Source organism: Canis lupus, chromosome 4, assembly GCF_048164855.1.
Source record: "Canis lupus baileyi chromosome 4, mCanLup2.hap1, whole genome shotgun sequence".
Classification (NCBI taxonomy): Eukaryota; Metazoa; Chordata; class Mammalia; order Carnivora; family Canidae; genus Canis; species Canis lupus.
Genome location: NC_132841.1, coordinates 87,053,674 through 87,125,762, shown reverse-complemented (window position 1 = coordinate 87,125,762; position 72,089 = coordinate 87,053,674). Strand labels below are relative to the sequence as shown.

The 72,089-nt window shown below is 46.1% G+C and overlaps 1 long non-coding RNA gene across 3 annotated transcripts; it reads left to right on the top strand.

Moving 5' to 3' along the window:
* The first annotated feature begins 30,901 nt into the window (after positions 1-30,901).
* LOC140632735 (uncharacterized) lies at positions 30,902-64,191 on the top strand. Of its 3 annotated transcripts, none has more exons than XR_012030433.1 (4): positions 30,902-31,420; positions 38,540-39,544; positions 60,183-60,373; positions 63,625-64,191. It is a non-coding gene; the product is annotated as an uncharacterized lncRNA (long non-coding RNA). The 3 variants fall into 3 exon arrangements; XR_012030432.1 differs by lacking the exon at positions 63,625-64,191 and adding an exon at positions 61,439-63,615 and having other exon boundaries at positions 38,588-39,544; XR_012030431.1 differs by lacking the exon at positions 63,625-64,191 and adding an exon at positions 61,439-63,615.
* The last annotated feature ends 7,898 nt before the right edge of the window (positions 64,192-72,089 follow it).

The window sequence follows — 72,089 nt, the reverse complement described above, 5'->3', positions numbered from 1 at the left end:
TTTTTTGTAATTAAGTTGAAATTTTAATTTATTATTATTATTATTATTATTATTAATTACCCTTTCTGCTACTGGAAAAGTGAAAAGGGCAATGTAGGGAGCTTTTCATGAAGATAAACGTCTTTGGTTTAAAATAAAAAGCTATACCTTATCCCGAGCCTGTGTGTTTCATGGCTTTTTTTTTTTTTTTTTTTTTTTTTTTTAGGATTTAAACTATTTATTCAACAGAGAGAGTGCAAACAGGGGAGGCTGCAGAGGGAGAAGCAAGCTCCCTCTGGAGCAGGGAACCCTACCCAGGGCTGAATCCCAGGACCCCAGGATCATGACCTGAGCCGTTGGCAGATGCTTACCCGACTGAGCCACCCAGATGCCATCATTTCATGCCTTTTTAACGATAGAGATTTTATTAATGTATGGAATCTCAAACCCCAGAAACCACTGTTTTAGTACATTCCTCTGAGTCTTTCTCAGTCTTCATTTTATTAAGAGCAATTTTCGTTTTGAACCTGTATTCTTCTAGCCACATACAGACTTGAGTAAAAAAGAGTGAATATCATTTTTGGAAAAGAACTGTTACCTGTAAAAAGAATCCTCTTAGTGTAACAGTACACACATTTCAGAAAAATCAAGTAACAATATCGTGTATCTCTATCTCATGTACACTTGACCTGCATATTTCTTAAGATCCAAATATAACATGTGTTCCTTATTTTTTTTCCCTTTGAGTGTGGTTTTATGTTTCTCTTGAGTTTCCCTGATTCTAGAAAGTTCACTTTTAATATCATTCATTTGTAAATTAATTGGCCTCATACAACATATCCATTTCTTTTGTTTTAGCTCCCTCAGGCCCACGTGTTAAATTGTCAGATGACAAAGTGAGGAAGGAATGTGCACCGACTTAGAATCACTCAGGGAGTGTTCATATTTGCCTTCTTCACATATGTTTTTGCTTAGATAGCCAGGATTTAAGAGAGTAGGCGTAAAGGGGCCACAATAAAAATGCTGTTTGGGGGCTTTCTCACCTTAAATATGATTTCACATACATTTCCTAATTCTGAGGCCGAGTCTCAGATAATGAAAGCAAAACCTGGTGGAGCTATGGGCTTCCCTGAAGCTGTGCCTGCAGAAACGTAAATTAAAACTTAGAAAGAAATCTGTCTCTTAAAACTTACATAAACATTCTGGCAAGTTAAAACAATATATATTGAAGACTGAGTTCTAATTCACTCGTGAGAAAGGCTTAATACTGGCAACCTCACTATTTTGGCTTTTTAAGCTATGAATGTATTGAAATAGAAAATATGTTACGAGAGGCACCAAACACTTGCCTTGGAATAGAATAAATTAATCCTCACTATGGCTTGGATTCCCCTTAAGAGGGCCAAGCGACCAGAAAGCCAGCTCATCAGGGTGTTACTTAGTAGAAAAAGGTGACTTTTTTTTTTTAACTTCGAGGAAGATAATTCTCTTGTAACACATTTTTGTTAATAAAAAGGATGGAGAAGAAAAATGGAAAAAAAAAAAAAAAACCCAACAACACAAAACCTTCCAGCTCCTTTGATAAAGTGGGGTCGTTAAGGGAAGGCCAAGGCCAAGACCCTGCTGAGGACCTCCCCGGCCAACCTTCACCCTGAAGAGAAGGGGGAGGCCTGTGTGATTTTCACTGTGTGCAGGTTTGGGGAGTTTGTTCTGACAGGTGAAGCCCCTGAGCTCAGTGCCCAGTGTCCAACGTCCTGTCCCAGCTCCCCCATTTGAGAATAGACCTGCCCCCGCCCCCCCCCCCCCCCGCCCATCACCCACCGCAGTGCACCCAAGTCTGACTCATATGCAAATTCCCCAGAGTGCGCTTTTTCTTCTTCTTTCTTTTCTTTTCTTTTCTTTTCTTTTCTTTTCTTTTCTTTTCTTTTCTTTTCTTTCTTTCTTTTCTTTTCTTTTCTTTCTTTTTTTTCTTCTTCTTCTTCTTCTTCTTCTTCTTTCTTCTTCTTCTTCTTCTTCTTCTTCTTCTTCTTCTTCTTCTTCTTCTTCTTCTTCTTCTTCTTTCTTCTCCTTCTCCTTCTCCTTCTCCTTCTCCTTCTTCTTCTTCTTCTTTTTTTTTTTTTCCAGGCCGAGTATAATGGAGGCTATATTCCACTTGCTACCTATTGAGCTGCCTCCTCTTGCAGGAGCTGAAATTGCCTGGACATTCAGAGCAAATCCTACCTTTTCAAAATAAAACACACGGGTAACAAGCAACAGAACCCATGGGGACACAACTCGGAAACGAGCTAATCAGAATACGTCTAAAGGGAGCTGCTTCCATTCCTGCTGCTCATCAGAGCCTCATTAGAACTTCTTGCTTTTTGTTTACTCTCTTCCTCATCCCCATCCTCTGCATCTTGTCTTTCCCCTCATTTCCTAGGTGGTGGTGGTGGCCGTGGTGGCTGTTTGTCAGCCAATGAAATTCTGAAGTCCTAACTCGCTCCCTGCCCTCCCTGCTCCTTCCCTCCTTCTGTCCCTCCTCACTTCTGTCCCTACATGCAAATGCTGACCCTGGGCCAGGACTATAAAGGACACACATCCTCAGTGTGGTCGTGGCTGCTGTTGCCATGTGGCTGATGCCCCTGCCGCACTGGGTGCAGGTGCAGGACACAGGGCCTAGACAAGCTGGTGCCTGTGCTGTGCTCACTGAGAGCGGAGCCACCGGCGGTCACCCAACAGGGACATTACGGGGCCATTGACTGTGTCCCCTCTGCTGTGCCTTGTGCTCCTGTGACTGCTTGTTCCCAGGCTGCAAGCCTGTGTCTCTTACTCCCCTTCCCCCATCTGACCCCCTCCACCCTCCTTTAGATGTGTGGTTCCTGAGTACACGGCAGGCGTGCTCTTCTTTCTGACTTTGCATAACCCTTATTATTCGTTTGTTCAGGAAGCCGGAGAGTTTACTCGGAACTCACCTGCCCTTGACCCGTGTGTCTCCACCACCACCACCACCCCCCAACTCCCCAATCCAGCTGTAACAGGGACTTGAGGAGGATACACCTAGGATGCAAGATCACCTGGAACACTTTCTGATGTGGATGCTTGTTAAAAGAGCATCGTGCATGTCTCACCACAAGAAGCTCTGCTCCAGTAGGCAGGGCAGGGGTTCCTAGATGCCAGACAACCTGGGGGCATAAAGTCTTCTTGGATGTTGGCATAAAAACCTCCCGGGCCCCTAGCCGTGACTGTGAGTCCAGAGTTCTTATGGAAGGTACGGGGATAGGAAGAGTTGTGTGAGGCCCTGTTCTGGGGGATGCACTCTGATAGTGTGACTTCCACAAGATTGCAAAGGCACCGGGTTAAAATCCGGGTTTTGTGGCTTTATACTCTGATCTGAAGTAATTACCTTAACATTCTGAGGCTTGCTTGCCCCTTAGAAAAAAGGGAATAATAACACTAGGGTTACTGTGAATATTTTCAGCACAATCTAGGAGTAACCAGCTCAGGATATGTTCTCTGTGAGCCGCAGTGGAGGCCTCAGTTCCTTAAAAAGACTAGGCCCGTAAGCTCTGGCTTGATCGTCCACTTAAATTACACAGGAAAATGTATTTTTTTTTTTTTTTTAGGAAAATGTAATTCTTAATGCTTTCTTGGAAATACAAAGGCAATAACGGTGGAATTGAGACCCTCGTTATCCTAGAGAAGACAGTCTCCTTTGTAAGAAAATAATAAATGACCTACACGGTGTATGGAAACCGTTTGGGGGGTGGGGGTGGGCATCAGAATTCAAGATGGTTTTCCTGAAAATATTCAAATTACAGAGGTGGCACAGATGTGAATCAAGGAGGGAGAACCAATTACCTTTGTGTGCGGCAGGTGAAGTCATTGGGGTCCCGCCTCTATACTCGGGTGACTCCGGGACCTGGGGACAGATGTAACTTTTTGGAGCTTCAGAATGCTCATTGGAGAACTAGACAATGTTTCTGCCTCAGGGGCTGGTGGTGAGAAACAAAGGTTTAGCACAGGGCCTGGTACTTAAGTGCTCCTCAAATGGATATAGTACTGGGATGTGCGTTTCTTTCTGGAACCAGAGACAGTGAAGATTGGGGCAATTTCATTCTTCCCCTCACCCTGATTTTTATGATAAATCTCTCTTTTTAAAGCAAAAACATATTTTATGAATTGAGCCTGGTATGGTATTTATTCATCCTGTGTGTATGACGTGTCCTGTGCCCAGTGGCTTCAGTGAGGCAGGACGTGGAAGGGAGGGGTGCTCTGAGAAGAGCATTGAGGGTACAAAGGAGTTTGCTGATTGTGACGCTGTGGTTCCATGCATATGGTGGCAGAGGCTGGGGTTGGGGAGGAAAGCCAGCTAAGTCTGCAAGGAAGCAGAATGCATTATGGGGGTGATGGAGTCACTGCAAGAGGGGACCCGTGATAGCTGACAGCTGGGTGTTGGCCGATGACTGGAGGTGAGAGATGGAGATGAGGCTGTTTCTTTCCCTTTGAGCATGGAGAGTTTTGGCCCTAAAGGCCGTGGGTTTTGTTTCCTAAGACCTGGGGTGTGGTCCCTCCAAAGCAATGGGTAGGGAGGCCATCAGTTCTGCTCCTGCATCTCTCTGGGTGGTGACTTCTTGGAAGTAGATGCTACCTGAGTGAGCAGAATGGAGAAGCCCTTAATTTTCTCTAAGATATCCACTCTTTGGCCTCAGGAGCCCTAGCAGGCTGGCCCTCATGTAAAGCACAGGGGTGGTGGGGGGGGGAGGGTGGGGGGATGGGCCCGCTTGGCACCACCCACCTTAGGAGGGCTAAGCACGTGGCTCCGATGGCCTGAAATCTCTCTGAAGACCTCCGGTGACTTTATGCTTCTTGAGCCTCTCTGTCACCCAAACGGCATCCAGAAGCTGCTGGCAGGTCCCCTGGCTGGAAGCTTATCTTTGAGACTTTACGAGCGCAGGGACCTTGTTGTGCAAGTTCCTTGACCTCTCAGTTCTTCACCCTCCTTTATCTGTAAAATGGGACTCATAATATCACCGTGCAGCCTTGCCTCTTCCTCTTTCCCCAAATGTTCCCTAACCTACGGGCTGACTGGATGCGCTCAAAGTCACCTGTCACCGCTGCTCTGTCCTTGAGGGGCCTGCACTTCCTTCCCTTCACAGTCCCCGCCCTGCGTATTTCTAGCCTTCTCCACCCCTACCCCCAGGGCCTGCAGGGGTCTACTCCTTCTCCAGCGGTCCTGTCCCTGGTTCTGAAGCCCCTCGGCCTCAAGGAGACCGGACCGGAGTGTCACAGCTCCCGAGGGCCCCTGTAGCTGGCACACAGCTCCCCCGCAGCCAGAGGCATGGGCTTCTAACCCACTAGGCTGAGAGACTGGAGGGCAGGCACATTCCTTGTTTCCTTATCTCTAGTGCTTTGAATGTTGCCTCACTTAGTATTTTAAAAATATTTGTTGAGATGTAAATGATTTGTGTAATATGACCTCTGTGTCCTCTCCCAGACTTCTTTGACTTTTAAAATGAGATAAAAAAAAAAAAAGTAAAAATGATTCCCAATTGTTCAATTTCAGATAACTGGTCAGGCGGAGGGGAAATAGTTATGGGGGAAGAGTGGGGTGGCTTTGGGGGCGCGGGGCAGTTATTGTTAGTGAAGATCATCCTAGAACCACTGAAACCGTGTCATGCTTGCCCATTTTTAACTCAATTAATATAGCCAGTCCTGTATTTGGTAGCAACATAATCCATTATCTTATTAATGAATTTAAAATGTAAATCATATTTGGAAAAGAAGGGATGTGAGGGCTTGTCCTAATTCAGATATTACAAATGACAAACATCTGTGACTCACAGACTGAAGCCGAGTATTATTACTTAATGGAGATGTTGGAGAAATTGCATCACGAAGCTTCCATCTCTGACTGGATCTCAGGGGATCTCCAATAGTCTCCACAGGGGACCGGGCAGGCATTGAACAGAAGTCCTCATAGAGATCCTGCTGAAAATACTGTTGCTCAATTTAAACTTGGCCAAAACAAAAGCAATAAGCAAGGCCTTTATTTTGCTTAATGTTCTTTGGTCAAAGTAACATTTATTGTCGTGTTCTTCATGAGTCCTGAGAAATTTGAGATCCGTTTCAGTGTCTGAGATTCAGCCTTTTTTGAAGGTCCCCTGGGAAGTTCAATGGGCTGCTCTAGACTGATTAGAAGAGGTGGTGTTTTCTTACCTAATTCTCTAAGTCTCTCTAACGACTAACTAATAATCATTAAATAACTTTATCTTTTTTAAAACAAGGAACTAGGAGTTTACATACCAAGTCTATAATCAATCCATTAAAGTTATTAAATAACTAGAGAGTAAGTTTATTCTGGCAAAGCCCCTACAGTAAAGTAACATAAATGTTATCGTCTCTCTGTATGTTACACACGGTGATTTGGTAAACTTCCAGTGAAAACACACACGATTCTTTTATAGATTTTCTTTTTATGAACCATGGTATTTTTTTTCCTAATGGGAAAAAATGTGTTCATAATCTCCATCAACTAAAGCACGTACTAGCATGCTGTACCTACACACCTACCTATATCTTCATTATGTATCAGTGACTAGAGAAAAAAATCCTTACTATTCTTCATTTACACAAGTCATACAAAAAAGATGCTTCACCTCACCTATGTTGCACTTTAAAAAAAAATACTGTTATCATACTCAAGCTTGTTCAGTGATCGAATTTTTGATACCATGGAAACAATCTGTATGAAAATTATAAAGTACATAGATTATTCTAATTAACAAAAACGCTCACATCGGTAGTTTCTTCATATAACCTGGCATCCGGGTTTAAGGAGAAATTGTGGCCAATCATGGTATTTAGCTTGGTTGATACTGTCTTATAATCCCAGTCTCCAAGGAGATATCTGGATCTATCCGTGGTCTATAACTTTGATGAAATCTTGGTTGCCTTTTCCGAAGGGTCATTTTGTTGGCTTCCCAACTGTCTATATTCCATAGTTCAGATTCACTCATAAGAGGTCCTCCTGATGCTCGAATCAAATTCTTCCAATTTTTTCTATCTCCCTGTTCTCTGAAGCAAAAGCATATTCATACTTATGAGAGATTTCATACCACCTACAAGCCGCCACAACTTTCAAAAGCAAGAAGAGACCAAAATGTTGCTGATGATTCAGTTTTGTTAAGTCTAAAAGTATTTTAAATTGTGGCGCCTTTTTTATATCTCAGACCATGGCTCTGCATTGTTCCTTGAGAATGAAAGAGGAAGAGTTTACGGAAGAGCTACAAGCGAGTCTCATGTGATCTCTGAGGATTTGGGAAGGCCAAGGTTCTGAGGTCAGAGCTGTAGACGGGACAGATGCCTGAAAACGGATAGAGCCCAGAAAGGAGCACGGCAACTGGGAACTAGCAAGTTGAATGAGGAAGAAGCTGATAACCCACCTGAGCACTCAACCAGTAGACAAGGTCAAAATTTGAAGATCTTTCTGATTTATGTAGCAAAACACCCAAGCATATAAGCATTTACCGTAGATGCTTAAGCTTTCAACTTGTCCTCAGACCTTCCAGGGCTTTTCCCAAACGTGTGGGAACGTGTGCACTCCTGTTGTGTGCACCAGTCTTCATCCCACTTGCATTTCTGATTATAGGTTTGCTGAGTACAAGGGAATTTTTGCCGTTCTGAAATGGTAGAGGTGGAGGATAGAGATAGGAGGAAGTTTCTTAGCTTATTTACCTTCGCCAATTACCGAGTATGTTTAAAGATAACTCCTCATAGTCACTATGATGGAGAGTTTTCTGCCTAAGAAAGGCAATTTTCTAAATTTTCATGAATGAACACACTGAAAAGAGAAGTGGGCTAGCTAGTATACATCTCAGAGTATTTCCCGAAACTAATACGCATCTCAATCACCTAGAGCTCTTGTTAAATTGCACGTTCTGATTTGTGGGTCTGTCTGCACTGGGGCAAAGGCACTGCATTTCTGAGAAGCTTCCAGGAGATGTCCATGCTGCTGGGCCCTGCTCCACGTATTGAGTAGCAAGGTCTTAGGGGACTTCAAATAATTATTATTTTGTGCGATTGTAGGGTGTCCATTTCTGAAAATATATGGCATAGGCATGTATCTAATTTCTTCCAGTCTGGTACTTAAAAAAAATATCTCTAGGCTTTGTGCTTTGCTCTTTATATCTGAAAAACTGCAAGACTTAAACATGAAATGTTGGACAGTATTGCCTCACTACCACACTAGGATTCATCTTTGCCTCCAGTATAGAGTGCAGGGGGCTTCCGAAGCCTTAGCTCAATCAACGTTGATGTTTATAAAGGCTCTGTGGCCTTCGTCCTGAGGCCCAGTCCCCACCTTGGACCTCCTTAGGCTAGAGGATGAGCAGCATATCCCAGAACCTATGCCCTCATAAACCTATGCTCCTCCTCTTCTAGACTGGGAGTCCTGGTGTTGAGCTCACTGCCAGTGGTGGGATCTCAGCCAGCAGCCAACATAGGCTTCCTAAAAACATAGGCTTCTACAGAGGCTGGCTGTAGAATTTCTGAATTTTGCTGGTTATCTAGACTCCCCTGCCCCTCACACCTCTGCAGATGATCCTGTTACCATTATTCCATCTTCTACATCCTAACACTCACTACTTGTCTAGACTGGTTGAAATTTGCCAGATTCTCTGGGTACCAGGTTTTGTTGCCAGACTTGGCTCTACCTTTAGCAAGAGTCCAGGCATTCCCCATATTAAGGGGGCAGGCCTATGGCTAGGCCCAGTTCTTCCAGAGTAATCTTTCCACCACAATACATCTGACTACCTGAAGACGTGCCGAGATGCGATGTGGGTGGTGGGGAGGTAGATGATCCTGATGTTTCTGATCATTTGATGATGGTTCACTCAATAGAAGAACCATGCACTGAAATTTTGAGACAAGGGTATTCTAAAAAGTTCTGGGGAAGAGTTCTTGGCCTAATCTCTAGACAGGACCCCAGGCTCATGAGCCAGATGTTTCTTGTTACCATGAGGAATAAAGCTTACTGCCTTCACACACTATTAGATTTCTACACACGACTGTAGAGTATGCATGTTTGATCACCTACTACTATGTTGTCAGTTAGGGAAAAGCATTTTTTTGTGAAATAGGAGATTTAATCTTGGGACTATCATTGTGAATTGACAGCTTATCCCACACACAAAAAAATAGAGATTGTAGATTTTTTTAGTTCTTAAAAAAGGCTATTCTTTGTCAGACTTCAGAAGACTTGAGACTGATCAGGATATATATTATGTCATAACTATATAGGTACGCCTACACACATGTACACATATTAAAAATGTCTCTAATCCAAAGTTTTCTTTCATTTGCTCATGTATAAACTTCCTAATTTTGTTGCATTCATACAACACCTTGACTTAATGTTCTCTTCAAATTCACTTACTGATTTATCTAATTCTACGGACACATGTTTATTCAAAAAGAAAACTTTATTTCGCTATCAAAATGGAAAACCATTCCACCTTGCCGTAAATAGGAGACACTGCAAGACAGTAGACTCGAATTCTAGGCAGATGGTGTGGGCCGCCGCTGCCTGGGGGTGAGAGGTGTCCTGGCTGCAGAAAGATTGGTAAGTATTTATTAGGATGGGGTAAAGACCTAGCGCCTAAGCGGGGACTCTAACCCGCCTTTGCTCTGGATTGAAGAACACTGAAGAGGAAATAACTATGTGATTCACTCTTGTGTTTCCTTTGGTTTCCAGAACCACCTAACACCATCTTGCCAGTCTCCCAGGCAGACATCACACTGCGTGTATATCGATGACCAAACTGTCAACAAGAAACCGTGTCTGTGCTCAACAGACACCGTCTAGGTTTGAGCTATTTTGAACATCATTTCTCTCGTACCTAAGCTGCCAGTGCTATCAGTTGAGAAGTGAAAGACGAGTCCGATCACACACCATCCATCCTCTTTTAAGTAACACAGCAAAGAGCTCCTTTCACTGGCTTTATCATTAACTTCCGGCTGCCGGGCCAGAAATAGTGATTAAGAAGAAACAACCCATTCTCTACTTCTCTGTAGAGACTCCACCGTCGGGAGGTCTTCCCTCAAGTTTGCTGGGAGCCACCTCCAGCCCACTCTTCAAATCACCTGGTTTTGCAGTTTCAGGGCCCTAACCTCCCCACTTTAGCTCATCTCTCTTCCATCTCTCCCCACACTTGTCCACCTGTCGCATAAGCCTTAAGATTAAGGTCCAGTATTATGTGTTGCCTCCACATCTGGGGAAAACTGGGAGAGTCTGGAAGGGCCAAACCCCATCGGTGCTCCCCGGGCAAGGTGCCCCAGCCAGTCGGTGCCCCCGTCATGGAGACCCACGCTGGGCCTGCTCTTCTCTGCTCCGGCCAGTCCACGGAATTACCCACACGAGCTCCTCACATTGTCTCGGGAGGGGAGAGCCGCCTCAGCCCTTGTGACTACAAAGCCAGCCTCCCGCAGCCCCTCGTGTTCGTGCTGCTCCCAAGGGCCTCCCCCTGCACCCTGCGAGTGGTGCGCCCCTCCCCTGGGCTGTGAGCACGTGTGACTCACAAACCACTGCTGTCATCTGGCCCGTGTTGTGTACCGTGTGTTTGGCCACCTGCACAACTCTTGGTGGGAATTCCTCCCTTACGCGGGGGTGAGGAGGTGGTGATTGAAACACCTCCTGTGACCTGCCACTGCTGCCACAGCACGCTGTCACCCCCCACGCCACCCTTGGCTACGGGATCATTGGGATGGCAGGAACCAGGCTGAAGACACATTTGTATCAAACTGTCACCATGTGGCCGTTCCCACATGCGCTCTGGGGATGCAATCACTCAGAGCAATCAGTGGCTGGGAGAGCTGTTTCTGGAGGTGGACATCCTTAAGTCCCATCGAAGAGAGGACTGTCCTCTTCACCTAATGGTAAGACCTGTCCCTAAATCCCCAGCTCATTGATCATACGGCCGAGGAGGGAAGCTCCCCTGAACATGAAGTACAAAGTTATGGACGTAAGACCAGATGGGTTTTTAAGAAAGGTGCCACATGCAGACCCGATTTTATTTACCACTTAAAGTCCTTACAAAAAGCCGCACCAACGGAAAAGGAAAGATTTAGTTCTCTTGCTCTTGAAGGCAGATGGAATTGGGGTGAATAAGAGACTTGGGGTTCTCTTGCTGGGCTCCAGGGGCAGTTCTGATTGGAACTGCTGATTATCCTGGCCGGTTGCTCACCCCTGATCTCATCTGTAAGAGGGGGGTGATGACAGCATCTACCCCAGGAGGTTCCTGTGGGGATAAATGCGGCTTCTAGTCCCGGGGCCTCGGGGAGTGCGGCTTCCATCTTCGCTGGTTTGTCTCTATGGAAATCTCCATCTCAAATGGGTGCTTGACAGCATCCACACGTTTTGATATTGCTGACTTTCCGTGGATGTATGGCTAGCATCTTATTTTCAATCTGCCTTAAAGCCTTACTTGTTCTTGATTGCATTGCCATTTTATTTAAGAGTAATTTTTTTCCTCCCGTCTGAAGGGTGAAGCCCCGAGTACTGGGCATAAACATGCTTGGTGCATTGTCCGCCAGCATCTGGCGCTGTGAACGCAGAGCCAGCAATACATTCTGACTTAATAATCTGGATTTTTCCACAGTAATGCCGAACCTATTTCTGTATTCATATCTGTGTTCAAGATGGCTAGACTTTTTCAAAAGTCTGACTTTCAGAAGAAGAAAAATGTTACTCAATTATTGCCTCGAGGAATTGTGCCTTGGTCATCATAAGCTATATTCCGTTTTCCCTAGGAAAAAAAAATCATAATTTTAAAACAAAGGGCTATTTTTCATGTTGGAAATGTGGCTGGAGCTCCATGCCCTGTTTGTCTAGGGGATCAAACCTCTAAAAGGGCAACATTCCTCCGGAAGCACTAATGTGCTTTGGGAGGGCCCATTATTTATAGATAATGAGTTCAGATAGGGGCGAGGTTGATATGCCACATTTGTTAGAGATAGAAAAATAAAAGGAGAATTGGACTGAGACATTGCAGATTCAGGCTTGAATTTTAGATAAAGTTCATATGTGGGCCAACAGGTGACAAGGTGGGGCAGCGGGTCTCCACACATGTGTTCGCAGGTGTGTAGGTGCGTGTAAGTAGGTGGAGAAGGAACCCAGGGAAGGAATGGGCCATAATCATGAAGCTTCGGTGATGACACGAAAGGGTTGATAGACAACAGCGCAGTAGAGGACGAGTGACGCTGTTACCATCACTCTCTGCCCTCCTGCCATCAGAGAGTGTAAGGATTATGGCTACGTTGATGGTAATTTCTGGAAGAACCAGTTCACGCTTTTTTCCATAAAGGCAGAGTAGAGCTAATAACGGAAATGAGATGGGTCCTTCTGAAGTTGTTTTTATTAGAAGTTTTCTAGCTATTGAGAAAAATATATTTATCTTGGGTCCCTCATAAACTGGGGCAAGCATCCTTTATAAGTACGTATCTGGAGCCAAAATCATAAACGGTTAAGGACTGAGGCACTTTGGTGGCCACACTTATGCACATCTCCAGCAGTAAAAAGTCACTTTTTTGTTTTAAAGAAATACATTTTTTCCTATTTTAAAAATGAAAACCCACTTTATTATTTTTTAAGATTTTATTTTATTTTAGAGAGAGAGAGAGAGAGAGAGAACAGAAGCAGGGGGAGCAGAAGAGGGAGAAACAGGTTCCACGCTGAGCGGAAAGCCCGACGTTGGGCTCGATCCCGGACCCTGGGAGCATGACCCGAGCCCAAGGCAGATGCTCAACCGACTGAGCCCCCCAGGTGCCCCCATTCTTTTCTTTTAACCAACAAAATATTGTAAGTATGTTTTGTGAAAACCAAACAGTGCATTAGCACTACAATGTCCCTGTCCTCCGGGACGGGGGTGGGGTCAGGCTTGAGGAAACTCATGAAACTTGAACCCAGAAAGAAGCCAAAGAAACCATGAACAGAAATCAAGGAAAATTCATGCTATGAAGCCCACGAGGCACTGCTCTCCAGAAGTTCTTAGTGTCAGACAAGAACTAAGGGAGTGGGTGAGAAAGAGGGTGAACGGATTATCAGCAGTGGTTGTGTGTAGAGGGAGGAGACCGAAAAGCCATGAAAGTAGACGAAGTATCATGGCCTGAGTCCATCGAACATGCGGCAAGCGCACCTTTTCTTTCCCTGTTTAAAGGATAAGTTTAGTTACCATCACAAGAAAAAACAAAGTGCAACTATGGTGAGAGATGTTCGCTGGACTTATGGCGGCGATCAACTCACAGTCTCTTCCAGTCCTCAGTCCTTACGTGGTACGCCGGGAGCCAACGTGATGCCGCATGTCAATTTTACCCCCATAAAAAATAAATAATAAAAGAATACACTGAAGTGATAAAGGCGGAAGAATGAAAGTGAAGCTAAGGAATCTCAGCCAACATTTTCCAAGAATGCTTGAAAGTGAAGCACCTGCACCACAGTGCACAGTAAAATATCTGGGGCGCTTAAAGACAACCAAATTACAAAGAAAAGCTTAAATTATGCTCAATGCCATCCATGGGTTGGTTTCTTTTCATTTCATCCCCCAGACACTAGCGGTCCCCTTGGTTACGCTGTGATGAGGAGTGCCTACCTCTCCTCTTTGGTTTCTTCTTCCTGCCTACAGATGCCAGGGAGGCTCTAACCAGTCTTTGGTATTAAGCAGTGACATTCTGGTGTCATATTAAGTTGTAAAATTGTGAGCTTGCACGATGTGTGTGTGTGGTATACGGAACCGTTGACTCTCACCCTCACCCCCTCCCATCACAGCTGCTGTCTGCCCCTCACCTTTCCTTGCTCCCTAACACTGCCTTGTCCTCTAGCTCAGAGATTGCAAACTCAGGAGTGGGGAACCCAGAGATTGCAAACTCAGGGGGCTCTGGAACCATGTGGGGCCCACTGGGGACTGCGGCAAATTGTTCTCCGAGGTTGGTTGGCTGCCCCTCAGCTTCTCTGGATGGTTGCTATAAGTGAATGCGGGCTCAGAGTTGCCAGAATTTTTTCTCAAAAGAAGCCCTCATTTTGGATTTTTTTTGTGGGAGATTAATGAATTTATATGACAGTTAATGCAATATCTAAAAATACTTTTGTTTTATTTATTTGTTTATTTATTTATTTAAAAGATTGTATTTATTTATTCATGAGAGACACAGAGAGAGGCAGAGACACAGGCCGAGGGAGAAGCAGGCTCCCTGCAGGGAGCCCGACGTGGGACTCGATCCCGGGACCCCGGGGTCATGCTCTGGGCCCAAGGCAGACACTCAACTGCTGAGCCACTCAGGGTGTCCCTAAAAATATTTTAAAATGTGTAGTATTTAAATCTGAATTTTTATATCAGTCAGTGTTGTATACCTGGAGCTAATGTTAATGTGATTTTTAAAAATATTTTTAAATGTGTAAAAAATATTTAATTTAGCCATTTATGGAACACATCTTGCCCATAGATTTGAGTCTATCATGTCAGCCTTATCTATTTTTGAAATTCACTCCATCTCCGAGTTCCCCCATGCTCTCCTCGCATCTAATAAGATACGCGTTAAGGACAAGGATGTGTATTAAGACACCACTTCAAGCTACAGTACATAGTAATGTTGCATAATAATATAATATATAGTATAATAACAATAGTGTATTCGAAGAATATAAACCTAGACAGCAATGTATTTCCCAAAAGGATTATATATACTCTTTAGTTATAAATGCTGTACTAAGGGGAAAAAAAAGCTTATATATAATTTATTCTTAAAACCTCGAATTCATAACAGAACAAAAGAAAGCTCTAGTTACTATTCTTCGATGGTCATAGGCCTCTCTAAACTATTAAGATGCAGCCTGGGGCAAATTTAGGATGCTGGGAATAGAATTCAGATTAAATAAATTGTAATCACGATCCTGTCTCTAGCACAATAAACACACTTGCATCAAATCATGGAAATAGGAAAGTCAGAGTGGATTATATCTGTCATGAGAAACTTATTGATATTTTTACTTGTTTATCAAGTTTCTTTTTAAAAAATATTTTATTTATTTATTTGAGAGAGAGAGAGAGCACACAAGTTGGGGGAGGGGCTGAGGCAGAGGGAGAAGCAGGCTCCCTCAGGGGAGCCCGAGCTGGGACTCGATCCCAGGACCCCCGGGGTCACGCCCTGAGCCGAAGGCAGACGCCCAACCACTGAGCCACTCAGGCGTCCCCTGTGTCATGCTTTTAGAGAATTCCTGGTATAATTTATTTAATTATTCCCCTCTTGATGAACTTCCAAACTTTTCGATCACAAACACGGCTACAGCAGCATAAATTAAAATGACTCTTTCTTACAGAATTATTGGTCTTCCCCCCACCGCCCCCCAAGAACAACCTTCTCAATACTTGCACATACAGGATTAAAATGCTTCTGATAGTTTTGGCAATATTGATAGCCACTTGCTCCTTGAGTTTTCAAGGTCTAGGAAGGGACATTTATTGAACCTCTTTGCTCAGCAACTAGCAGGAATCGAGCCCCTACTCATTTTCGTAGTCCTTCAACATCACAACCCCGATTGCCAGGCACCAGGGACACAGAACCTTGCTCTTGAAGACCTTCTGGTTGGAAGTGGGAATTGCAGCCTCACCGATGCCACGTATCAGAGACCTTGTGTTCGTCTGCACGGTGTAGTTTACTGGGTCAACGGCAACAAATGTTCAAGGTTAGGAAATATTTCTCCTGCAGAAAAATGTCGCCTGTAATGGTGTTTATTTTGTTTGGAGTTTGGCCTAAGCTGTGCCGATAACTCAGTGGAGTCACTGAGCTCTGAGAGACTGAAGGCCTCACGTTGTGTATCTTTTTCGACACTTGCGGAGAATTTTCCGGAAGCTGGCCTGTAATCTGATTCTTTGAGAAGACGGACACCTCTGCTGGGGACTAAAGACAGAATTTGATTCTGCAAGTGAAGGAGCCTTAGTGCACATATGTGAACAGGATCTTGTTTCTTGTGAAGAAAACTTTTATTTGCTTAAGGGAGACACGTCTTTCTCAAGACTGTCACTTCACAGGGACATTAAATTAGCATTGGCTAGGAGCTGCCAACGACAATTCATCTAGGTGTTACAAGTCTTCCACCAACAGGATTACTATTGTAACGTGTGAAGGAACCTTTAGTTGAAATTAAAAAAAAAAAAAAGAAAAGAAAAAAGAAGGCATAATTGTTAGAAATCGAAACACAGTCTAACTAAGCAGAGACTCGTATGGCTCCCAGGCAGGGTGACGGTCTTGCGTGGATTCAGTGAGCACGAGCGCAGGGTCGGTGTTGCAACCTTCGGTGAGGCTCATCGGGGCAGATAAAATAACCGTAATGTAATGGGGAAGTAGAGCGATGCCAGTGATACGCCCTTTGAAGTCACAGAACAAGTCCCAGAAAGATTTCTCCAAAATTCTAATACTTTGAAAGGATCATCAGGCGATTATTTGAGCAGATATTTGGCTCTAGATTAAAAATGAAATTTTATGGTCACAATTTTTGTCAACGGTGTTGACTTTGGGTGGCTAACAAGCCGGGATCAGGCCTGCTGGATATTGCTTCAGGCGGTGATGTCAGCAGCTGCGTGTAAAATAAATAAACGAGAGATTTGGCCAATGCCAAGTTACACAGGCAGGAACACAACCACCTCTTTCCACTTGCTTTTCACCATGAGTTTTGTGTGACTTCAAGGAAAACCCAGAGCAAGTTCACCGGCAAACCTGGAGACTAGTGAATATTTTATAGGCTGACGGGTAAACTGCATGCACTGGCTGAGAAAAATCCCAGCCAGTTTCTCAGTCCCTGGGAGGTGTCTGGGGTGGATGAAGCGTCGTAGGAGCAGGTGGGAAGCTGGATCCTCCGCAGGAGTCTCCTCCCCTCCTCCCCCCTGCCTGGACTGGACCAATTCTCTGTGACGTCTGCCTTCTGCCGTGTGCTGTTTAGCACCGTGTTCTTTTAATTATTATTACTGATAATAACAACTGCTATTTATTGAGGGCTTCCTACGTGCCCGGCACTCCTTTAGGAGGTTAAAATACATTCGGCCTTTCATCACTGTGGAGTCATTTTAAATATTTTTCAAAGTTTTGAACAGCATCTTTTAAAAAAAAGATTTTATTTATTTGAGAGACAGAGATTGTGTGGGTAAGAGAGAGAGAGAGAGAGAGAGAGGGAGGGAGGGAGCAGGGGGGAGGGCAGAGGGAGAAGCAGACGCCCCGCTGAGCAGGGAGCCGGATGTGGGGCTCCATCCCTGGCCCCTGAGATCATGACCTGAGCAGAAGGCAGACGTTGAACCGACTGAGCCAGCCAGGCGCCCAAACATGACTTTTCAACAGATTCAGGAATGGATGAAGAAGGGAATTTTAAAAAAAAAATACACTTGAAAGCAGGTCCTCAAACACGTGTACACAATTTTTCTTAGAAGCTTTAGTCACGATATTCAAAGGTGAGACCAGCCCAGTGGGTTCGATCTGCGCCGAACCCCTCAACGTGGCCTCCACAGGAACAGGCTGGCCTTCAGGCACAGAAGGAAGAAAGTGCTAGGAATGAACACCGCTGCCCGTGGATGAGCCGCGGAAGCCTTATGCCACCTGAGAGAAGCCCCAAGTAGAGGGTGTTGCCTGCCGCAGGATCCCGTTTACATGAAACACCCAGAAGAGTACATTCAGGGAAACAGAGAGCAGATTGGTGGTTACCGGGGGCTGGTGGAGACGGAGAGTGACCGCTTCCAGATACGGGGGCTCCTTTTGGGAAGATGACAACGTTTCAGCCGCAACACCGAGAAGGCGCTAAACACCGCTCCCGTGCCCAGGTGCAACAGCTCATCTGTGTTAGGTCAGGCTCGTCTCAGTAATACGAATTTTAAGAGACTAGTCCTAGGACTGAACCAAAGGGATCTAATTTCCGATAACCCTATATTCACCCTGTTTCATCCCAACTTGAAGCACTTGTGACAGTCCCAGTGGGAAAGAGCAAGCAGCTGGGTTGGTCTCACTCACTTGATGTCTTGGTTCAAAAGACACCCTTTATTAGAAAGTTCCCTCCAGGGACGACTGGGTGGTTCGGTGGCAGAGCATCTGCCTTTGGCTCATGGGATCCAGGATCGAGTCCCGCATCGGGCTCCCCGCATGGAGCCTGCTTCTCCCTCTGCCTGTGTCTCTGCCTCTTTCTCTGCATCTCTCATGAATAAATAAATAAATATTTTTTAAAAAACATTTTTAAACTTTTAAACAATGTTCAAATGTTTAAACATTTTAAACATTTTAAACAGGGCCCAGACTCACCTCTTTGTTTTTACAGCACTTTAAAGCAGCTGACATATTTATTTGTTAATTTTTCTTGCCTCTCCTCCCAATTAAATATAATCTCTACAAAAGCAGAATTTTTACTATTTTTATTCACCCTTGTACATAAAACAGTGCCTGGTTAGGAGAAGGAGCCCAATACCTATTTGGCGAATGAACCAAGTCCTGATTTTCTTCACCGCTAATGATCACGGGTCCCCTAAGGGAATAACATTTGTGGCGGGAGGGCAGGTGTCATTTACCTTTTACTTCCACGTCTAGGACGATGCCCAGAGCAGAGATGATGCTTACTGAATGGCGTTGGGACCAAACTAAAGACGGTCCAGTTGGCAAGATGAGACATAGGTAAACAAGAACTTAAGTGACAATGCAGAAAGGGCCGATGATGCTATAGGGAAGGCAAGTGTCATCAGGGAGTCATTAGATTTGGTTTCTAATTCTGGCCCTTTTCCTCCTCTCAGGAGGGGATTTCAATCTCTCTAGGCTTTGGTTTTCTCATTACAAAGTTTAGAAGGTGGGACTGGATGGACTTTCTGACCCATCCTAAGCTTTAATCACAACACACATATGTGTAGCAAAGGAAAAGAGTGTATGCATGTAAATAAATGGAAAATCACCCCAGACGGGAAAGGTGTGTGGTTACCTTCCCTCCCTCCCCAGCCTGATCAAGTGACAGGTCTAAAGAGTACGAAGGCTGAAGAAAATCTCTTCCAGACGTGAAATTTTGTTGCTTCGTATAAATTTGTGAACTGTAGGCACGAATGAGCTCTAAAGGACATCCTACGCCTTTTGAGACAACAACGTTTAGTTGGAGAAGCGGTGAGTTTATGCAGTTTGACTTACTGGATGGAAACTCTTCACAGGAACGTTAACTGCATTAAAAAAAATTCTAAAGGTTGATGGGAGCTTAAAGGCATCTCTAAGCCTACGTAGCAGTGAAAGATCTGATTGCGATGATTCCCAACTGGAGTTCTCAAGTGCACCCCCCCCCAACCCCCTGATTTCTCTTGTTTACAGCAATATGGACGGAAGGTGTTTGCAAGCTCTAGATAAATGCAGACACGGAACTGAAGCCCAAGCAAAAGCTCTGTTCTCCCTGCCTGGGGAAGTTGACTTGAACAATGATAGCAATAGCATGTAAACGGAAATCGGGGTTCGGCTGACTCCTTGAAGAAACTGGTTGGCTTCAAGGCCCTTAACATGTTTGCTGAATTCTTTGTGATTTGACAGTAGGGACTCTCTCTCTCTCTCTCTCTCTCTCTCTTTAAGGGGAAAGGGGCAGAGGGAGAGGGAGAATGTCAGGCAGGCTCCCCACTGGGCAGAGCCCGATGCGGGGCTCCATCTCATGACCCTGAGATCATGACCTGAGCCGAAATCAAGAGCAGACACTTAACCAACCGAGCCACCCAGGGGCCCTTTGGCAGGTCTCTCCTCCTCGGAACTGTAGCGCAAGAGCAGAGACGGGAGCCGCCCCGGACAATCAGACACAAACCCTCGGCTGGGCCAGCGCCGCAGAGACGTTTGTGAAAGGCCGGCTAAAAATCCATTTAAAGATTTTTCCTTCAGAGCGCTATGAAAAAGAAATAATCTTGGCAAACCGAAGTCATTTGAATTCAATGCAACATTTATCGAGTACATACTCTGAGACACATACTGTGCTGCAGTGAAAACAAAAACGGGGTTGAATTTTTAAAAATCTAAAGGTCGTTGTGTAAATGTGACCAGTACGTGGCTGAGTTCTTCCTCTTAGTCCTTTCCCCGCTTAGAGGACATTTCTGCCTCATTTTCACATAGAATGTAATTTTCTTTCCTTCTCTAGTATTCCTTGAAATATGCATGATTATTTTTTACCATACTTTGATTTTTCTTATACTTTATTTTGTACTATTTACAATGATACACATATATATAAAATATACTACACTACATATTGTATTATACGTAAGTATATTTGTGTGTGTGTGTGTGTGTGTGTGTGTATGTCTTTAAATATGTATATACATTTTCCCCTCCTTTCCCAGGACTAGAATTTCCTCCCACCCTCCCATCCCCCAGCTACATGGTCCCTGTCTGAATATTCGATGTAGTTCTTTGCTTTGACCAAGTGAGCCGAACTGGGTTATAATTCTTACAACTATTGTTCCGTTGTGCAAATTGGTTAAATTCTCTAGGCCTCACTCTTCTTTTTCATAAAATTTATAGGCAGTAAAATAAGGAAAAATAACCTCTGGATTTTTGTTGGAAGCCTGGGTGGAGCTGTAACTCATGGACGTCAGGAAGAGCGATGGCAGGATGGCACAGACGGCTGATAGGTGGCTACCTACTAAGCTGACCCTGTATTAGCACAAAGTAAATGTTTGTTTAGTTGCACAGACGTGCAAGATATCACTGAGAGATTGTAATAAAGGTCTTAGATTAATGATAAAATCTGAGACAGGCTAAAATAAAATATTTAACTAAGAAGTACTTTGCATGCTACCAAGTGGTAAAGACGATAAGGACACGGGCCTGCCGGGCTGAACGTACCCTAACACTAAGGCGACGGATCGGGCTAATCCGGAAGACTGCACCGCATCTGCTGAGAAGGCGACAGAGACGACGCCCGCTGCTAGAAATTGAATTAGGGACCAAATTGCACAAGTAAGAATGAGGCTGGCATCTAGTGTTCCGTCATCTACGTGACTTCTGAAAGGCAACTGCCCGAAGCATCATGGAAAGAGCCTAGAGTGGTAAATAGTGTCACCCGGGTGGCCCCTAGCAGAAATCGGGATGGCTTCAAAAATGGGAGATTGCAAGACACCCCCCGACAAACGTCCCCAGAGTGAAAGAGAACCACCTTCCTCGAGCTATGTTTGTTCCAACCATGTTCTTCGGGGAGCTTGTAGGTGGAAAAGCAAGAGATTTCCTACCAAACAGCTGTTGGTGAAGGATCAGAAACGGAGCAGTGACAAGCCCCCCGGAGGCTGACCCTGGCTTGGAAGGCGGTGCACACACCGGTGTGAAATAGTCAGAACCAGGGGAGGTCCTCAGGGAAGGTGTCAGGTGACCTCTGAGCGAAACCGGGTCCCAGGAGAACTTTAAATCGGTTCCCCCGGGAGATTCGGTTGCTGGTGTAGTTTATACCTACAGAGTTTGTGCCAACTCTACTGTTCCATGAAGCATTTGCAACTCCTCCAGGGGATTTGTTGTTTTTTAAAGATTTTATTTATTTATTCATGAGGGACACAGATTGAGAGGCAGAGACCCAGGCAGAGGGAGAAGCAGGCTCCAGGCAGGGAGCCCGAAGTGGGACTCGATCCTGGGATCGAGCCCTGAGCTGAAGGTAGACACTCAACCCCTGAGCCACCCAGGCGTCCACCTTCAAGGGATTTTTGATGATATTCAAGTTTGGAAATCAATACTCTTAAGTCAAAAGTCTGCAAACCGTGGTCCACCCACAGGCCAGGTTCGATCAGTTGCCTAATACTGTATGAACAAAGAATGGCTTTCGTATTTTTAAGCAGTTAGAAAACGTGAGTACTCTTTTGTGACGTGTAAAAATCATCTAAAATTCAAATTCTCCAAGTGAGAATAGCACAGTCAGGCTCAGACCAGTCCTTTGGGATCGGAAACAGCAGAGTGGGGCCCAAGGATCTGTGTTTGAACTCCTGGGTGCCCTGTCCTACGGTGTATTTGATTAAAACTCATGCGTGTCCTCTGTGCAAAAGGCACCATGCATATGCTATTTCATGCTTCTGGGCTAATGCAAATCAACTCTGAGGGAAGTGCTATTCATTTATGTGTATACAATGCAAGCTGTTCTTCTTCTTCTTTTTTTTTTAGAAGCGGGAGAGAGATAAGGGGAGGAGGGGCAGAGGGAGGGAGAGTCTCCAGCCCGCTCTGTCCCATGCTTAGCACGGAGCCCGACACAGGGCTGAGTCTCACAGCCCCGAGATCCCAAACTGAGCCAAAATCAAGAGTCAGACACTTAACCGACTGAGCCCCCCGGGTGCCCCGGTGCAGGCTGCTTTTAATGAAACCCTTCCTTGCACTAAGGAAACAGATCTGGTCCAACAATATGAGATCCTGGAAGGTGCAATTACTTTTTCCCCAATATTCCAGGCATTCCAAGCCAGGGCCACCCCCATATATAAGGGAACCAGCAGCCAAAAGTCCCTTTAAAATAAGTTGGCATTTTGAATTCAATTGTACATTAGAACTTTGAGCTGTTTTTGTCTTTTTAAGGGTTTCCACTGGGACGCCCGGGTGGGTCAGAGATTGAGCGTCTGCCTTTGGCTCAGGGCGTGACCCCGGGGTCCCCAGGATCGCATCCCACGTCGGGCTCCCTGCATGGGGAGGGAGTACTCTCTCACGAGTAAATACATAAAATATTAAAAAGACTTTCCCCTAGTTTTTATGGAAGGTGATAGACAAAAGGCTGAGTGACACTCTGTATTAGTTTATAAAACCCATCCACTGCCGACCAGAATGAACCGGAAAGCAAGAATGCAACGACCGAGGAACAGCAGTTTGCTATGACATTTTTTAGCTGATTGTTCCTTGCAGGTGACTTGGAACCTCATTGTCATCAGGGGCATTTGTAGAATTAAACGTGTTTGTGTAAGTTACTTGTCAGTCAGAGATAAAGGAGGGTGACTTTGGGGACCGCTAATGTCCCCGGCACTAGTTCAGTGTTGCTTGAAATGCAACAGTGAGACCTGAAGGCATCGGGCAGTGCACGCAGGGCTGGCAGGTGTGCAGGTGGCTGCTGCGGGCGGGTCCCGGGGGAGGAGGGCGGAGAGCGAGAACACTCTGAATGGTTTCCCGGAGAGTTCGGGGATATTCTAAAGGACTGAGCAGGTTCCCTGGCAATATATTTGGAGGGAGGGGCCAAATGAAGGGAATATAGTCTGTGGCCAAGTGCAGAAGAGATTAAGGGACGCCTGCCCGCCAGGTACGGTGCCTCCATTCACAACTGTTTTGTCGGACTGGGTGAGGCCCTGAGTTTCTGTCCTTCCCGATTTCCTTTCTCTCCCGCAAACATTTTTGAAACTCCTACGACGTGTAAAACGCTACACGCTGGGAAGTCTGTCGAGTTTATCATTTGCGTTAAGTCACCTGTAAGAGCTGACATTTCTCAAAGGTCTTGGATTTTAGTCTGAATCTGTTTGAAAACATTTTTAAGTTGTTAGAGTTGAAAATATTTGTCATACAAAAATAATTGAACGAATCACATTTTGGCCAAATCCACAAGGTGATCTGGTGTTTCTGATGCTTCCTCAAAAAATATGCTCAGCACATGCACAGCCTCAGCACGTCCTGGGAGCTCGTTGGACGTGCAAATTCACGGGCCCATCCCGGACCTACGAGCCAGACCCTCTAGGTGGGGGTGGCGCGAGCAATCTGGGTCTCAATAAGCCTTCTAGGTAATTCTGAGAAGCCCTGAGCTAAGCGAAATTATGAGACCATGATTGTTCTATTGATTGTTCTAATTAGTAGTTTGGAGTTTCAGTGATGAGGAAAACAGTATGGTGCATTCAGCAGAATGGGCAAAAAAGGTCAACATCTTATTTTTCATGAAATTGAAAATATTGCCATATGATAATCATTTACACATTCCCGTGGTAGGAAGACGGATGTGAAGAGTTGGGGGGAAAATGTTGGGAAAGACATTTAATACTTTTTTTTACGTAAGAAGGCTTTGGATGGAGTTTCTATGTTAATTAAAGTTATCTGAGCCATTTAATTTGAGGAGCTGGCTCATAACCAATAATTGCATAGGAGAGATTTTTCTCTTTTAATAAAATTGGAATCTAGAACATAGTGGGATAAATCAACTTGCACGTTTAGTTGTTCAAACTGGCACTTCAAAATGATCCATGAAAGGAAGAATATTTTGTTTTTGTTTGTTGGTTTTTAATTTCCAAATGCATTCTGGAGTGTTACTTGTGTCATATAAAATGAAACCACTAGAAAAATGAGATTAGAAAGATGCACGAAATGCAAGCACTGGGTTTTATTGCTACAGTCGGCAGACACTGAATGACTCTAACAACTGGTATCTCCAAACGCCGACTCTCCCTCTCGGAACCAGCGTCACTGCGGACTGGCAACGAGGTTCACAGAGGGACACGCATCTGCAGGCCACACTTGGCGTAGCCCCAGTTAAACCACCTCTAGTGCAAGCACCGGTAAACCAGCTGCAGTAAGAGACCAGGTGAGTAAGCTCCAGGAAACCAAGCAGCGGTGGAGGTTGCAGGGTCTTGGCTAGAATCTCAGTTGGACCTTTAACCTTGTGCCTCAATGTTCCGACCTATAAAATGGGGACCATTATACCACAGACCGCCCAGGATGCTGGAGGCAGATGTTAGTGGCTGAGCCTGCTCTCAGTGAAAGAGTATGGGATTTAAGTTCTGTAGGGAGGGAAATGAGGACAAGAGAGAGGAGAAGGACTTCGAGAAGTGGTAGGATCAACGGATTATAAATCCCACTAGGGTTAACCGAGTTAGTAGGATAAGGGGAAGGACGCACACACACAAATGGTTGTCAGGGACTGCGTGTTTGCGACCCCCCTCCACTCACATGTGAAAGTCCTGAACGCAGTGTGACTGTATTTGGAGATGGGGCCTGCGGGAGCCGATCAGGGTTAGGGGAGTTCGTGGGAGTGGGGGCCTAACGACGGCACGTGTGCCTTTGTAAGAGAGACACCTGCGAGCACACAGGAGAAGACGAGGGTCTGCAGCCAGGAGCGTGCTCTGGCCATTAGTGGGCCTGGCCGAGCGGGGCCGGGCTGCCGAGTCCGCACCTGGGGGAGGCTCACCTCTGCAGGGGGAGCTGCTGGCCCGCGGCATTGGTCCCCGTGGCGCTGGCGGCCTCGACGGCGGGGCTCGCCAGTGAGATGCTTGGAATTAGGGTTCCTGGGTGAAGTCCAGAACAAGGACAAGATCCTTTAACTTCTGTACCGGGAATGCTTGGACTGGCGCGGGGAGGAGGCCCTCTTTAATCCTACAGTGTAATGCCTGAGACGAAGCCCGTGGCGCTGGATCGTGTCCAGGGTGGTGCACGTGGGTTCATCGCCCCGATGGTGGCCCGCGGGCCAGGTGCGGGTCTGTATCTGTGTCCTTCAAGGTGTCCGACTGTCTGCCCCTACTTGCTTTAGGCCCAAAGAGATTTGCACCACTAGTACCTCCATTCATTCAGGGATACTTCAGTGCCACTGAAGGTGCGGGGGGGGGGGGGGTCCTTGAACCTGGGGACCCCGGTGGGCCATCCCGGTGGGCCATCCCGGTCGGTCTGCGCAGCTCAGCGGGTGCGCCCTGCACTGGGGGCTTGCAAACAACCAACAATTCTTTTCCACAGTTCTGGGGGCTGGAAGGAAGGCTGGGATCAGGGTGCCGGCCTCCCCCCGCTCGCAGGCTGCTTTCTGCTTAGGGACAGGGGGACTGACTTCTCCTTGTGTCCTCAGAGGGTCGAAGGGGCTGGGCAGCCCTTCGGGGTCCCTCTTATAAGGGTACTAAGCCCCCTCGAGAGGGCTCTACCTCAGGGCCCCATCCCCTCCCAGCGGCCTCCCCTCCCGCTACATCACACCGGGGATGAGGTTTCAATGTATGAATTTTGGGGAGACGGACCTGGAGCCCGTGACACATACTCATCTGCTGTCCTTGCCCCACAGCGGCCTGTGTTCTAGGCATATAGGAGGGGGGCGCTGAGGGGGACAGATCAGAAGCAGTGCGCTGTCACCTGCGGGCGGGGCGGGGCTGGCCCTGGGGCTCACCCTGCGGGTCGGAGCGGACTGCGGCCTCCACGGCAGCGGCAGCGGGGCGGCTGGCCGGGGCCTGGGGCCGGAGCTTGCACACGAGGCGCCGCAGCACACCGGAGGGGACTGAGGGGACTGAGGGGACAGCGCTCAGCGGCCCGGACACTGAATCATGGTCGTTTCCTGCCTCCAGGTTCATATACAGCATTTGCGTGTGCGCATCCTCATCCTCACGCCCCTCGGTGACCCCCCAGCGGCCCAGCTGGCCGGGCTGACCCGTGGGGCCCGCGGGCACCTCCCCTCCCTCCCCTCCCCTCTCCTCCCCTCCCTCCCCTCTCCTCCCCTCCCCTCCCCCCCACCTGCGGGTCTGGACGCCGGCGCCCCGCGGCCCACGGATGCGCACGAGCCCCTGGGGGGCCCCGACCAGGCCCACGCTGCCCGCCGCACCCCGGGGACCTGCCGGATCCAGGAGCAGCGGGGCCTGCGGAGGACACGAGGCCCCGACACCGCCGCTGCCGCCCGCGCTCGCCGTCCCGCGGCCACACCCCTGCGGCGGCCGCGACCTGGACCCACGGGCCTCGGCGCGCTCGACCCTTCGCTCCTCAGCCCCCGCCCTCCGACCCCCACACCGTCCCCCCAGGTCCCTCCGTCCCCCACACCTCTGCCCCCCAGGTCCCCCCGCCCTCCACTTCTGCCCCCCGGGTCCCTCCGTCCCCCCCACCTCTGCCCCCCAGGTCCCTTCTCCCCCCCACCTCTGCACCCAGCAGGTCCCTCTGTCCCGCCCCACCCTCCCCCGTCCCTCCGCCCTGCCCCCCTGCCCCCCCAGGTCCCTCCGTCCCCCCACCCCTCTCTCTGTGTCCCCCTGCCCCCCAGGTCCCTCTGTCCCCTCCACCTCTGCCCCCCCAGGTCCCTCCTCCCCCCTGCCCTCTGCCCCCCCCAGGTCCCTCCTACCCCTGCCCTCTGCCCCCCTAGGTCCCTTCTCCCCCCCACCTCTGCACCCAGCAGGTCCCTCTGTCCCGCCCCACCCTCCCCGGGTCCCTCCGCCCTCCCCCTCTGACCCCTCAGGTCTCTCTGCCTCCCCCTGACCTCCCCTCCCCCCGCCCCCCCCACCTCTGCCCCCCGCGGGTCCCTCCTACCCTCCCACCCCTGCCCCCAGCGGGTGCGTCCCTCTGTCCCCCCCCCAGCAGGTCCCTCCTCCCCCCACCCTGCCCTCCGCCCCCTCACGGGCCCTCCCCTCGCGGCTCTCCGACCAGAGGAGGGGACCAGCCCGGGCAGGCGGGCTGCGGGCGGGAAGCGGGGGGGCCCCCATGGGAACCAAGGCGGCGCGGGGTGGGAATGAGCACCTGTGGTGGAGGCACGTGCCCCAGCTCAGACTGTCCCTTCCTAAAGCAGCTGCGCCCTGCGGCGGGCCTGTGCCCGGGGTGCTCCTCTTCCTGCCCGCCCGCCCCTCCTGCCCCCCGCCCCCCTTCATGCTCTCCCTCCTGCCCTCCCCCTCCCCCCCCCAGAGCGGCCTCCCCCAGCGCCCCGGGCAGCGACGAGCCTGCGGTCTGGGAAGAGCCGAGAACAGCGTCAGGGGAGAGGAGGGGAAGCAGACTCCGGACCCAGGAGGAGGTCTTCGTTCTGTGTACACAGATTATCTTTCTTACGACTTCTATTATGACAAATTCCAAGACCGGGAGGAGGGTGACAAACATCTGTCCACCTGCCCAGCTGGATCCACAAGTTGTTAACATCTGCTTGTGTCCCCTTTGGCCGCCCAACCATCGGCGCCCGTGTCCCTCTCTCCATCTCTTTATCCATCCCAGTCCATCCATCCACTGACCCATTTGGCTCTTTTTAAAATATTTTATTTTATTTTATTTTTTTAAATATTGTAGGGCAGCCCCGGGGGGCTCAGCAGGTTAGTACTGCCTCCTGCCCAGGGCTGATCCTGGAGACGTGGGCTCGAATCCCATGTCGGGCTCCCTGCCTGGAGCCTGCTTGTCCCTCTGCCTGGGTGTCTGCCTCTCTCTCTCATGAATCAATAAATAAAATCTTTAAAGATAAATAAATAAATAAAAAATATTGTATTTATGAGAAAGAGAGCCCATGCACATGCACGCACATGCACGGGAGGGCAGGGGAGAGGGAGGGGAAGCAGAGGCCCTGCTGAGCAGGGAGCCCAGCCCAGGGGTCATGACCTGAGCTGAAGGCAGACACTTAACCCGCTGAGCCACCCAGGCCCTGGTCTTTAAAGCCTTTTACAAATAAGTTGCCCACATCATGAGCCTTGATTTACAAGTTAGCTTGCATCTCTTCAGAATAAGGACCTTCCCAGCACATCATCAGTACACTTCAAATCATTAATGATAATTCCTTCGTATGTCAAACATCCAGGGTTATATTGAGCTTTTATTGTTTCCATCATTATGCTTTTCCCTTTGAGAAGTTACAGTCCATTTAAATTTTGCCTCTTTCCGGTTCACTTTTTAGAGCTTCTTTTAAGAAATGTCCTTGAGGCATCTGGGTGGCTCAGTGGGTTAAGCGTGTGACTTCGGTTCGGGACATGGACCTGGGGTCCTGGGATGCAGCCCCTGTGGGGCCCCCTGGTCAGTGGGGAGTCTGCTTCTCTCTGGGCCCCTCCCCCTGTCGGTGCTCTGTCTCTGTCTCTCTCTCAAATAAAAAATAAATAAATAAATAAAATCTTTTCTAGAAAAAGAAGTGTCTCTAGAAACTATCAGCATACTTATTATTTATGTTGTATCTAATAATCCCAATATGTAAAATTTTGTATGTCTGTTTCAGCTGTTTGCTATTTTTGCTGATTCTCTTATGGTTCATGCTCCTTTTGTGTTTCCTGAATTTTGAAGGAGAACTTCCCATTTTCCTTGGAAATTTATTAATGGAAATTCTTTGAGATTTGGTGTGAACTTAAAATCCTGCAGAGAGCATGTGTCTCACTTTTGCTTGCAACAGAACTGAGACGGCTGTATCCCAGGTCTCTGCTGAGATGAGTCTGAGCACACGGGCAGTGCATATTTAGACTGAAAACCCAAGTAAGGGGCCGCACTGTAATTACTAAACCGTAGAGGAGATTTCTGTTTCATTCATTCAGCATGAACTTTGGGATAGGTATGGAGTTTTTGTTTTGTTCCCTTTTGGTTTTGGTTTCCTTTTGTGTGTGATGTATTTCTTGGTTCCCTTTGGGGGTCTAGCTTTGGGTACATGGTCTCCTATTAGATTCCGGATTGGACAACCCTAAACTTTATTGGATCTTCCGATTTCAGCAAAAAAAAAAAAAAAAAAATCACTTTGGGACTGGCTTGCTTTTCAGAGTTTCCAGGTTTCTCCTGGGTTATCATATGTCCAGAAAGAGGAATTCCACAAATCCTTCACTAGGATTAGAGGAGAGAATATTCAAGAAAGAAGATGGCTGTAGGGAAAGACAAGTTTCAAGGTTGGAGTTTAATTTCTCGTCTTCAAATAGTGTAGAATAATGGTGATACACAGAGGTGCATGCCAAGGTTTTCTATTTCATTATAATCAAAACACGAAACAAAGATTAACTTCATCTGACCATAAAGCAAATATTCAATTTTCTTGCAGCAATGGAGGTTATAAATTGTCTAAAAAGGGATACTTTACACTTTCCAAACCAGGGCGACTACATAATGATCTGATTAATAACCAGAAGATGAAGTTCCTGCTTTTGATCTTTAGAGCAGGAAAAGGTTTCTTTAGACGCACAAAAAGATGATCCCATAAGAGAAGTGAAAGATGAAGGTGACTCTTGCGGGTGTAATCTTTAGGATGGGCCCTATAGGAAACCACATGTCTGGCATCTATGATGACTCAGATGAAGGAAGCCAAAGTCTACAATTCGACTGAGTGACCATCACCATTAACCAATCTGAAAAATCCAAAGATGTTAGTAAAAATCTGGTAGATAATGTTATCTTAAAATTTTGAATTTTATTATCAGGTAGTATAGAAAACATTATCTTTTTTTTTTCAGTTTAATTCACTAATAAAATCCAAACCTCTGACTTGTTTATGTATACGAGGAAGAAAATGAAATATTAGGACAGGCCTCCTATTACATTTCCTCCAGAGTAATTCCACAGTGACAGTAGGATACATGGATGAGCAATGAGCTCTCTTCTTTTGAAGATGGAGGGGTTGTTGTGTCTTTTTTGTTCAGTTGGCACATAAAGAATATGTAGATATCAGGCTCCTGAAGGTAACCTTGCCTTGTTCCTCCCAGGGTGGCTGAAGACAATCGAAAACTGTAACACACTCAACTTCAAATCACTGGATAAGGATTTTATGGGTCTTTTAATTCTTACTTGACTCCCCCTTATAAAATTCCTCTAATATGCCTGGAGAGGAAGTTCCCCTTTTTGAAGTAAGATGATTTTTATCTACTATATAAAAAAGAATTGATGATACGTCCTTCCGGACTTTCCTCTGCTTCTTTAAGAGTTCTGTCGAGAAGCAATGAACAGGACGGGAGAGGCACCTACTGTTTGGACTCAAAATGATGGAGTGGCTCCTGGTCTTGGGCCCGTTCCAGTGTCTCAGGCCATACAGCCCGGAGAAGCCCCATGGAGCATTAGCTTGTAGATTATTTTTGTGCACTTTAGTTGAACTTGCCCTCTGGCCTGGTGTTGGAGAGTTTTTGGCACCAAGATTTATAAACTCCTACATCACTGTCAACCATGTAGACATTCTTCACTTTGTACTATTTTCTCTCTTCTCTTCTCGTTGCTACTATCTTGGTCTAGACCCTCAATCCCAGCCTGCACTGGGATTGTTAGAATTTTAACCAGTTAGAACACTGGTTCTGTATTGTTAGAATTTTGACCAGTTAGAATACCGGCTCCCACCTCTCCCCACACCTGTCCACCCTGTGTGTGACAGTCTGTTAATCCTTCCGAAAGCCATGCAGTTTAGATTCCCCTGTGCTCGGAAATACTTAATGGCCTCCGCGGTGGCTCCGTAGAAAAAGCCCAAACGTTGAAATTCTGCTGTAAGGTCCTTTAGGATCGGGCCCTAAGTTCCTTATTCAACTTTATCTGTCTCTTTACAACCACTAGGAACCTTCGATCTTGGTTACATTCGTTGATCGTTTGTAGCTCGCTGCAAGGATCACATTGCAAACCTCCAAGTCGGTGGAAATCATTATTTTTATAATGTGAGACCACAGAGAACGAGGTTAAGGATAAACACCAATGGACGTATGGAAGTAACAAACCTATTTCAAGATTTAATGGCTGTTTCTAACTCCACACATACCAGCACAATCTTCCTGAGTAACTCCTTGGTCGCAAAAGAGGGATGTGACCCAATCCATCTTACCTGGAAGCCAAAGTTCACACCATGTAGGAACTTCTGTTTCAGGTAGATCCGTTCTTCAGCTTTTCTCTTTCTGCCCTCTCCTCTGACATTCATTGTTAACAGTGTCTGCAGGCCTGTGCTCCTGAGTGTTTCCCATCCTCAGAACCGCTGGGTTTATTTTGATGGATGTTCCATTGTTCACCGTGCAAACACAGCATCACTTTGGATTTAATTTTCAAATTGATGAATATTCTGAGGGTTTATTATGCATGGGTGGTCTTGTCCATAACAGAATCCCTAGTCGATTTTGGCAGCTTTCCACATTCACATGTTTGTTGCCCTGGAATTCATTTTGTTCGCTAATTCTAAACCTCAGATCCCTTTATTCTTAAAAACCGTGTGATAAAATCAATAATTTTGTATTGAAATATTACCTATGTATGTATTTTAATCTCCTTTCAGTTTTGCTTTTGGGCTATATTGTATGCTCTGCACGGTATATTATTATATTAGTGCATTTTATTATTTGCATAGAAATAAATCGCATGTATACTGAGGAAGAACATAGTTTTAATGACAAGGGTGCATGATATTATGAGATTAAAAGTTTGGTGGCCATTTTTTTAGACCATTGATTTGACATTTACTACGTTTCACAACATTCTTTTTTTTAAAAATTTTTTTTATTATTTATTCATGATAGTCATAGAGAGAGGAGAGAGAGGCAGAGACACAGGCAGAGGGAGAAGCGGGCTCCATGCCAGGAGCCCGACATGGGACTCGATCCCGAGACTCCGGGATCGCGCCCTGGGCCAAAGGCAGGCACCAAACCGCTGAGCCACCCAGGGATCCCCCGTTTCACAACATTCAATTATGTGCTTAAAAACAGCTTTATCGAGGTATAACTGATTTTCCATAAAATTCACTCATTTTGGGTGTACAATCAAATAATTTTTAGCAAATTTACAGAGTTGTGTGACCATCAGCACAATCCAACTTTGGAACATCTTCATCATGCCAAAAGATCCCGATCTCTCTTCCTAACCCCAATCCCAAGCAACCAGTGATCTTTCTTTCTCTATCGATTTGTCTTTTCTAGATTTTGGATATAAATGGAATCATACAGTATGTGGTCTTCTGTGACTGGCTTCTTTCACTTAGTACGTGTTTCTGAGGTTCATCCATGTTGCAGTACGTATTACAACGTCATGTTGCAGAGTGTGGATATCCCACACTTTGTTTATCCATTTACCAGCTAACGGTCATTTGGACTGTCTCCACTATCTTGATTATTGTGACTAATACTGCTAATGGACATTCACGTGAATATATGTTTTTATTTCTCTTGACAAGATAATTTCCTAAGACCTAGTTGCTGGGTCATATGGTGACTTGATGCCTAACTTTTTAAGAAGCAGCCAAACTGGTTTCCAAAATGGCAGAGCCATGTCACATCCCACTAGCAATGTGTCAGGGTTCCAGTTTTTCCACATCCTCCTCTTTAATACTTGCTATTGTCTTTTTAGTCATAGTAATTTCAGGGGATGCGGATAGTATTTCATTGTGGTTTTCATTTGCTTTTCCCTAATGACTAATAATGAGCCTGTTTTCCACGTATACCTTCTTTGGTGAAATGTCTATTCAAATGATTTGCTGGTTATCTTTTTATACCTTCTTCAACACAGGAATCCTCCATGGGGATAGGGATAACATTTTATACTTCTTTGGATCCCAAATACTTCCCTGGTACATCATAAGGTCATTTGCATACTGGTGTCCCAAATGCCCAAAAGGGTGATGATAATTTCATATATTAAATGTAAAAAAAAGTTCTATATTTTATCTTATTGGTTCACAAACCCAAATGTCTATAGTCACCGCGCTGGTAATGTAAATGCATAACTTGGGGAGACTTTAAGGAAATAGGGAGTGGTAAAGAGGGCAAGCCCTCCTTTACAAAGACATCTATGTTCATTAAAAATAATCACTGCGCAAAGGAAGTTCATTTATCACTAGGTTGACCCTCCTCCCCCCACCTCCCCGCCCCGTAGGTGCACACCAGACCCTCCACCACTGAGCCTAATTCTGGAGAAGTCATCATGCTACTCAGAGTGCATTTCTCTAGCTGATGCTATGAGGATCTTTTCCGAGAGAGTCCACAGGCTTCCAGTAAGTTTTCTTTTCAGGGGGCTTTCTACACCCATTTTATTGCAACCACAGGGGGTCTTTCTGCCTGTGGCCTTGCTGATGACCCTGGGACACTTGGAGCCCCTCCCAGATCTCTGGTTACTCTTTAGGTCAGCTTGCAAGGCTCCACTGCCACCTGCGAGGGCAACTGATGGGACCCTGGTTCCCTGCTGCCAGCTCCCATTCTCACCACTAGCTCTTTGCTCCTGTCATTTCATTGTCCTGCAAGATTTCCCAGCCTCCACCTCCACCTTCAGCTGCTAACTCCCACTAATCCCTCTAGCTCAATTCCATACCACCCCCCAAAACCTTTCATAGAACCCCATTTTGCTCTTGTCAGAGCACAGTCCACATTTTATTGTAATTTCCTCTCTCTTTTTCAATTTCTCTGTTCCTTGAGGACAAGGGCTACATGGAGCGAATTCACTTGTGTAGTCTCCATGACCAGAGCTTTGGTTTCATGGAGGAGCCCCAAAAGATGGCATAGCCTGCCAAATGCATTGATGTACACGGGGCCCTATAACATCACATTGGGGAAGGACGTCTTGATGAAGAGTCAGTAGGCCTGAGTAGCAAGGATGTAATAAAATCCCCATATACCTGCCCGCAAAGTGGATATCGGATTTTAACTCCTATTCTCTTCTGAATTTGAAGCTTGGGAGCCACATAGCATTTTTCTTAGCTTCAGGGTTACTGCAGGTGCTCAGGGAGATAGTGTCTGGGGCCTGATGAGAGGTGAGAGACTGGATGGTGTGGCTCCAAGCTGTGGAGCCATCCACATGTGATCTGACGGGTCTTGTCACTCTGATGCCTGTGTCCTTTAGTTACCCAGCCCCTTCTTCCAATAAAGTCCTTCCTCGGGGGAGGGGGAGGCACTTACCTAACACACCAGTTTCTATGATATGCCAAGTGATGGTTGCCCAACTAATCCATGGACTTAATCTTCACCCAATGAAACTCAGGGCTGGGAGTGGTAGAGATCTGTAAGTGCCGAAACTATGACTTTATCTTCTCCTTTCAAAGGGCTTAAGTCATCTGCAAACCTCTAGGGCTATATACACTGGCTTAACCTTCATTTGGAAAAGGAAGTTACCCTTTCGGCTCAAAGTTTTCAAGTGACTTTTTAAAACTCGACTTGAAATGATGCCTGACGTCGGCATGCTATCTTGACGACTTGTCCTTATGCTCTGAGCTTTGAGTGCCTCCAGAAATGAGAACTGATGAGAGAGATGTCTTTCATTACATTTATTTTCCCTTTTTCTTGGGCAGGATTGGACCTCATTTGTGGAGCTTGCCAGGTAGATTCTCCAAATTCTAGGATGAGTAGAACCTTGCCTATGATGTTGCTCTTTCAAATCCCCTCCTGTGGGGCTATTGGCAATACCACAAAGGACATGGTAAATTGAGGAGGTTCTTCCCTTGGGTGTCAGGATTTCCTCAATCTTTGTAACCCTAGAGTGTTTTTTTTTTTTTTTTTTTTTTTTTTTTTTTAAGGCAGTGTGATTAAAAGGACTTCTGATTCCTCAGTATTACTAATTAGCATGGGTTTAATTTAATAATATTTTAACACTTCATTTATTTGGCATAGTTGTGGAATGAGAGGCTTCCTATTAAGTGAATTATTAAGGGATATTTCCCTGAGAAGCATTAAAACATACACTTAATTATCTTTACAACTACAGAAACATGCTTCTCTGCCTTATTAAAGCATTTTATAAAAGCCACAATGGAATGCCATACTGATTACTTAGGCAAATCATAAGAAATCCAGATATTGCATATGATTCAGTGCATTTCTATGCCGAGGGCTTCTGCTGAGGTGTCTAAATATAGTTGATCCTTCACTAAATGGCCCCAGGCAGCTGCCTTTTGTTTTTTCCTTCCTAAATTCTGCGGCCTGTTTTTTTTTTTTTTTTTTTTAAGGCTCTTTATATCTCATTCATGTTGTCAGGTTGTGTGTGACCTGTCACTTTTTTCCGCTAATATTAGATCTCTTGTAGCTGTCCACTAGTCACACCCTTCTCAGATCTGGGCCTTCAGATCTTACAATGGGCCGGACAAGTAGATCACTGAGCTGGTGAAATGTTACCCAGGAATGATTATGTACAGAGACGCTCTCCTTGGGGTCAAAGAGAGGAAATCCACCAAATGGAATGTGTCATATCTGAATTGGTTAGTTTTTAAGATCATTTTATTGGCCCGAGAGTGGCCTTTTTTCTTTAATAGGTAATTTCTCTGTGTAAATGATGTGTTCTTTCATTGTACCTGAGTGCTCCAACTAAGGAGTAGAATTCTAGAAGGAATCCAACATTCTGTTGTTTTCAGGCTGTGAAGATGATCATGGTGAGGTGGGGGGGCGGGGAGAGAAGATAAGCATCACAGAGATTCGTTACAGGTCCATAAATCAGTTTTCATCTTTCAGAATTCTAATTTTTTAGCTCGCCCCGAGGTGATCCGGCTGTACAATAAATCACACTGACTGTATTCGTTCTCACTGTTGCTGTAACAAATCGCCACCAACTTAGTGGCTCACAAAATATACAACTTTATTAGCTTACAGTCTGAAGGGTTCAAAAGTCCAAAATCAGTCTCACTGGGCTAAAGTCAAGGTGTCTGGAGGGCTGGCTCTTCTAGAGCCTCTCGGGGAGGATCCGTCCCCCCAGTCTGTTTCAGCTTCCAGAGGCTGCTGACCTTCTTTGCCTCCCGATCCCCTTCTCCATCTCCAGAGCCAGCCTTGCGATACCTTTAGTCCTCTCTGACCATCTGACCTCTGCTTGCATCATCACCTCTCCTTCTCTGACCCTGGTCCTCCCAGCTCCCTTTTATAAGGACCATCGTGATTGCCCTGACCCCACCAGACAAACGAGGATGCTCTCCCTGTCTCAAGGCCCTTAACTTAACCACACCTGCAACATCTCTTTTGCCATGTATGGGGACATAGTCACACATCCTGGGGGTTAAGGCAGGGGTGTTTTTGGTGAGAGGAAGGGAGCATTACGGATCCTACTGCACTAACTAAACCTGCAATATGTTGATTCAAAAACTAGAATGGCAATTTATGATTTAGGGTTTTAATATGTCTAGTAGGATAACTGGAATTACCCATTACTTCAGGCAGTCTCTACTGCCCGGCATTGGTCAAGCGAGGAGACTAAATAAATAATAGAAGCTTGCTTGGTGAGCATATGATTATACCTTGGTCATTGCCAAGAAACTACAGAAGCCTGATAAAGTGCCTTTGTACTCTGACTATGTCTACCCAGGTAGGCAGTACTGGCTGTTAGATGTTTTTTTTTTTGGATAGTACTTGAGTTTGATACCCTGACAAACTCAGCCTCACTGATTCTTCTTTCGATAGACCTCATGGAATCTAGAACTTGCTGCTGTAATTATGTTTTCTAGTGTATAAAAAATGTGACAAAACTGTGTAAAATTAACTCTGATCACCACAGTTAAAATGCCTGGATCAGAATCCACATCTGAGGGTGAATACTTAGCCTGTGGAATATCATAATGAGGAACCAGCTCTTTTACTTATTAGTTCCAATCTCTGAAAAATCTGGATGCAGGAAGTAACTTCATTGGTGCAATGTGTTGTCTTCAAGATTAAGTGAACCCTTGGCTGGATCTCTATGCCTTTGGTGAATAGGGCCCAGGACCCGGCAAGCCCAGTGGGCTGCCAGGGTCTGTGTAGAGCTCAAAGTCTAGAGCCATCTTAGTGCTGCCCTGTCCTGCTTCAGGTCGATGCTGACATCCCAGTAGGATCTGGATGGTATAGTCTGCAAAATATCACTTTACTGGCCCGAGAGTGAAAATTTCATGTCAGGTGCTTGTCAGAGGGTCCAAGAACAGGTAGGGGACTTTCCTAAGCTATAAGGATAGATCTCCTTCCTGACTGCTTGGCACCTGCTCACTAGTAAATGTTGCCACATTTGTCAGAAATCAGACTAAGTCTTGCTTTCTTCATAATCTGCCACCTGGGAGGAGGGTCTTGGGTCTCTGTGGGCAGAAGGATGGGTTGGTAGGTCTTGGCGGCCCAACTTCAGCGAGCATCAGCATAACCCAGAGAGCTGGTTAAAAGGCAGAGACTGAGCCCAAGCCCCTGAGTCCCCAAGGCATAAGTCTTGGGGAGGGGGTTGAGAATCTGCATTGCTCACAGGGTCCCAGGTGATGCTGTTGCTGCTGGTTGGGAACTACTCTTTGAGGTCCTGTGGGGCTGGGCTTTGCTATGCCTTACAACAACGAAGGGTTATTTCTTGCTCACACTACGTGTCTCCCGTGGGTCTATAGAGGCTCTGCTCTGCATCATCCCTGATCGCACTTTGCAATCCAGACCGATGGAGCTTTGCTGCTTGTGGTACGAATGTGAGAGCCTTGGCGGTGCCATGCTGGCAGCTACAAGACTTCCAGCAACTCACTGGCTAGAGCTGGTCACATGACTCACCCAAACCAAGTGGTACCACGAAGCACGCTATCTGGATGTTGGCAAGATAGTACTGATGGCTACCTCAGGTACTGCCCAGCTTTAACTGAAGAAGCCCGGTAACAGCTGAACAGTCAAAGTGACAAGTCAGTTTACAGGGCTTGGGAATGATGTAGCTGAAGCCATCATGGCTCAGTTTACCTTGGCTATTGTTTCATTCTCTCAAATAGAAACGGAAATCATTCTAGCCTCATTGCTGCTAGATCTACACAGCATCTCTACCTCTGTTCCTCTGAGGTGTGTGGTTGATCCATCTTTCCCCTTTAACTCCCTTTTTATTTTTTTATTTTTATTTATTTAAAAAAATATTTTATTTATTCATTCGTGAGACAGAGAGAGAGAGAGAGAGAGAGAGAGAGAGGCAGAGACACAGGCAGAGGGAGAAGCAGGCTCCTCGCAGGGAGCCCGACATGGGACTCGATCCCGGGTCCTCAGGATCAGGCTGTGGGCTGAAGGCGGTGCTAAACCGCTGAGTCACCCGGGCTGCCCTTAACTCCCTTTTTAATTTTTAGGTTCTACTGCAGACATGATCTTTTCTGCCTTTCTCTTCAATTTTAAAGATTGACCTGGCTTCAGAGACCTGCTGCCCTGATGTGCTGTCTACAACGGCGTAAGAACAGTCTGCAAATTTGAGTCATCACCGATTTTTGCTTTGTGGCCCTTCCTTCCTTCCTTCTTTCCTTCCTTCCTTCCCTCCTTATGCAGCGTTGCAATCAGTTAAACCATCTATGAAATTGCAATGACCTAATGCATCATTTAGGCATAAACACATTTTGGCTCAGAAATTATTTCTCAAAACCTCTTTTTTGAGTTGTCACTTCAGCACATATTCCTGTCAAGCACTGACCTCTTACTGATTCTTAATTTCTTTTGAGGCAACCAGAGATAGTAGTTACCTCTTCACCAAAGGAGAAACCATAGGGGAAAATGACCCGGTGAAGACTGCTGGTTTTCCATTCTTCGGTTCAATCACTTCGGTTCATCGGGGAAATAAAACTGTCAGCACAACATCTCTGGGCACAGAGGACATGGGTAGGGTGTGTGATTCAAAGGATTGCCTACGGCTAAAGCCACTGTGTAAGCTTTAATTAACTGGGACAGCCAGGGGCAGGTACTGTAGAAAGAAACACTATCATTATTGATGTTAATTTTTTATGTGAATATTGGGAAACTCCTGGATGCATTGTTCCATAATTAATTTTCTTATAAGTTATGAATGTCCTAGGATATCCCCTAAAGGAGAGCTGGAGAGAGCGATTCATTTAAGTCAGTTTAGTTTTTAGAGGCTCTTCCTGTAGCCATATATTTATGACTACAGTTGAGTTTTGGTTTCTTGTGTGGCTTTCTAGAGCCTAGAATAACTTTGCCTTAAGATGGAAACGGTTAATGATTACGACTATGCTTTTTCAGAATAGTTTAAGTTCCTTGGGTGCATTTTTAGGCTGCAGGCTGAAGCACGATGAACGGAACTTGCAGTTGCGTTGGAGTTTGAACCAGTTATTGCAGGAAACACACAGGTATTTATTCGCCAATCAAATACATATTTTCTTCTTTTGTTTTTTTAAGTTGAGGTTATCCTGAAAATTGGTTTTAGTTGTCAAATATATTGCCTTATGCTAAATATCATGTATATTCTAATATTTTATTCTCTTAAAAGTTGAAATTGTTTGCCTTCCTATTGTTGATACTGATATTTTTACTGTTTTTTTTTACCACAAATCTTTAAATGGGAACAGATAGGGCAGGCTACTTGTATTTGCCCCATGGCTTAGAAACCCAGCTGATAAGACCATTTTTAGTTGAACCAGATTTTCAGGTAGAACAGAACTGCTAACATTCAACAGAAGCCCCGGGCAAGGCTGAAGTCAACCCTGAGGGCGAATGGGCTGGGGGAGAGCTCAGTGGTGCAGAGGAGCAAGTTTTCTTTAGGGAACATGACTTCTTTTGCAAAATGAGGACAGTTCCAGAGATACAGGATATCACAGGGTATGAAGAAGATCGAATGATATGCAAATGGCAGCACGAAGAGTAAGAACTTGGCAGATAGTGAACACTTAGTAGAAGTTGGCTTTTATTTTTCAGGTCTCTCTTCCTTATTCCTTCTTGTATAAATAAATAAATAAACAAATAAATAAATAATCAAGCAACAGGTGAGCACTGCTGTCTTGTCTTCAGTGGTAAGACATTGTGGGGCTCGCAAAGAAACTTCAAAGTCTTCTCTGAAAGGATTCAAAGCAAGATGAATCATATGTGATGACTTAGAAAATGTAAGACAGAAAGACGTTCTCATTGGTTCTCAGACAAGAAGCACACAGCATGGGCATCAGAGAAATCCAGGGGCGGGAGACGTGACTCTGGAGTGAAGTGGTCTGGAAGGAACCAGTCGATCAGATGGGTATGAAAAGTGCTGGTGGAGGTGAAGGCAGGGTGGAGAGTTGCAGTACCAGGTAGGAAGGGGCAATAAGACTCAAAGGACAAGGATCAGAAAGTGTGTTTGAGGAAGAGTAAATAACTTAGTTTGTTGGTAGGAAAGTACTCTCTACTGGTAAGTATTTGGTGACGGAAAGGTGTATTAGAGTCATTTTAGGGTAGAAACTTGCTGGCTCGTGTACCTTTTTGTTAGAACCACGTTTTAAGTGAGATTGAAAGATATGACCACTAATATTTTAGTTGGGAGAACATATTTGATTCTACACTATGGTTAGAATATGGTCACTAATATGGTCTACTCATAAACATAGTCAAGACAGTATAAATCCACAGGCATATGGTGAACTCTCCAGAGAGCCCCTTCACGCCTTCTCTCACTGGTTTTTAAATAGCACTCTAAGCTATTCAGATATTATACAGTACTTATCTGATCTCATATAATAGTTATCCGTTTTGCTACATTGCTCATTCTTGGCACTGGCCATTTTTGGCCTATGGGATGTATGTACTTATTGACCTGGCAATAGAAAATATTCAGTCTTGGATCAATATGTAAGTACTTACATCATATTAAATTTAATTATCTATCAAAATGTATCTGCTGCTGCCATAACTTATCACTTTGGGGGGGGCTGCTGATGCTAAAGTAGTATTGAACAGCTTGAATGATTCATATATTCTTTACTTTGTCATTTCTTCTATTGAACTCCTCAAAATATTTAAAATATTTTCGCCTTTAGTGTGGAATTATTTTATGTAGTTTGTGACAAAAAGCATCTAAAGCAGCATGGATAGCCCTAGTGTCAAAGTTGATGCTTTGTAGGATTAAAATATTTTCTTCATAAAGTAACCAACTAAGCTTACGTATAAAAGACATATGCTTGAAAATATTAACAACTCATACCTTTGAAAAGCTGTCCTAGGATTGAATGAAGAGAAGAAGACATTTTATTTTCACAGAATATGCTTTTATAATTTGAAAATTTTACTTTATTCATTTTTAAAGTTCAAATTTTAGAGTCAAATGCCTAGATACTGTTTCTTTAAACTTTGGGGAAAAAATAAACTTTGGGGAAAGTTTTGCTGTGTTTAAAGTGATAGAGTATAAAGGATGTTTGCACTGTATAAAGCATTATTTACTAAGTGTCTGCTTGGTTAATATAATGGTGAACGAAGCAGAAATATTTGCTAAAAAATAAGGCATAAGTGCTTATGCTTTCTGGGTTCTCATTAAAATTATAGCAGCACAGATCAACAGGACATTCATGGTATTTAAGTATTTCCTTTTTCTACTCTGATATCAGAGTGAGGCACCAGCCTTGACATTGCAGAGATCAGATGGAACATAGTTTATAAGTTTGGATTGTCTTGGGAGCTAAGGGGCTCATGTGTTATGCTACTTAGAATCAAGGGAATTGGTGCATCTTGAATGAAGTCAGGAACTTAAATTAGTATTCTGAATAAAGGTGTTCTTAACATTAAACATTTAAAAATTTAAACATAAGAAAAAAATAAAAAATAAAAGACATATGCTTGATGACAAATGCTTCTTCTTTTAAGATTGTGTGTGTGTGTGTGTGTGTGTGTGACCATAATCAAGAATTAGGGTAATAAGGGAAGGAAGGAAGAAGGAATATAATCCAATAAAACGACCTTTGGGTAGTTCAGATGTTCTGGATGTATAGGTATTTCTTTTTTCATTTTGTTGACATTTTATTATGAAACATTTAAACTTACAGTAAATTTGAAATAATTTTATGTAACCATCTATATTCCTATATTGTACCATAAGCATTTTACTGCGTTTTATCATATATTTATCCATCCCTCTACCCAGCACATGTACAGAATTTAATTCTAACTATGTAAGGAACGACTAAATCAGCTCTATACAGTCAGAGCTCCAGTTGTTTAGATTTATGCTATTTGTGTTCCTATTTCTGTAGTATCTACCATCACTTCCAAGCAAGACCAATGGGACAGATTAGAAGAGTCTGTTCATTTTATCAAAAAAAAAAAAAAAAAAAAGGAATCCTTTTTGAGCATGTTCCCAGCATGAGTCTGTGGAGCTGTGCAGGCTTAGCTATGCAGCAATCATCTGGGGAGCTTGTTAACTTGATATTCTCTCACTCCCTAAAATTCTTAGTCAATAAATCCAACATGAGGATTTGAAATCTGCATTTCTTTTTAGAAGTCTTTCAAAAGGCATCAGAGGTTATTTTGACATGCGGTTGGATTTGGAAACCATTGACCAAAGGACTATATCTTAGTCTTTGGAGGAGGCAAGACATTTTGAGGGAAAAGTCAATAATACAATATATAACCAAACATTAAATTCTGTGGTTTGCCTTCTAAATTCTAGAGATTTCCAGGAAATGGAAAGCCCCGTGTGGGTTAGAAAATTGGCCAAAGTTTCATAGATAGCAAGAGGCTTAAGAGAATGAGAGGAAAGTATGGAGGAGATACGAAGTTAGTAGGTTTTGAAGGGTGTCAGATGCTAGAGAGTAGAAAATGTAAATTCCTGAAGAACTTTCAGAGAACAGTCTTGAAGGACTTTGCTCCCTGTCTTACCAGCAAAGACACACCGATCATAACACACACTGGAGTATTCAGAACCCTTCTCATGGGAAAATTATAAAAGTTGAATTAATCCATACCTTGGGACAAAAGGGGGGATTTTCGGGAAGGCTTGTACAGCTCCAGGAAGGCGGGGGTGAGGACACAGATGTATGCAAGGCACCAAGTCCCAGTGGGGCTCACCCTTCCCATTTCTCACTTCAGTCACTCTGTACTGGCCTCATCACTCAGACTGGCTTCTTCTACACGGTGACCAGTCGGCTTCCGTCCGCCCCCGGGCTACGGGTCGCCCCCATCATCAACCCTCAGCATTGACCCTGTGGTGGACACACGGGTGGGTGCCGAAGTTACAAACCAAAAGCAGATTCCCCGCGAGGGACAAGGTGGGGGGCAGGAGGGTTAAGAAGCTCATCGGTAGGCCTGAGATGGCCCATCTGCACGGCGGGCTGTCGGCGGCGCTGGGCGAGCAAGGGGGAGCCTGCAGGCCGTCGGGCAGGCCACGCGTCCTTTCCACGCCGCTTCAAATTTCCCTTCCTTTTCTGTCTTTATGTTTGGCGGAGTCTACTCAGTCCCGTCTAGGCTGCTGCTTTATGGAGCGTCGAAGCTCTTCCCAGGCTGTGCTCCGAGTAGCACCTCGCTTGCTAAAAGGCACTGGATTTCGAACAAGTCATAACAGTTTCTGACAAGATCTTTCTTTTGAAGGAAAATGTGAGAAAGCGAGGGAGATAAAAATGTCTTTGTTTTCACCAAAGCATAGTCAGGATGAATAATTAAGAAATTGATACTGAATTCAGTAGCATTATCTGAGCTGTTAGTCAAAAGAAGGTGGATGAGGGTGTGGGTGTGTCTGTGTTTCCAGACGACAGGTGGAAGTTCCTGAGTCTGTTCCTGTTCATGGTTCCATCCAACTGAGGATGAGGGCAAAACTGTCACCTGGTTGGGTAGAGCTGTCTTTCCAAAACGACACACTTAGAGCAAGTACATGGCTACCCAGTGGTACGATTTCGGGAAAGAGATAGGGTTCTAAGACCAAAATACCACCCTTAACCCCATGTTCAGTATCAAAATGCTTTTGGCAGAGGGCCAAGATACTTTCTTCTACCTTTAAAAAAAGCGACAGACACCAGTATTTCTGGAAGGACACTGTTAGGACACTGATGTAAATGCATATCAAAATGTCAATAAACCGCACCAAACACTTTCCTGACTTTTTTTGTTGGATGAGGCGTGTGCTCATGCGTGTTTGCATTTGTGTCTGTAAATTAGACGAGGCACCTCGACCTCTGCCTGATACACTCTGCCTGGAGCGGATCGGGGTATTCGGTTTTCATTCTACTTCGTACCACATGCAATTCATGGGCTTGAATGGGAATCCTGTCTGCAAGGATAATAACCAAGAGTCCGACGTTGGAGGATTGTGGGATATTTATGGCTTTGACCCTGTTAACAATTCGTTTGGATATTAGCATCGACAAGGCTGGTTCTCTCAACACTCAGATCTTTTCAACCAGCCCGTAGGAGTTAACTTTTTTCTCTCCGGTTTCTTGTTGAAGAGCAGAGAAAAGTTCAACATTCCTTCCCCAATGTGCTATCTTTCGCTAGAGCGTTATCGCCTTCAAATGACAACCTTTGGATGCAATTCAAATCAGATAAGGCCTGTTATTTATTTAAGGCCCTTTAAGAACATAGCCAATTAGAGACTGTTGGATAATAGGCACATCACAGAGATTTCCTAGAAAGGGCCCGGTAACGGGGTTTTAGAGCTCCCATTACAAAGCATGGCGGGTTGCCTGCTTTTAAAAGAATGTTTATTTTTGGAAAACTGCGATTCTCTTGTTAGCTTCACACTCCTTCGGTTGTAGGTGTTTCAAAGAAATCTGAGCTCTTGTCAGGCTATTTCTATGAAGCCACCTACTTTTTTATCTCATAGATTGCTTGCAAGAAAGAATTATAATTAAAAATAGGTTTAATGAAACTGTACTCTACATGATTCCACTAACCTCAAATTAAGAGTGCACCGAATTTCGATTAATAAATTGCTTTGTTAATTTAATTCAGTGACTGTGTGCTGCGGGCTTACTAGGAGTCGAACGCCACAGCCAACGGATAGAGGAGTTCTCTACTCTTATTTGACGATACACAACAGCTAGGCTCCCATGGACGTACACACACAGGAGCATCGTAGAGCAGGCAGATGCCAGGCTGAGAATCACCTTAAAGTGAAGGGCTGGGCAGTGGCCGTGTCAGCATCTTCCTTGAGGGTGCTAGGGACAGTCGTTTTTAAGAGAGGCCACTTAATTGACGTCTTAAGACCAGAAGGAGTCAGGCTCGTGGAGACCTAGGGAAGAACATTTGAGGCGGAGAGAGGCCGAGGGAAGAGCCGACTCGCAGGCCCCAAGACGGACGTGGGCTTGGCATGTTGGAGGAAGAGAAAGCAGGTCCATGTGACAAAAGCTGGTACAGAGATTCAGAGAAGTGGGTAGCTTCTAGATCCTGGACAGTTTTGTAGGTCAGAGGAAGAAATACAAGTTTTACGTGCAATGAAAAGCATCGGAGAGTTTTAAGCAGAGGAGTGACATGATCTAATTTAATTTTTCTATAGGAAATGGGTAAGAGGAAACAAGGATGGCAGTCGGGAAATCGATTATGAGGGAATCATAGTAAGCAAGGCCAGTGGCTTCAGTGCACAGTGCACACAGCCCAGAGTGGGTGCAGGATAATCCCTTAGACCGAGGAAAGAACGTATTAGAGGGCCCTGTGTGCATAGATGTGCATGTTCATAAAACGGATATATATGTATATATATATATATGCACGTGCATGTGTACGTGTATGTGTCTAAGCGTGCGTTACATACGTGCATGTTACACTGTCTTTTTTAAAACCTTCTATTTCGGGCAGCCCGGGTGGCTCAGCGATTTAGCAGGGCTCCCTGCATGGAGCCTCTTCTCCCTCTGCCCATGTCTCTGCCTCTCTCTCTCTCTGTGTCTCTCATGAATAAATAATAAAATAAAATAATAAAAATAAAAATAAAATAAAATAAAACCCTCCTATTTCTATGTAATATAATGCATAATATATAAATGCCACCATCCATATGTTATTTAGAAATAGATCAACATACATAATGGGTGTGTATGCGTTCAAAAATATTTTATTGGTGCAGGCATGATCCAAAAGTTTGGAAGTCACTGGTCTGGGCGTCAGGTGGTGATGACTTGGATTTGGTGGTGTAGTGGGAATGGAGAGCAGGAGATGCTTTAGGGATAAAGGTCAAAGGTAAAAGTAACAGGACCTGGGGCGCCTGGTGGCTTGGCTGGTTGAGCGTCTGACTCTTGAGTTTGGCTCAGGCCATGATGTTGGGGTTGGGAGGTTGAGTCATACCTCAGGCTTCATGCTTGGCACAGAGTCTGCTTGAGATTCTCTCTCTCCCTCTGCCCTTCCCCTCTCCCAGGGCCCCGCTCGTGCTCTCTCTCTCTCTCTCTCTCACACACACACACACACACACACACACACACACACACAAGACCTGTTGAGTTGGGTTGTGTTGCCGTGTGGGTCCAGCTCTGGCTCAAGAGAGCCCAGCCCCAGGGAGCCCTGTAGGTCTGTATTTTCTTGGCGGAGGACTAGGGACGTAACAATTTTCAAGGCCTCGTTTACCTGCCGCTTTCACACACAGTATGGCCTCCACTTCTGCAAGACAAAATAGCTGTGTCTTCATTTCAGGGCCACGGCTGCACAACACCGAGGGCCACCGTTAGCTTTCTAGCCTCTGGAATCGTGTTGTGTGTGGTTGTGGCTGTAGGACAGAGTTCAGATTTACACCTCGAGAAGGCGCTCTGTGTGAGCGTGTGCGCATGCACGTCTTCAAGAGTCTTTTCTCGGGGCGCCTGGGTGGCCCTGTCCATTGGTTAAGTGTCTGCTTTCAGCTCAGGACGCGATCCTGGGGTCCTGAGGTCAAGCCCCACATCGGGCCTCCTGCTCAGCGGGGAGCCTGCTTCTCCTGCTCCCCCTGCTTGTGCTCTCTCATTGTCTCTCTGTCAGATAAAGAAATAAAATCTCTTTTAAAAAAAGAGTCTTGGGACACCTGGGGGGCTCAGCAGTTGAGCATCTGCCTTCAGCTCAGGCCGTGGGCCCGGGGTCCTGGGATCGAGTTCCCCCTCGGGGTTCCTGCAGGGAACCTGCTTCTCCCTCTGCCTCTCTGTGTGTGTGTCTCATGAATAAATAAACTAAATGTGTGTGTTTTTTTTTAAGAGTCTTTTCTCTTAGAGTGATTTTTGGATTAGGCTTATTCCCCTGCCCACCTTCCAGATGAGGTTCTTTACTTGAGACGAGAGAAACAAAGGAATACTTTGAGCCTAATGGGGCACTTCGTGGCCGGGGGCTCAGGTCTCAGGGATGAGAAGCCGACTTCGGGGGGATCTGCACCAGCACCGGGGCTCTCGCTGCCTCTTCCTGAGGGTGGTTGTAAAAGCGCGGGACCCTGGGGTGTGGGCATTTCCACACGTCATCTGCTTTTGCCCTTTGTCAGGCCTGATGGAACATATAACACCTCTTCTTTTTTTTTTTTAGAATTTATTTATTATTTATTTATTTATTTATTTATTTATTTATTTATTTATTTAGAGAGCAAGTGAGCCCCTGAACAGCAAGGAGGAGCAAAAGTAGAGGGAGAAGCAGATGCCCCGCTGAGCAGGGAGCCTGACGTGGGGCTTGATCCCGGGACTCGGGATCATGACCTGAGCCCAAGGCAGACGCTTCACTGACTGAGCCACCCTGGCGCCCCCTTCTCCTCTTATTCCCACGTCCCCAAAATAACCCACCCACCTGAAAGGCATTAGTGACCTATATTAACCTTATTGAAAAATGCGTCCCCAGAAGATATTTGTCCCTCCCTCGTCCACTCCTAGCTCTGCCTTCAGAGAAGCCGACCTCCCCGCAGCCCTGAACCTGGCCTGAGCTCGCTCAGCCTTCTGTATGGCACAGACTCTCTCCTGGTTTCCCACACGTCACACCAGGAGCTCTTGAAGTCGTCTTCGGGGCAGCCCAGACCCCTCACTGAGGGGGACCCGGGCACCTACTACCGCGACAGCGCTCTGTCCGTGTTGGTCCCTGGAGTTTGCCGTAGGTGTTACATGTTACCCAGCAGGTTGTTACTGCGATGAGGTGAATTCCAAATAAACTGTTGGAATATAACCTGTATTTGCATTAGAGACTGTTTTTTTTTTAAGATGTTTATTTATTCATGAGAGACACAGAGAGAGACGCAGAGACACAGGCAGAGGGAGAAGCAGGCTCCATGTGGGGAGCCCGACATGGGACTCGAGCCCCAGGTCCCCAGGATCAGGCCCTGGGCCCAAGGTGGCACCAAACTGCTGGGCCTCCCAGGCTGCCCCCGTAGGGCTCTCCCACCGTGCTGTGCCTTCTGCACCCCTGAGACGCCCGGGACGTCCCACCTCTGTTAGTTCTCTATTGCTGTGCTTAGGAAATGCCCACAGAGGTGCCCGGGGCCTCGGTCGACCAAGGGCCCGACTCAATGTTGGCTCCATCATGATCTCAGGGTGGTGAGGTCGAGCCCTGGGAGCAGCTCTGCACACAGTGGAGTCTCCTTAGGCTCCTGTCCCGCTGCCCCTCCCGCCTGCCCTGCCCACTCGCACACTCTCTCTCTCTCTAAAAAAAAAAAAAAAAAAATATATATATATATATATACACATATATATTTTAAAAATATAATACATAATGTATATGTATATAACCAGAAACTCAGTGGCTTAAAATACACAAGTCTATTAAGTCATAGTTCTGGAGACAGGAAATGCAAGATCTGTGTCTCTGGGGTGAAATCAAGGTGGCAGCAAGCCTGTGTTCCTTCTGGAGTCTCCGGAATCTGTTTCCTTGCCTTTCTGGCTTCTGGAAGCTGCCTGTGTTCTTAGCTTGAGGCATCCTCCTCTAACTGAAAGCCAGCAGCATGGAGTCCCCAAGCCTTTCCCTCTGGCCTCTGCTGCTTTTGTCACATGTCCTTCTTTCTTGCTCTGACCCTCAAGCCTCCTAGCCACGTAGACTCTTGGTGAGATAAGGCCCATCTACATAGTCCAGGATGATTTCCCATCTCAAGGTCTGCGAATTCCCTTGCCGGGTCAGGTCACGGGCTAGCCGAGTCCCAGAGCATGGCCATCGTTGAGCGCCCTCACTGTTTGCACCACGTCACCTTTCAGTTCAGAAGCTGGACTTTAAAAAAAAAAAAAATTATTCACTTATTCCTGAGAGAAACACAGAGAGAGGCAGAGACACAGGCAGAGGGAGAGGCAGGCTCCCTGCCGGGAGCCCGATGTGGGACTCAATCCCGGACCCCGGGGTCACACCCTGGGCTGAAGGCGGGCGCCCAACTGCTGAGCCACCTGGAGGCCCAGAAGCTGGACGTATCCAAAGGCTCAGTTGCTAAGTTGAGAAGAGTGAGGCGTGCACCTCAGAGGACAAATTTAAGGGAGAACCCCCCAAAAAAATCAGTAAGCAAAAAAATATTTTAATGCAATATTAAAAAAAAATTAAAATTTCCAGAATTGATACCCACATGACAGTGCCCTTTGCTTAATCAGCAGAAGCAGGGGACCCAGTGTCCACAAATGACACGCTCATGTTGGACGCGGGTTTAGGAAGAGTAACCGACGGACGCAGGGCTCTGGTGGCTGCGGGGCTGGCACCTGGGCGAGCGGGGCTGCAAGGGGTGGCACCTCGGGGTGGGGAGCAGCTGCTGGCCCGGGCTCTGGCTTGTGGAAGACGCGAGTGGCCTTCGGGCCTTTGGACGGTGCAACATCGGTCCCGGGCCTGGTTACACAGCCGGGCTATAGACTCAGCTGAAGGTTCCGGGGGCTCCTATCATCCTTGACTAAATCCCTTTTCTACTTAAATAGCCGATTTGCTGTTGTTGGCAATGGACAGCGCTGAATCCTGCGACTTGAGGCAGTGAGGACGACCTCAGTTGGTGGGTGGCCAGTCCCAGCCCCACGTGCACCCCCGGGAGGACGGCCGCGTGGCGGTGCCTACGCTGAGGACGTGAGGCTCGGCCCCCCCCAAACCGAGGAGGTCCGAGGAGGCCCCAGAACCTTAAGGCAAAACCATTGCTTCTCAGCTCCTTACCTAGTACTTCCCTGGTCCCCAGTTAGGAGCTTATTTGGGATTTATTAGTAATAAAAAGATACTGACTTTTTCTTTGCTCACTGACTAGCAGATCAATTCGTACTGAACTCGTGTCTGAAGGGCCTGTGGGGTCCTGCTCCCCTCCCTGGGTGCCCGGGTGCAAGGGCCCCGAGGGCCTGTGGGGGTCCTGACCCCCTCCCCGGGTGCAGGGCCGTGGGGCTGGTGCTCAGGTGCAGGGTCCCCGAGGGCCTGTGGGGTCCTGCTCCCGTCCTTGGGTGCAGGTGCCCGAGGGCCTGTGGGGTCCTGCTCCCCTCCCTGGGTGCAGGGGCCATGGGGCTGGTGCCGGGTGCAGGGGCCCCGAGGGCCTGTGGGGGTCCTGACCCCCCCTCCCCGGGTGCAGGGCCGTGGGGCTGGTGCTCAGGTGCAGGGTCCCCGAGGGCCTGTGGGGTCCTGCTCCCCTCCCTGGGTGCAGGGGCTGTGGGGCTGGTGCCGTGTGCAGGGTCCCCGAGGGCCTGTGGGGTCCTGTTCCCCTCCCTGGGTGCAGGTGCCCGAGGGCCTGTGGGGTCCTGCTCCCCTCCCTGGGTGCAGGGGCCGTGGGGCTGGTGCCGGGTGCAGGGTCCCTGAGGGCCTGTGGGGTCCTGCTCCCCTCCCCGGGTGCAGGGCCGTGGGGCAGGTCCCCCGATGCGGTGAGGCCCTTCTCTCTTGTCACGCACACGGGGCCGTGCGCAGCCCGTTTCCTGCAGGAAGGGCGCCGGGGTCTTTGCAGGGACCCGGCCGTCTGTCCCTAACTGAAATTGTTGAAGGTTGGGAGCTCGGCTTTGCTGATTAACGAAGAATTTGCTGGAGAGGGAACGACCTTGTTGGCGGCGCGGACGGCAGAGAGTGAAGGAGACACTTGTCATCTGTTCCCCAGGGCTGATGCTCCAGCGGGGCGGCCGGGAGTGAAGAAATCCGTTACTGTCATTCGGATAACGGGGTGAAGGCACCCAGAGGGCAGCGGGGTGGCCGGAGGCTCCCTCGGCCCTGGCGGCCCTGGGGACAGGTTCTGATCAGGGGGCCTGCGCGACACGGGCCGGAGCCACAGCAGACCCAGACCTGAGACCCGAGCTTGGGGACAGGGTGACCTGGGAAGGGTGCGGGAAGGTGGCAGGGGACGCGCTGGCCTGGGGAGGCAGGAGGGCCGAAGGCTGCAGAAGACCCGCACCCGTTGTCCTCCTCCTAGGACTGGTTTCCTGCTGGTAACGTGGGCAGCTCCGGTCCCCAACCCCACCCCCTCCTCAGATGTGATCATCCCCCCCCTTGCTTTTTCTCCCCCCACCCCCCATCTGATGTGAGGCTGCAGCAACATTTGTTTCCTCTTTATTAAATTGCAAGGACCACTTTCCAGAATGAGGTGTATGGATCGGCGATTCCTGCAGGCACGTTGCCTTGGCAACAGGGCAAATCTTACCCATTTCAGCAAAACCTTATCAATAAGGCAGCCGCATAGGAGACTCAGGGGCACCTCATTAAATGCGTGCTGGGCTTGCCCTGGTCCCTGGACCACGGCGGCGCCTCTCAGACGGCTAAGGAGATGCACCCGGATTGAGGCACTAAGAGGACGGTCCTCAGCAGTCGCAGGGGCCACCCCAGGTTGCCGGGAGGTTCTGGTCCCCTGGTTCGGCCGCAGCATGTTCTGATCCCCTCGGGCCTAGGCACGCAGGAGCCAGGCCGAGCACTGGCGTCTGTTCACTCCCACCAGGACCCATGGCCTAGAAGCCAGCGCCTGGGCGGACGACAGGGTATCCAGTCCTGCCAACTGTAGTCTGTGAATGGGCAGGTGTGAGGGTCCCTGAAGGCACGAAATAAAATGGAAAAACCCATATATCTCACACCTTTTGGGTTAAAACTTAAGACACCTGGTGCCATTGAGGTATATTATATAATTTACTGTAAAAAACAAGTATATAAATGGAGCCTTTTTTGTTACAATAAATTGTATTTTTTGTTTTATTTTATTTATTATTATTTTTTAAATATTCTATTTATTTATTCACACAGAGAGAGGCAGAGACACAGGTAGAGGGAGAAGCAGGCTCCCTGCGGGGATCCTGATGCAGGACTCGATCCCAGGACTTTGGGGTCATGAACTGAACCAAAGGCAGACGCTCAATCCCTGAGCCCCCAGGCGTCCCTGTATTTTTTGTTTTATTTTTTTAATTTAATTTATTTTATATTTTAAAATTTTTATTTATTTATTCATGAGAGACATACAGAGAGAGAGGCAGAGACACAAGCAGAGGGAGAGGAAGGCTCCACACAGGGAGCCTGACGTGGGACTCGATCCTGGGACCCCAGGATCATGCCCTGGGCTGAAGGCAGTGCTAAACTTCTGGGCCACCGGAGCTGCCCTATTTTTTGTTTTAAAAATGGGAAATATTTACGAGAAATCTAAGGGGGAAGCTGTATATTAATTCAGAGAAACAATATACATACACACATACATATGTACTTAAATACAACTATCTATCCATCTATCCATCATCTATATCTGTCTATTGATTGATTGGTTGATTCATTGATGGGTATAGGCTCACGTGATTGGGGGCCCTGGCAATACCGAAACTGGTAGAGTAGACTTGTAGGCTGGAGATTCAGGTAAGAAGATGTTTTAGTCTTGAGTCTGAATTCTGCAGAGCATCAGGCCTCAAGCAGGTGGGGTTTCTACATTCCAGTTTTAGGGGAATTCTTTCTTCTGATGAAATCTCGGTCTTTGCTCTTAGGGCCTCCAACTGATTGGATGTGGCCCATCACTTTATGGAGAGTACACAGCTTTGCTCAAAGTATCTTTATTGATTTAAATGTTAATCACGTCCATAAATACCTTCTCAGCAACACCAAAACTGCTGTTTGACCAAACAACTGGGCAAGGGAGCCTACCCACGTCTGCACATGAGATGGCCCATCACCAAGCTCAAAACAAGAGATTTGATTTCGATAGCTCTGTTTTCTAAGGGTAATTTCATTTTTTTTTAATGTGAGAGAATAAAAAGGAGGTGAAACTAACATGTAGAAGAAAAACAGGAGCTAGAATAAAAGTGATTCTAATATTTCTAGGAACTTCCTTATCCTTTTAAAAATGTTCTTATTTCTAGAGCTTTTGTATGGCAAAACCATTAAGGAAGCATATTCAGGAAGCTGGTGAACCAGAATTTTCTTTATAATTATTTTATGTAGTACCATCAAGTTAAAAAATAATCGTGTACTTTGACAACAGGAAACTACTGCATATCCTGGATAAAATTAAACTCTGTATAATCTGAGGCTTTTTCAACTAGGAAGGAGATAATTGACTTCTTTCATGAATGTGGTATGGTTTGATCAAAAGGCGTAATAATTGGCTGTTGACAGTAAACGTGTATAAAGGACTAATATCAATGAAGTAACCCGTGTTGGGTTTTGTCGCTACAGGGATGTCTCTCTCTATGGCTGAGTGGTTTTAGCTTATGTGCGTGGGCAATCTTCGAGGATCGCCAGTTTCGATTGTTAGATGGTCTTCTCTTGAAAAACAGGAGCCCTGGCTTCCACGTCTTGGTAATGGCCTCCTCCATCTGATAGACCCTCTCCTGACCCCAGATCTAGGATGATATCGTGAACCAGGAAATATTGCCACACCTTGAGTGCCAACCCTCCCAGGCCGGCGTACCAAGGTGTTGAATCCAATGCTGCTGTGGAAGTGTTTTGTAGATGTGGTTGTTATCTATCATCACCTGACTTTAAGGGGATAGCCCTTGGTAATTGGGGTGGGTCTCATCCAATTAGTTGAAGGCCCTAAGAGCAAAACCTGAGGTTTCTTAGATGAAGAAGAAATTATGCCTCAAAACTGAGGCACAGAAATCCTGCCTGAGTTTCTAGCCTGCCACCTGCCATATGGATCTCAGACTTGCCAGCCTCTACAGTCACGTAAGCCAATTCGTTGCAATAAATTTCTCAAAAGCCTCGTATATACTGACTCCGTATACACATGCATATATATTTATGCGTATATATCCTATTGGTTCAGCTCCTGTGGAGAACCCTGAATAATACCCGCACTCATATTGCTTTTGTTTGACTCATTCATGTGCATTGTTGAGCTTGAAATGTATCTGTTAAAAATTAGTACTTATATGCCTTTGCTTAGTCTAATGGAAATCAGCCGTTTAGGCCATGATGCTGTGGACCTATTAGTATAGACCAAACAACTATTTTCCTGGGGATGACTAAGGACTTGTAAAACCTCTTGTAAGTTGGATTGAATGTAGTAGAGTTTATTAAACCAGACAATATCATCCTATAAATCTAACTTGTTTAGCTGTGGGACTCAACATTGAAGGTATTAATTGCCAAATATTCCTTAGAGTTGGGTATCCAGTAAAATAAATAGACTAAATACAATGTCAATGCCTAAAATCACGACCAATTGCAAGTTACATGGATCCCTCTGCAAACGGAGCCATCCATGAGCAGGAGGGGTGAGAATGTTTATCGTCTCAGATGGATGAAGTTCAAGGCATGTGGTAAGGATCCCTGCGTGAAATTTCAGTGCCTTAAAAAAGATTCCAGAATCTGAGCTTGGTTTAAAAACAAATATCAGCCAAGGGATGCAGCTTCATTTTCTGAAAAGGACACTAAGATAGAGAACACCAGGGATGCTCAGGGCATCGACGAATAAGGAAACTTCCCCAAATTGCCATCAGTAGATTTGTTTGAGAAGATGCTGGGTGTAGACGCATTGTCAGTACTATTCTAGAAATGCAGACACAAATACAGGGCCTTTGGAAGCTCAGCCTGAAGCCATGTTCTGACATGAAACCCTGGCAAGGGTTTCTTTTCTTTTTTTAAGGTTTAATTTATGTATCTGAGAGAGAGAGAGAGAAAGAGAGAGAGCGTGGGGGGAGGGCCAGAGGGAGAGAGTATTCGAGGGGACCCCCACTGAGCAGGGAGCCCTTCAGGGAGGCTCTTTCCCACCACCCGTGATATCAAAACCTGGGCTGAAACCGAGTCAGGCGCCCGACCTGGGTCATGCAGGTGCCCCAAGAAGAGGGTATTTCTAAATCACAATGAAGCATGGAATTATGTTGAGGATCCTCCAAATCAGCCAAATAAATGATTTTGGGTCGTGTTGTGGCCGCCTCGCTCAGAAGAGTCTGGAAGACCTCTATCTACTCGTGTGGGAGACAGATGGCAGCCCCCAGCCATAAGAGCTTCCTCTACAGGGGACCCGGGGACATGGGCCCCTGAGCCCTGACTGGCAACACGTGTTGGGGAACACACGAGGCCTTGCGCAGAGATTGGAAGGGCGGGGAGAGTGGGAGAGAGAGCTGGGCCCCGTGTAGACGCTGGAGGGGTGGCCTGAGAAAGGACCAGAAGTGCTCTTGCACGTGCCTCAAGTTTGCACGGCTGAGAACAGGTGGGTTTCCTCCTGGGGGAGGCCAGGGCCTACTGCTCCTCCTGCCCTTGTGGCCGGGCAGCGCCTACCTCTCCGGGTGAGGTGCCTGAGGTGGGGTGGCTGTTGCAATCCTCTCTGTCGTTCTTCCAAAAGCCTCGCCCTCGTATCTCTAGCTCCCTCCAGAGCCAGAACCCCCACGGCCGCAGGTGTGAAGGGTCCAGCCCGCCCCAAGCTCTCCGCACCCTTCCTCGCCCGCTTCATGCTCCTGGTTCTCAAAGCCCTCACCGTCTCCGGGTCAGGACCCTGGCCCTTTGGAGTTCTCGGCTCTTCTGCACGCCTGATGACTCGTCCGCCCTCAGCTCCGTGTTCTGTAGCTCGTGGGCCCATGGGCCGGGTCGTGTGGCTCCACTCCTGGCTCCGCGGACTCTGAACGCTCTCTCCGAGGCTCCTTTACCTCGTGGGTCGGCCTTCTACTCGGCTTCCTCCTCCTTCCTCTCTCTTTCAAGCTGAGTATTTTAGCTAGACTTGTTTTCCTAAAAAAAAACAAAACCAACCAAATGAACAAACCAAAAAACCAAAAACCAAAAAACTCCTCTTGTCTTGCCTCTTGTCTTGCCAGACAAAGCCCGCTTCTTACCTGGCTGGCTTTCTGCTCATCCCTTGTAGGGTAGCTCGTTAGCCAGGATGGTTTCAATTCTTGAATCCCCCCCTCAGTACTTGGGAGCCCAGAAGGCGTCACTTCGTTTGCATCGTTTGGCCCCCGTCCCTTCTCATCTGCTTAGCACACCCTTCCTGTCTTCCGTCTGGCGCTGGCTCGGACCACAGCCGCGGGGCATCACGGTAGGCACCGGGCACATGCCATTGAAGAACACAGGCCACCTCCTCATGAACACGAGGGTCCCAAGGGCGATCTCCGATGACTACACACACCTGGAGCAGGACGCCACGTTTCCTTGTGGCCACCGAAGAAAGCCCTTCACAAGGCGTTAGCGAGCAATGTCGATTTTACCAAAGATTTCCAGGGCGACCGCAGGGGAGGGTGCCGAGTCCACAGCCGGTGATCACAATACATCTTGGTGAGCGCTGAAACCAGTGTCATCTCCTGCCTCCACGTTAAACAACCCTGGGACCAAGCACGTTTTCCTGTCCTTGCGTTACCTGGAGTTAGGTGTACTTTCCTGTCTGTGTGCAAAACACCACTGATGACGATTCAACAAAAACAAAACAAGCAAAGCAAAACACAATACGACAAAACAAAACACAATGACGGAAATCTTCATGACTCACTCCAGAAAACACTTTCCTGGAAGACCAGATGCGAGTCACCAAGTAGCCCGCTCTCCAGGGCTCTCTTTGAAATCCCTGCCTCCCTGTCCCCATCGACCACAGCTCATATGTCCCAAGCTCTGGCCAGTCCCCATCAGATCCCCACCTTGCGAGACCTGTCGGAAGGACACCCCGGTTTCAAGACTCCACGTGTGTGTTTTCCCAATTTCTCCATTTTGAGACACTGCTAAGCTCTGTCAAGTGTTGTTCTGTCAAGTACTGTTATTAGGGGAAGTTAATAGATTAAGCTTTGCTTGAGCAACAGGTTTTTCTGGTGGCTTTTTGGAAAATCAATGAGATATTTTTCTCTCTGTCTCAAAGTCTGTCATCTTCCAGGCTTCTAAACCCTCATCATGTGGCTTCTAACTGAGTTTCTAGCCCAATTTCCTGTTTTAGGGCAAGGAAATTTAGGTCAGCCCGACTGTCAGACCCATAGGCCTTTGGAGCCCGACCATCAGGTAGATGAAGCTAAGCATTTACCCGACCACGTGGGTTTCTATCTATGGAAATTAAAATGATGGTCTCCATCATGGTACGTAGCATAACTCCACCTTGAGTCTGGATGGTGTAGAAGCCTCGGTGGAGTTTTTATTCATTTTTTTCCCCATTTCTTTCCTCTCTACCCTACCCATCTCAGGAGGCTGGACCAGCTGCCTAGCAGCTGCTCAAGAAATAGTTTGTAAGTGTAGGATCAGCACATGGCAGGAAGAAACATGCACAAATCCCACTGCCGCACTTCCTCTATTCTAAGGACAGAAGAGTTTGTTTTTTGGGTGGATATAGATTTACATGAGGATTACATTCCTCTCCAACCAACTTCTCCCAACACCATGATCATGTCAACGTCTCTGATTTCAAAAAAAAAAAAAAAAAAGAAGAAGAAGAAGAAAGGATATGAAGAAATCCAAAAATTCTTTGGGATTAACCAGTGTTTCTGTGAACCTTTTGGAAGCATGGTGGAATTTTTTAGAGCACAAGTGTGCTTTTAATAGTTCCTGATAAATATAATTTTTAACGACTATATGACATCCCATCACGGTCACATGCTGTAATTTTCTTTACTGCTTCCTTATTGATGGACATTTAGGTTGTTCACAATGTTTCAAGATTTTGGATGTTCCTAAAAACAAATCCTTGTCTTCATTCCATATTGTTTCCTTCCAGGGTAAAATTCTGGTTGTGGAATTACTGGATAAAAAGCTATGGCTATTTCAAAGTCTTTACCTAGACATTGTACACGTGTCTCCCGTTGGAAATGTGAGATGTCCCTCACGTATGCTGAGAAGAAAACATGCCCAGTTAGTCGTGGGCGCTAGGTGCCGACCACATTAAGAACGGAAATCGAACTTTTGAGTGTCAGTACCTGCCAAGTCGTACCTTTGCTTTTAAGCAACAAGCTGACCCAGCGGATGGCAGTCAGGGTCTGTCTGTTTTAGAAGAAAGCTTTGCTATTTTCAAATGCAAGATTTGGGAAATGCCATACTTCTTCATTTCCCACCAGAGCTGCAGGGACTCCGGGCTTCCCAGAGAACACGGAGGCCAAGGCCCCGAAGCCCCTTCCTGGTCTCAGATGCCTCATCTGAGGCATTCATGCCCACTTGGGAGCATCGTCCTCCCTTGGGATTACTTTCCATGTGTTCTTTTTACTGGAGCACATTGTACTTTTGAAAAGCCAGACCCTCTTTTCTCTCCTTCCTTTACGCTGTGTTGAGAGTGGTGCATTTTGCTAAATTGTCTATCCAGGCAGAGCAATTAGTGCCCAAGGAGACGGGAGGCTGACTGCCTTGCCAAATGAATGGTTTTCATGGGAACAGTGGTGAACGCACTGGGCTCAGCAAGGAAACTTGCCAGTGACCTTGTTTGGGGCTGGCCCCCCTGTCTGGTTTTCTAGAACTTGTTTATATTGCTGATGCTCTAATAAACAGCCCTTTTCATGGGGCAAATCCTTGAGATAGTTTTATTCCCAACTTGAGTCCCTATGCCAGTCAGATGCTACAGCGCACAATTGGCTGAGTGATTGCTGTTTTCTGGTAAATTAGCTCAGAAATCAGTAAGCCCCTGGTCTTTTACCTCCTGTGTGAAGCTTTACTTCAACTACTCAGTCTTCAGATATCCATCAATTGGCCAAGTGGGTCAGATGCTGTTTTGGGCACTAGGGATAGTGTGATGGATGAGACAGACAAGGTCCCATTTCTCATGGAGCTTGTATTCGGTGGGTATAACCAGACAATAAACAGATAAATAAATACAAACTATGTCAGATGTTGATAAGGATGGCAGAGAATTAGAATTGCCTGCTGTCATGGTGAATTTCCACTCCTGTTTGGATGATCCGGGAAGGCATAGCTGAGCTGAATTCTGAATAATAGCTCAGACTGGCCTGTTGAGAAGAGGGTTGGAACATGTCAGGCTGAGGAAGAAATAAGTATAAATTCCCAGGGGAAGTGAAAGATTGGGGGATTTAATAAACAAAACCAGGAGGAGGGCCACGTGGGAAGGACTTAATGAGGAAGGGGGCGTGGTGTGTGATAAAGTTTGATGATTAGTCAAGGGTCAGATCACAAGGGGCCTGAAAATCAGAATAAGCTGACAAGGGATAGGAAGCCAATGGAGAATTTTAAGCAAGGAGTGACAGACATCCTGTCATTTATGTTCTTAAAAACCCACTCTGCTGGTTGAGTGTTAACTGTTTTGTAAGAGCAACAGAGGAAGCCACAAGGCCACTCAGGAGCCCAATGCACAGGAGATCTAGGAAAGAGATGAGAATGGATTGACCTAGAAGGGCAGCAGGGAAGAGGGAGGCTCGGGGCGGAATCGGGATACGCACTTACATGTTTTTTTTCTAACAGCAGCCAATTCTCCAACACCAGCTGGGTGTCCAACAATTCGTTCAAATCTACCTAGAGTTAGCACAGACCCTAAGGTTAAAGACCCAGTTCCACAAGGCTGCCCTACTTCCGACACCCGCGGCTTGTGGGCTCTCCAGGCTCCCTGCGCTTTTTGCCGGGCTGACTAGAACTTTGAGGGTGCCCATGATGCGTCTTGCACTTGGATAACTTGCTGGAAGGACTCAGGGAAGTGCTACACTTACTATCAGAGTCATTATAAAGGGTGGAGTGGACAGCTACGTGGAGCGGCACATAGTGTGAGGCCCGGAAGAGTCCCAAGTATGGGAGCCCCTGTCCCCATGGAGTCAGGATCACCATCTGCCTGGCATATGTTCACCAACCCAGAAGCTTCTTTGGCCTCATTATTGCTGTTTTTCTCTATCCAAGTTTCATTGCACAGGAACGATTGATTAAATCATTGACGGTTGGAGACTGAACTGAATCTCTGGCACCACTTCTTTTCCTGGAAACGGTGAAAGTTCTCATGCTCTGATCAATGCTTGGTTCCCTCGGGGGACCAGTCTCCATCTCGAAGCTATCCAGGGGCCCCGCCAGTCATCTCATCAGCACGAACCCAGGTATCCTTGAAAGGGGCTAATTGTGAATAACGAAGGACCCTCCTATCTCTCAGGAGATCCAAGGGTTTCAGGAATTCTACCAGGAAAGGGGACAGATATAGGTTTTTTTTTTTATTATTATTATATCCCAGACCTGGAGATAGATTTTATAGATTTGGATGTAAGGAGTACAGAAAAGAAAGTCTGGGCGTATTAGCCAGGGTTCTCTAGGGAAACAAAACCAACAGTTATCTATCTATCCATCTATGTATCAGCTATTTATCTATCTATCCACCCATCTATCATCCATCTATCCACCCATCATCCATCTATCCATCATCCATCTATCCATCATCTATCATCTATCCATTATCTATCCATCCACTATCTATCTATCCATCTATCCATTATCTATCTATCCATCTATCTATCCATCTATCTTCGATCCATCTATTATCTATTTATCCATCTATCTATCCATTATCAATCTATCTATCATCTATCTATCTTTTCTATGTAAAGAGAAATGGTTGATGCAATTATGGTGGCTGGGTAGTTCAAAAATCTACAATATGGATTGGCAGGCTCAGGACCCAGTGGAGCCAGTGGCATAGTGCCAGGACAAAGATGTCCTACTGGAGCATTTTCTTTTATTTGGAGAGACCACTCTTTTATCCATTCAGGCCTTTAATTGGTTGGATGAGGCCCACCCCTGCTACAGAGGTCAATCTACTTTTCCCAAAGTTCATCAGTGTAAATGTTAACCTCATCCAAAGACACTCTGCAAAATTAACTATCCCTATGGGTGGCTCCTAATTTTCTTGCTTATGTGTCACCCAATTGTACTGGTGTCTTGGCTTATTCAATAAGAACACAGACATAAGACATAATTTGAGTTTTATGATTTCCAAAGCTTGTTTAGACGACCCTACAAAGATTTCATGTGCTCCCTAGCATTATTTGGGTGGGCGGGGGGGGGGGGGAGGGGACAGTGAGGACTTAGTGGGAAGAAGAGGAGAGTTAAAATTACTGGTTGGTATATTTTAAAATTTCAAATTACCTAGTAACCCTGACCTGCTGTGTAAGAGAAAGATTGAAGACCGTCTGTGCACGCGTTGTGGGGACAAACACCTGCAGCGCTCTGAACCTGCCTCAGTTCCAGGGGTCACGGAGCAGGTTCCACTCAGCAGCTTCCTCACCAATATGCGATTTCAGGTCCACAGACAATGTGAGCCAAGTGCTGCAGCAGGAGGCGGTGGCCCCGCGGCCAGGGGCCAACACAGGTAAACTGGCTGCTGATGAAGTGAGGTCTTCACAGGTTGAAGGTAGGAAGGACAGCAGCATTGTCCTAGGGCACAGACCATGCCCCCCGAGTGAGGGCTGTGGAGTGTGCAGAAGGTGGGTCACTCAGGTGGGACTTCCAGGACACAGGCAAAGCCTCTTGTATCTTTTCTTCCTGCTCGTGTGGTCCCTTGTGTCCCACCCTTTCGTCAGGGATCCCCAAATCATATTTTCCTTTAGGTTCCCCCGTTTCCATAGCCTGGAGTTGTTTTCTGGTCTTTGGAAAGAAATTCTTACTTTTTTTCAGGCACATTCCTGCAGAGATTTCCTTCTTTCCTTTTGCACTGCCCTTAGCAGAAATTCTGAAGCGCCTTGGCTTCAATTTTGAAATCAGGCTTTGGGAAACCAAAAGTTCTGAGCTTTTGAACTCATGCAAACCGAACTGTTTGAAATGGAGTAGGGGTGGAGAAAGGTGTCAAGAGTTTTGAAAAGGAAAGGAAAAAACACTGGAGGAAAAGAAAAAGTCATTTAATATCTCAAAAAAGTATTAGCCCGACAAATAAGGGTCAGGGTCTCCATCCAATATTTTTCTTTTAGGTAATCCACAAAAGTCTGCTTTCCCATCAGTTTCTAAAGGGATAGCTTTTTTCCTCTTTCAGTCAATTTTTAGTAAGTCATATTTTTTTCATAATGAGTTAAAAGGCTATCCAGATATCCGAGAAGGCTGTAAAAATGACTGAGATAATTTATAGACACAGAGAAGCTGTTAAAAAGCAGTATAAACAATAGCCTCCATTTCAAAAATTTCCTCTACCATTGGCCAGTCTTTCCTCTTTATAGACTTCTCTTGCAGGCTTCATCTCTGTCCTGTTCTTCTCTGTCCTTGTCTGGAAGTGGATGGTCTCCAAAGTGGAATGGATGCACAGGGTTGGGTGTGGAGTAGCCAGAGGATCTATTCGAGTGTAGGAAGAGAATACTAGGATTTATACATTAAAAAAAATATCTTATCCTTTTTTAAATATCTTATCCTTTACATTTTTCTATTTTTTGATGTTATAATATTGGCATGATGGTGACATATATCCATATTGCATGTCATATAATAAAGAAGTTATCGTGGTTGAACAATGAAAATATTTAGAACTGTTGTGCTAGGAATCTTGAAGGGCCACATTTTCTTTTCTAAGCCTGATTTTCTAAGTTATTGGTCTTCAAAGCTGAGGTCGCCTGTAAAAAGTGCTGATTCCTGTTTGTCTCCCACCCCAGTTCTGTTCCAGTTGGTCTTGGGTGGGGCCCAAGAATCTGCATTTTAAGAAGGTTTCCAAATGGTGCTTGAGCAGCTGTTTGGAAAAGACCTCAACGTTTTAGTTTCCAATTGTTCACGGCATCTCTTTGCAAAGCAAAACTCACGAGACAGGATGAGTTTCCTGCAGATTTTGACTGAGGCAACTCGCCCCAGACTGGGACCCTTCTTGTCGGTCTTCTGCATTGAAGCAATGGCTGCCCATGTGTTCTTGACCCCCGTCCTGGATTCCAAAAGAGGAGAGGGACCGTTTAAGATGTTTTACTGTTGTCTTTTCAATTCTTGCCTCTACATGTCCTTCTGTTGCTCCCGGTGCTATGAGCAGTCATGTCTCTACATTTGTCTCCTCTAGTTCTAAACTGTGTTACGGTGTCCTCAAATGATGCTTGGAATGGCCTGCCTCTCCTGCCCCGAAGAGCGGTCCTCTGTCGGTGACAGACCCCTCTGACATGAGCACCCTGACACTTCCTGTAGGGATGTTTTCAGCAACCCTGGCCGGGGCCATGCCCATTAGTGAACTAAAGATGTGACCTTTAAATATCACTTCTCTTAAGGTCACACATGGTGGGATGAGTGTTGGGAAAATATCGTGTCGACGAGTAAACAACCTCGTCAGTACAATTTACTCTATTTTCACCACTGGGGGAAAATGTTTGTTTTAGCTGTAAATTATTTCTTCTTTCCACAGAGCCTAGCAAAGGAAACACAGGAAGGAGAGGTGAAAAAGGTGAGCTGTGCCGCGGATCAGCGATCCTTTCACCTAGAGATGGTCGAGCGGGGCATGCCTGCCTCATACCGCAGAAGCACACTCTCCAAGGGTGCACTGGAATCCTGGAGAGTTTTTAGATGATTCGGCTTCTGGATTCTCAACTTCTGTGTATTATCTTCCTTGGAAAGTGATCGGCCTCAGACCATGCTCTGAGCGTGCCTGGTGGCTCCCCTTCCCACCTCTTCTCACATCTCGTTTCTGCTGCTTACAAAGAACAGCGTGGCCCTCCCATATGACAGCCCTTACTATGCAAGCTTGTTCATGATGAAAACATCTTGGGAAGGCCACAGCCCGGACGACTCAGAATGCCATGTACGTGTCAGGGAAGTCTCTTAATCCAGACTCCCAAACCTCACCTGTCCCTCTTATTAAACAATGTATTTCCAAAAAAATTACTTTTTATTGCTTATTAAGTACCAAAACTAATAGGTGCTATGTTGTCTTGATCATTTGTGGACTAATAAATAATATTATTGGTTCCTGAAACCTCTGCCCCCCATTTTAACTTAAATGACTTTATTTTTTTTTTAAGATTTATTTATTTATTCATGAGAGACACAGAGAGAGGCAGAGACACAGGCAGAGGGAGAAGAAGCAGGTTCCATGCAGGGAGCCTGATGTGGGGCTCGAGCTCAGATCCAGGGATCATGCCCTGAGCCGAGGGCAGGTGCTCAACCACCAAGCCACCCAGGCGTCCCAACTTGAATGACTTTAATACTATTTTAATTTAAAATTATATACCTATGCTTGGTCACTGATGATCAGGTGATCAATAAACAATATTCCAAGGGAAAGGTGTATCACCTTATGGTAAATTATTGAGAAAATAAAATAAAAATATGGTTCCCAAGGGAAAGGAAGTCATGTACAATTTATGACTTTTACAAAAGAGCTTATTTGTGTATTTTAAAAATGGATGATGGTCAGAAGCACATTTAAATTAAATTTAAAATACCAAATTTAAATATGATGCCCCAAATTCTGTCCTTGCAAGCATTTAGACCAACAATGAAAAATTGGGGATATCACCTTAAAATGTGTTATGTCATCAAAAGTTTGAGGGTCTCACCACCCGTCAGCACTGCTGTTGGAGGCCTTGTATCACAGGCCTATTTTTCCTCCTAATTATTTCTCTGGTTTTAGTTTATTGGTATGTTTAAAATCATCCTCATGAAATCTTTGGTTCTACAGGATGGGGGAACTTGAGGTCTTACATGTGATGGGAAGGAGCTAGGAAAGATGAAGAGGTGGGAGGTACAGATGAGAGGAGGACCCAGTGAGGGATCAAGGCCTGGGACGCGTGGCTACTTCGTGATGAGAGGTTTGCCCATTTCTTTGCCTCTTGTGGGAAGGACGTGAGAATAACTATGGAGCCAGCTGTGTTTGATGGCGATGGTGGTGGTGATGGGGGAGTGGAGCGTTGCTTAGCTAATAAAGGCAAGTTGCCTCAATTTCCTTGATGGAGGAAGAAGCACATTTTTTGAGGGTGAAGAAGGCAAAATTGAGTAGCTGATATGTGTGTGACATGTTAAGCTTTGGAGAGAATGGCTCCTACCCAGAGATTGTGACACGGTGCTGAGCGTCAGGTTGCACCCTTACAATGACAATTTTTTAAAAAAAAGATTTTATTTATTTATTTGAGAGAGAGAGACGGAGAGAGAACATGAGTGGGGGGAAGGGCAAAAGCAGAGTGAGAAGCAGATGCTCTGCTGACCGTGGAGCTCGACCGTGGAGCTCGACCCCAGGCCCTGGGATCATGATCTGCGCCCAAGGCAGGTGCTTCACCCACTGAGCCTCCCAGGTGCCCCCCGACTATGACAATCCTTATGTGAGTCAAGGAGTTGACTTACTCTTTTACAAATAGTTTTTTATTAACTTTTGCTCGTAGGAAAGACCCGTGCTGATGTGCAGTTCTCCCCAGACTGGTCTGGAAGCATTCTCGGAGCAGCTGATGCCCTCAGAATTTAGAGATCTTCACTGTTTTTGGGAATTGGGGTGAGGATGCAGCAGCACAGGGACGGGGCTCAAGACCCCGTGGCCGGTCCCGGGCCCACACTTGTCTTACAGCGAGCTGGCAGGGGCAGCCGGCTAACCGCGCTCCACACATGGGCTCCTGCCGGTTGGCCTCTTAGACATGACCCCTGCGAGGCTCCTGCCCTCTGTGCCTCCCCCACGTCCCCCTTTACTCTAAGCCATTCTCTGTGCCAAGAGAATGTTAGGATTAAGACCAAAGTCGTTAACAGCCTAGCTTCCTTATCATTCTGGGGCCTTAGAAATAAAAATGTTTTTTCGAGGTCTCAGATTAAAGATCTTATCTTAGCTTTTTCTTTTTAATGAAAAAATTTTTGCACCTGGTGTTCTTTTTTGGCCGAGAGCACGAACATCCAAGACACACCATAGAATCACTACATTACATAATGTACTTGTACTGTTTACCTTCTGTTTCTTATAGACAGAATAATAACTTAAAGACTGTGTAATACAGATCATGCTCTCTTTGATCATAATGATAACCCATTTTTAAAGATTTTTATATTTATTTATTTATTTATTTATTCATTCATTCATTCATTCATTCATTTATTTATTTAATTATTTCGAGAAGGGCAAGCAGGAGGAGGGCCAGCAGGAGAGGGGGAGAGAGAATCCCAAGTGTATTTGCTCCGAACGATCTGATAACTCTGAGATCATGACCTGAGCCGAAATCAAGAGTCGGATGCTTGACAGGCTGAGTAATAAGCCATTTTCGAGAAGCCTGATGCATCTTGTCACCTTGAACCATAGACATTTCCAAGAAGCAGTAGGTTGAACTTGACACACTTTATTTATTTATTTATTTTAAATTTTATTTATTTATGATGGGGGGGGAGAGAGAAAGAGAGAGAGGCAGAGACATAGGCAGAGAGAGAAGCAGGCTCCATGCACCGGGAGCCCGACGTGGGACTCGATCCCGGGTCTCCAGGATCGCGCCCTGGGCCAAAGGCAGGCGCCAAACCGCTGCGCCACCCAGGGATCCCTTGACACACTTTAGAAATGGGCTAAACTGGTAGCTGCAAGAGCTGTCCCAATTCCCAACTGTCAGCTCCTTAAAGAAAGGAAGGCAGCGTGCCGGGGAACTCCAGCCTCAGAAAAAGTTTTGTTAGGGAGGGTGAAGAGATAGCGGCAAAGTCTGTTGCAACATCGCCCTGTTCTGTTCTGTTCTCAGCTTTCCAGGTCCTCTCCTTTTTCCTTTCTTACTTCTTTTATGTGTTCCAGACTTGGGAATGGATCTGACCTTTTTTTTTTTTTTTTTTAGCATGACACTGTGTGGATGCAAATCAAAAGCCACAGATTCCTGAATTCAGAAAATGCAACTTAATTTATTTTCCTGTAATAGAATTTAATTCCTATTGGAAGCCTTCATGACACCAGGCAGCAAAACCTTGAGTTTATTCAGTAACCCTCTTTAGCCGCTTCCCACATTTTGTAGGGGGGGGGTCCAGCCTCATTTCCAAGGAGCTTTTAGAACACGTCTCTTTCCAGCAGGTGTGAGAGGGGCTCCGGCTGTCCTCGTCATCAATCCCCATCACTCTCTGCGGGCTATACTCATTCCTGCCTGCGTTTTGGTCGTTGGTGCATTCAGATCACACTCGTTCTGGGGCCTGAGACTCTCACTCTGTGTCCCTGCCAAACATGGAGAAAATTCCACCCCTTCCTCCAGCAGGCTGCCTGGACCTACCTCCCATCTGCATAACCCATATTTTTCTGACCCTCGATCTGCATGGTGACGCACCAGTCAGTCAAATCTGGGGTCATGCTGCTTTCCCAGGACCCATGCATGCCCCTTGTAGGAAGCAGGTCTAGGCCCAAGCCTGTGTGCCCAGCTCCGGGGTGGGAAAGAGAACAGGGTGAGGCGTCTCACTCCTCCTCAGGCAGCCCCAACTTCCTCTGAGTCTTTCTTTCTCCTCGTTTCTCTTGCCTGGGCAAATTTACTGGACAGAAAAGAAAGCCTGTGCCTGAGTCCTGCTTTAAAAGCAGAGGCTATCGTACCAGCCTGCCTCCTGCCCTTCTGTCCTTTACCCCGTTATCCAGCCTTATTTTTCCCCACAGCGTTTTCATCTGCTGGTCCTTTAGAAAACATTTGTCTAAAATGTTGACCTTTCCCCACTGGCATATAAAGGGCTATGAAAATAGACTATTTTCAGCACATAGGACAGTGGCACGCAGATGGTGCTCAATAAAAAATTTATTGAAATAAATGAAGTTGACCCTCATGTCCTTTTGAGATACTCCTTTCTCGAGGGAGTGAAAGTAGAGATCTGTTGCCTGAGGTGGGGTGGGGGTGGGGGAAGGCTATAGGCCCACAGATCCCAGAAAAACAAAAGCAAAAAAACCCCAAACTTGAATAATATCTCAAGATGTTGCCTCATGATGTATCCACACACGCACACAGGATGACAACTCTACTATTAGGTTATTATGAGGACGGTGTTTTCCTAAAGGTGGAAGAGTCTCCCTGGCTCCTTTCTGGTAGGTAGATTTCATTTCCTGATGTGTTTGCCAGAAAGCGCTTGGCAGAGATTTGGAATGTAGCACAGCCATTCATCTTGGGATAGCTCAGTAGAGATTTTTGCTCCCAGTCGTATTCATGTGTTCTAGCCTGAGTCAACTGTTTACATTCCTTTTGGAGGCTCTTGATATAGCTGGTTGCAAAATCACTGCGGAATGCAATAAAATATAAAAATGAAGACTCGAGTGGGAAATGGATTTGAAGTTCATGGTGTTGTTTTTTTCCCCAGCAAATATATTAGTGAGGAAAACACATACAGAGCTAGATTTATTTTTCCAGAAATAGTATTTGCTCTAAACTACTTATCCTACATAGAACTGTAACTTCTTTTTTTTTTCCTTTTGCTAAATCTGCATTGAGTAATAAAGAACAGAAATATTTTGAAAAGATTTACTGATTCATTCATGTGTCTTCAGTTGAGATAAAAAGACATACATTGGGGAAAACCAGTGAGAATCCCTAAGGTCGTGAGTCTTGGTGAAAATTCTCCTGGGTTAGAGACAGGAAAGATTTGGTGTTCTCCTTGAGAGGGAGCTTCCTCGTAGATTATAAGCACCACCAAGATTAAGATTTTAAATCATATGTTTATTCTTAACACCAAATGATCACTTTTCAAGTCACAAATGGCTGTCGTTGCAGTCATTTAAAAATCTAGGCAATAATGGACCTGTACGTCACAAGTTAGATATTGGGAGTTGAAAATGTAGCCTGCTTTTTGCAGATTCTGGGGGTGTTCGAGGGCCTATTTCTAAGAAAAACTATGTGCTTTCCACATAATTCATGTTTTAATCAAGTCTCTCCTTTCTGGTAACTCCCGGTTCAGATGTTTCTCATTTTATGCCATCCTGCTCCCTAAAGAAGTAACTAAACTGGATCATCTTTTAAATGTACTGAAAGCCCTGGCTGCAATAAATCAGGAAAGGCGATCTCTTCTCCACACTGAATCACTACCTCTAATGTAGCTGACTTTTAAATTTGAATTCCCTGAGGCTTGACTTAAAGCTTGGCCCTCAGCCAGACTGCCATTAGGAGATTTGTGCAGGTGACTCCGATACACTCAGTGTAATTGCCCCCAGGCTTGCATCTGGTCCCAACAAAAGGACAAGACACATTTTTATATCATCTTATAGACAAAAAAAGACACACCGTGGAAATTTTATTACAATCGCCACTTTCCATTCGCTGTTATTGCTTGTGTGCTTACAAGAAAAATACTAATATAGGTCTAATTAAATTGGAGAGGAAGATATATTACTACCCTTTTTGTATTTTTCCCCATTATAGACAAATCTCAAATAAGGGACCATTTGGTCACGTGGCCACATAAATCATGCCACTTTGACTATATATCATACGCCTGAAGATTGTATTGTTGCCTCCTTCCCATGTTGGCTGCCAAATGGAGCAATTTATCAGTGAGGTGTTCCGGGAGCTTGTAGGAGAGATATATTATAGGGTCCCTGTGCTTTGATTTTTGTTTTACAATTTTGTGGTTCCTAAAAGAATGCAGACTTGCCCAAAAGTTCAGCGCTCCATGGGAGCCGAGTTGCCAGTACTGCTGTTAGTATTTGGGGGCACTTGTTTTCTGTTCTCCCAGAATTTGAGATAAAAAATTTCCCAATGAAAGTCAACTTTTGAAATCAACTGAGTGGGATTCAAATAATATTATACAAAGAAATTTTTTTTAAAGACAAAATAGCTCTTAGGACCCCCTAACCTAGGGAAAGCATTCTCTCATTGGAGAGGTTGAGCCTCTTGGAAGCTTGGATAGAAGGAGAGTCATGAGCAGAGAGGGCATTTCCCACTAAGTGCTACCTAGGGGAAGCGAGTTTTAGCCAAGAATCCTCAAGGGCTGAGGACCTCAAGGGATGCCACTGCCCCGATTCTAGAAGTGGTAGCCCAAATAACGTTAACTTTCCTACTAACCTTATTCCCTGTGTTCTTATCCCAAATTCATTAGGCCACTTGCCGAGGACTGTTCCTTCTCTTATATATCTGTTTGCCTGGCGTTTCTCAGTTCAGGCAGTGGACATAGACCTACATCAACAGAATCTTGCTCCTCTTGCCCACTTGGTCACTTAGGAATATGCCCCTGAGAGACAACAGATCTCATGTCCAGCACACAGAAAATAAGAGTTTTCTTATTCATTCGCTCAACCAAGTACTCATCATGTACCCAGTACTGGTAATGCCAGCCCGGGAGTCCTCTTGGGACAGAGCAGGGGATGCCTCACTGGCTCAGTACTTGTTCCTGCTTGGAACTCTCTGCAAGCCTTTCCCTTGCTCTTTTCCACAGTGGACTCTTCTTCAGGGTTTGATGTGACACTGTGGGTGCCAGATGCTCATGCAAGCTTTGAAAGGCTTTGATAATTTTCATCAGCTATTCCAGGGTGGCAAGGTGAGGGGCAAAATTGCGCTCTGGTTTGCAGGGGAAGCTTTTGAAAACCCTGAATTGCAAATCCTTCCCTATTGTCACTTTCAGGGCTGTCCCTTCCGTGAGGCATGGCTCCTGGGTTTCTGGGAAGGCTCCTTAGCACACAGCAGATCTTGACTAATAGTTATAAAATCTTGGGATGGTTGTAAAAGCGTGGGGCCATTATGGAGCTGGAAGGAGCCTGAATGATGATCTGGTGTAGCTCTTCTGTTTACGGAAGGAAACAGGTTCAGAGATTAAGTCATTTGGTCCAAGACTTGGCCCGCAATCTACAAAAATAATTTTACTTGCCTTCTGTGACTAGGGGGCAAATTTTTCACAGTTTCCAGGAGTGTGCTCTCTCTCTCTCTCTCTCTCTTTTTTTAAGATTTTATTTATTTATTCATGAGAAACAGAGAGAGAGAGGTAGAGACACAGGTAGAGGGAGGAGCAGGCTCCATGCAGGGAGCCCAATGCAGGACTCGGTCCCGGGTCTCCAGGATCAGGCCCTGGGCTGAAGGCGGCGCTAAACCGCTGGGCCACCCGGGCTGCCCAGGAGTGTGCTCTCTTGATGGCGGGTGCTTCTAACACTGATCGTGATACTCTTCAAATTATTAAGATTCAGACCAGGCAAACTCAACTTGACTCAAACTAGAAAGTTCATGATATGATTTTAAAGAAGCAGAGAGTGTTTAGGATGCACCGACGAGGTCTAGTTCTGAGGAATACTACAAATCGATGATGAAGGCCTGCCTCTGTTGTTTCTGTGACCCGGTGTCTCTGGTTGGTTGATAGCATCAGGTTGTCATTCACTGTCACTTGTGTTATTCACCTTTGATGCAGTCACGATGAGCCTCTGAGAGATAGCTGTGTAGGCAGGCTTCTTGATGGCCCACAGGGGATCGCCGCCTCCTGGCTTCAGGGCCTCGTGTTATTCTCTCCCCTTGAGCCTGGGCTGAGCCTAGTGATCTGCTTCTAACCAACAGACACGGCAAAAGTACGAAGATGCCCCTTCTAAGGTGAGGTCACAGAGGATTGTGACTTCCACATTGCTAGACTCTTTACTGCCTTCTTGGCTTGAACATGTTGACAAAGCCAGCTGCCACGGTGGAGGGGCCAGCATGACAAGGAAGTGAGATCCTCCCTTCCACTGCCTGTAAGGAACCAAACCCTGGAAACAACCACATAGGCTTGGAAGCAGATTGGTTTTATCCCTTTGAGAAATAAGACGGTGACAGCTCAGTGTATGCCTTGATGGCAGCCCATGCGAGCCCCTGGAATGGGTGGCTACAGCGAAGCCCCGCCTGGCTCCCTGGCTCGTGGAAACTGTGAGGCAGTAACGGTGTGTTGTTTTAAGTTGGTACATTTTGGGGGTCATTTGGTTACAGCAACAGATAACGGATACGATAGCCAAAGGGGTAA